Source organism: Oncorhynchus mykiss, chromosome 11 (genome assembly GCF_057628025.1).
Source record: "Oncorhynchus mykiss isolate SJ-2025 chromosome 11, ASM5762802v1, whole genome shotgun sequence".
NCBI lineage: Eukaryota > Metazoa > Chordata > Actinopteri > Salmoniformes > Salmonidae > Oncorhynchus > Oncorhynchus mykiss.
Genome location: NC_143032.1, coordinates 83,889,277 through 83,961,365, shown reverse-complemented (window position 1 = coordinate 83,961,365; position 72,089 = coordinate 83,889,277).

Genomic DNA, 72,089 nt, shown 5'->3' with positions numbered 1-72,089 from the left:
AAAGGAATATAGGTTAGAATGACAGGAGAATACTACGTGCTATAGTTTGGTGACACGCTAAAGGAATATAGGTTAGAATGACAGGAGAATACTACGTGCTATAGTTTGGTGACACGCTAAAGGAATATAGGTTAGAATGACAGGAGAATACTACGTGCTATAGTTTGGTGACACGCTAAAGGAATATAGGTTAGAATGACAGGAGAATACTACGTGCTATAGTTTGGTGACACGCTAAAGGAATATAGGTTAGAATGACAGGAGAATACTACGTGCTATAGTTTGGTGACACGCTAAAGGAATATAGGTTAGAATGAGAGGAGAATACTACGTGCTATAGTTTGGTGACACGCTAAAGGAATATAGGTTAGAATGACAGGAGAATACTACGTGCTATAGCTTGGTGACACGCTAAAGGAATATAGGTTAGAATGACAGGAGAATACTACGTGCTATAGTTTGGTGACACGCTAAAGGAATATAGGTTAGAATGACAGGAGAATACTACGTGCTATAGTTTGGTGACACGCTAAAGGAATATAGGTTAGAATGACAGGAGAATACTACGTGCTATAGCTTGGTGACACGCTAAAGGAATATAGGTTAGAATGACAGGAGAATACTACGTGCTATAGTTTGGTGACACGCTAAAGGAATATAGGTTAGAATGACAGGAGAATACTACGTGCTATAGTTTGGTGACACGCTAAAGGAATATAGGTTAGAATGAGAGGAGAATACTACGTGCTATAGTTTGGTGACACGCTAAAGGAATATAGGTTAGAATGACAGGAGAATACTACGTGCTATAGTTTGGTGACACGCTAAAGGAATATAGGTTAGAATGACAGGAGAATACTACGTGCTATAGTTTGGTGACACGCTAAAGGAATATAGGTTAGAATGACAGGAGAATACTACGTGCTATAGCTTGGTGACACGCTAAAGGAATATAGGTTAGAATGACAGGAGAATACTACGTGCTATAGTTTGGTGACACGCTAAAGGAATATAGGTTAGAATGACAGGAGAATACTACGTGCTATAGTTTGGTGACACGCTAAAGGAATATAGGTTAGAATGACAGGAGAATACTACGTGCTATAGCTTGGTGACACGCTAAAGGAATATAGGTTAGAATGACAGGAGAATACTACGTGCTATAGTTTGGTGACACGCTAAAGGAATATAGGTTAGAATGACAGGAGAATACTACGTGCTATAGTTTGGTGACACGCTAAAGGAATATAGGTTAGAATGACAGGAGAATACTTCGTGCTATAGTTTGGTGACACGCTAAAGGAATATAGGTTAGAATGACAGGAGAATACTACGTGCTATAGTTTGGTGACACGCTAAAGGAATATAGGTTAGAATGACAGGAGAATACTACGTGCTATAGTTTGGTGACACGCTAAAGGAATATAGGTTAGAATGACAGGAGAATACTACGTGCTATAGCTTGGTGACACGCTAAAGGAATATAGGTTAGAATGACAGGAGAATACTACGTGCTATAGTTTGGTGACACGCTAAAGGAAAATAGGAACCTGCATACCGATGTCCCTTTTAGTCGACCAGTTTGGTAACATGCAACATTATTTAAACTCTTATTCTTTACTAACTTATAGAGCCAGGACAATGAGGAATAAATCCAGTATTGAGCCAGGACAATGAGGAATAAAGCTGGTATAGAGCCAGGACAATGAGGAATAAAGCCTGTATAGAGCCAGGACAATGAGGAATAAAGCGTGTATAGAGCCAGGACAATGAGGAATAAAGCGTGTATAGAGCCAGGACAATGAGGAATAAAGCTGGTATAGAGCCAGGACATTGAGGAATAAAGCGTGTATAGAGCCAGGACAATGAGGAATAAAGCTGGTATACAACCAGGACAATGAGGAATAAAGCTGGTATACAACCAGGACAATGAGGAATAAATCTGGTATAGAGCCAGGACAATGAGGAATAAAGCTGGCATAGAGCCAGGACAATGAGGAATAAAGCTGGTATACAGCCCGGACAATGAGGAATAAATCTGGTATACAGCCAGGACAATGAGGAATAAAGCTGGTATACAGCCAGGACAATGAGGAATAAAGCGTGAATAGAGCCAGGACAATGAGGAATAAAGCTGTTATACAGCCAGGACAATGAGGAATAAAGCCGGTATAGAGCCAGGACAATGAGGAATAAATCTGGTATAGAGCCAGGACAATGAGGAATAAAGCTGGTATAGAGCCAGGACAATGAGGAATAAAGCTGTTATACAGCCAGGACAATGAGGAATAAAGCTGGTATAGAGCCAGGACAATGAGGAATAAAGCCGGTATATAGCCAGGAAAATGAGGAATAAAGCTGGTATACAGCCAGGACAATGAGGAATAAAGCCTGTATAGAGCCAGCACAATGAGGAATAAAGCATGTATACAGCCAGGACAATGAGGAATAAAGCTGTTATACAGCCAGGACAATGAGGAATAAAGCTGGTATAGAGCCAGGACAATGAGGAATAAAGCTGTTATAGAGCCAGGACAATGAGGAATAAAGCCGGTATAGAGCCAGGACAATGAGGAATAAAGCTGTTATACAGCCAGGACAATGAGGAATAAAGCTGGTATACAGCCAGGACGATGAGGAATAAAGCTGTTATACAGCCAGGACAATGAGGAATAAAGCTGGTATAGAGCCAGGACAATGAGGAATAAAGCTGTTATACTGCCAGGACAATGAGGAATAAAGCTGTTATACAGCCAGGACAATGAGGAATAAAGCTGGTATAGAGCCAGGACAATGAGGAATAAAGCTGGTATACAGCCAGGACAATGAGGAATAAAGCTGGTATAGAGCCAGGACAATGAGGAATAAAGCTGGTATACAGCCAGGACAATGAGGAATAAAGCTGGTATAGAGCCAGGACAATGAGGAATAAATCCGGTATACAGCCAGGATAATGAGGAATAAATCCGGTATACAGCCAGGACAATGAGGAATAAAGCTGGTATAGAGCCAGGACAATGAGGAATAAAGCTGGTATACAGCCAGGACAATGAGGAATAAATCCGGTATACAGCCAGGATAATGAGGAATAAATCCGGTATACAGCCAGGACAATGAGGAAGGCTCTTTAAAACCATTACCAGCACAGCAGGAGAGAACAAGAGGTAGCTGAGGTAGTTAAGAGCTTGTTACGGTATCTATTACTGCTCTAAATAAACCCCAGCAGACAGCAGGCAAAATATTCCAGATTAAGGATGTTTTCCAAATCACATCCTATTCCTTATATAATTATATATTGGCCCAGGTCAAAAGGGCACTATATAGGGACTGTGGTGTGATTTGGGAGTAAGCCTGAGATTGTCCTGAAAGTACTGAGACACTTTCCAAAAGGAAAAAGAAAAATATTTTTTTTCCACCATAATTTGCAAATAAATTCATAAAAAATCCTACAATGTGATTTTATGGATTTTTTTTTCTCATTTTGTCTGTCATAGTTGAAGTGTACCTATGATGAAAATTACAGGCCTCTCTCATCTTTTTAAGTGGGAGAACTTGCACAATTGGTGGCTGACTAAATACTTTTTTTGCAATGTGATATATGTGATATATATATATATATATATATAGGCCTAAACACAGAGACAATAAGAAGATATGGTGGCAGAATAAATTTAACCACACATTTGTTTCGTCACAAAACCGGTGGAATATATTGCATCATCATCAAATCACCTCTAGTCTAATACAGTGTCAACTAAAAAGCTAAACGTAAGCTAAATATGATGTGGCTCTCCATAGTTCTGATTTCTGTGTGTGCGTGCAAGTTGAAATAACATGCTGACCCTACAGCATGGTAGAGAAAATTCATATTTCCTACATTTTCAGACTGCTTAACATCTATTGATTTAGAACCACGGAGAGTTACCGCAAGTTGCCAGGACAGAGTGATAGACCGTTTCGTCAACATGAAAGAGAGGAGGACGGCATTGGCTTTTCTCTACAAGTAGGGTCAGCATGTTATTTCTACTTCCATCGCAAGCTTCCTCGACTGTCCCAGCAACGTTTCAACTTCAACATTTCAACATCATCAAATCACCTCTGTGCTTAGTCTAAAAGCTACCAAAAAACAATGTAATCCAAGCAACGTAAGCTAAATATGATGTGGCTGTCCATGGTTCTGATTTCTGTGTGTGGGTGCAAGTTGAAATAACATGCTGACCCTACTTGTAGAGAAACGTCAATGCCATCCTCCTTTCTTTCATGTTGACGAAACGGTCTATCACTCTGTCATACAGTACACCCTTTGCCTTTGAGTTGTTCTAGGCTACCTGGCTAAAATGCTTGCGCGCTAGCCTAAGTTCCATTTGTGGGCAAACGTTATCTAGTTAACATTAGCCTTCTACATCTAGCTACATAATGAACTTCCATCCTCTCAGGTTAGGGGCACAACAATGTCTGAAAGAATGGTTGGATTATAATCATTGGCCAGTACGAAGAATGAAGTAAAACCACACGTCCAAATCCCTGTCTCCATCCATGGCTAATTTAGGAGAGGACCGATTTTTAGCTAGCTAGCTACCGGACGACTACAACACAACCAAATGCAACAATTCAAGTTGTTTCTGACAATGGGGGAGGATTATATTGCAGTGTAACTCACCTGATTGACATGTGCTCCAAGCTGGCTTCCTGTGCCAGGACCATTCACAGTTGAGCTCACTCAGTTTAGCATAACACTGGCTATTATTATTATTTTTTTTTTTTTTATCAAGGGACCCCAGATGCTTGCTGGCTTCCATTGCATCCAATGCTACGGGCAGCAACCTGTATCTTTATTTAACTAGGCAGGTCAGAAAAGGACATTTATTTTTATTTTTTATGTTTAGATGAAAAACATACCCAAATGAAACAGCCTATTTCTCAGGCCCAGAAACTAGAATATGCAAATAATTGTCAGATTAGGATAGAAAACACTCTTACGTTTCCAAAACTCTCAAAATATTGTCTGTGAGTATAACAGAACTGATATTGAGGAAAATCCAACCCGGAAGTGCTGTTTTTCCTGAAAGCTCTCTGTTCCATTATCTGCCTTAGCTCCATTTAAAGGGATATCAACCAGATTAATTTTCCTATGGATTCCCCATGGTGTGAACAGTCTTTAGACTGAGCGAGAAAGATCACATGGCGTCATTGGACGGCTGGGTGCCAGCAGCGCATTGCATGAGCAACAGCTTGGAGAAGACATTTTCGCTCTCTCCTATTGAAGAAGCTACAGTCCGAATTAAATATTATCGATTAGAAATTGTAAAAACAACCTGAGGATTGATTATAAAACACGTTTGACATGTTTCTACGAACTTTACGGATACTATTTGGAATTTTTCTCCGCTCGGTTGTGATCGCTCGAGGTTGTGGATGTCTGAACAAAACGCGCCAACCAAATGGAGGTGTTTTGGATATAAAAAGTATCTTTATGGAACAAAAGGAACATTTATTGTGTAACTGGGAGTCTCGTGAGTGCAAACATCCGAAGACCATCAAAGGTAAGCGATTCATTTGATTGGTTTTCTGACTTTCGTGACCAATCTACTTGGCTGCTAGCTGTTTGTAATATTTTGTCTGCTGAGAGAGATGTCCTTACATAAACGCTTGGTATGCTTTCGCCGAAAAGCTTTTTTGAAATCTGACACACCAGGTGGATTAACAACAAGCTAACAGCTAAGCTGTGTTTTGCTATATTGCACTTGTGATTTCATGAAAATTAAATATTTTTAGTAATTTAATTTGAATTTGGCAAAAATGTTGACAAAAATTATCCCGGTAACAGGATGGGTGCATCAAGAAGTGTTAAGTATAGCTGGGTAGTGACAGTAGAGGTTGTCTGAAAGTGATGGTTCTTCTCAGCGGTCTAATCTGAAGTAAAGCTGGGTAGTGCCAGTAGAGGTTGTCTGAAAGTGATGGTTCTTCTCAGCGGTCTAATCTGAAGTATAGCTGGGTAGTGCCAGTAGAGGTTGTCTGAAAGTGATGGTTCTTCTCAGCGGTCTAATCTGGAGTATAGCTGGGTAGTGCCAGTAGAGGTCTGAAAGTGATGGTTCTTCTCAGCGGTCTAATCTGAAGTATAGCTGGGTAGTGAGAGTAGAGGTTGTCTGAAAGTGATGGTTCTTCTCAGCGGTCTAATCTGAAGTATAGCTGGGTAGTGCCAGTAGAGGTTGTCGGAAAGTGATGGTTCTTCTCAGCGGTCTAATCTGAAGTATAGCTGAGTAGTGCCAGTAGAGGTTGTATATGGTTCTTCTCAGCTGTCTAATCTGAAGTATAGCTGGGTAGTGCCAGCAGAGGTTGTCTGAAAGTGATGGTTCTTCTCAGCGGTCTAATCTGAAGTATAGCTGGGTAGTGCCAGCAGAGGTTGTCTGAAAGTGATGGTTCTTCTCAGCGGTCTAATCTGAAGTATAGCTGGGTTGTGCCAGTAGAGGTTGTATAAGGTTCTTCTCAGCGGTCTAATCTGAAGTATAGCTGGGTTGTGCCAGTAGAGGTTGTTTAAGGTTCTTCTCAGCGGTCTAATCTGAAGTATAGCTGGGTAGTGCCAGTAGAGGTTGTCTGAAACCGATGGTTCTTCTCAGCGGTCTAATCTGAAGTATAGCTGGGTAGTGCCAGTAGAGGTTGTATAAAAGTGAATGACAAGACTCCAAACTGGCCATTTCACTTCACAGCCATTATTAGATGGAGAATGTGTCCCAAATGGCACCCTATTCACTATGTAGTGCACTACTAGAGCCCTATGGTACTGGTCAGAAGTAGTGCACTACGTAGGGAATAGGGTGCCATTTGGGATGAAAACACAATCACAGCCCCCCCCCCCCCCCCCCCCCACCCCTTCCAACGCTGGGAAGGTTGAGCTGAACATACCGCATGTTCTGATAGTGCCCTCCTCTGTTGACTCCTTCAAAACGTCTAGTTCTGTAAGTGCCCATCTCTGCTGACTACTTCAAAATGTCTAGGCTTTTTAGCAATTAGCTTCAAATCAAAAGAATCGATGAAAAATAGGTATTTTCAGCCGGACGAGACACAGACCTGGACTTGAAATCGATAGATAGTTTTTCCAAAACGCCATTGAAAGCTATGGTCTTACACACACGGCAAAGACATGAAGAGAGGTGATTTCCATTCCGTACACCTCTTGGTCAGAATGACACAGCTATTAAGTCTAAAGAGTTAAAAAGGAAAGTTGCCTGCCCTTCCCAAAAATAATATATATTTTTTTTCTCTCTCTCTCTCTCTCTCTCTCTCTCTCTCGCTCTCTCTCCCTCTCCCTTTCTCCCTTTCTCCACTGTCTGAGTTGTCACGGTGAAGGGAAGGTTGGGATTGATTGTGCATTGAGGTGCATTGAAGTGACAGATGTTGAATACATCCTCTGGGTCTGCCTTGATGTCTGATGGCTGGGCCCTGGTCTTAACCTTGGATATATCTGATGGCTGGGCCCTGGTCTTAACCTTGGATATATCTGATGGCTGGGCCCTGGCCTTAACCTTGGATATATCTGATGGCTGGGCCCTGGTCTTAACCTTGGATATATCGGATGGCTGGGCCCTGGTCTTAACCTTGAATATGTCTGATGGCTGGGCCCTGGTCTTAACCTTGGATATATCGGATGGCTGGGCCCTGGTCTTAACCTTGAATATGTCTGATGGCTGGGCCCTTGTCTTAACCTTGGATATGTCTGATGTCTGGGCCCTGGTCTTAACCTTGAATATGTCTGATGGCTGGGCCCTGGTCTTAACCTTGGATGTATCTGATGGCTGGGCCCTGGTCTTAACCTTGGATATATCTGATGGCAGGGCCCTGGTCTTAACCTTGAATATGTCTGATGGCTGGGCCCTGGTCTTAACCTTGGATATGTCTGATGGCTGGGCCCTGGTCTTAACCTTGGATATATCGGATGGCTGGGCCCTGGTCTTAACCTTGAATATGTCTGATGGCTGGGCCCTGGTCTTAACCTTGGATATATCGGATGGCTGGGCCCTGGTCTTAACTTTGGATATGTCTGGGCCCTGGTCTTAACCTTGGATATATCGGATGGCTGGGCCCTGGTCTTAACCTTGGATGTATCTGATGGCTGGGCCCTGGTCTTAACCTTGGATATATCTGATGGCAGGGCCCTGGTCTTAACCTTGAATATGTCTGATGGCTGGGCCCTGGTCTTAACCTTGGATATGTCTGATGGCTGGGCCCTGGTCTTAACCTTGGATATATCGGATGGCTGGGCCCTGGTCTTAACCTTGAATATGTCTGATGGCTGGGCCCTGGTCTTAACCTTGGATATATATCGGATGGCTGGGCCCTGGTCTTAACTTTGGATATGTCTGGGCCCTGGTCTTAACCTTGGATATATCGGATGGCTGGGCCCTGGTCTTAACCTTGAATATGTCTGATGGCTGGGCCCTGGTCTTAACCTTGAATATGTCTGATGGCTGGGCCCTGGTCTTAACCTTGGATATGTCTGATGTCTGGGCCCTGGTCTTAACTTTGGATATGTCTGGGCCCTGGTCTTAACCTTGGATATGTCTGAGGGCTGGGCCCTGGTCTTAACTTTGGATATGTCTGGGCCCTGGTCTTAACCTTGGATATGTCTGATGTCTGGGCCCTGGTCTTAACCTTGAATATGTCTGATGGCTGGGCCCTGGTCTTAACCTTGGATATATCTGATGGCTGGGCCCTGGTCTTAACCTTGGATATATCGGATGGCTGGGCCCTGGTCTTAACCTTGAATATGTCTGATGTCTGGGCCCTGGTCTTAACCTTGGATATATCGGATGGCTGGGCCCTGGTCTTAACCTTGAATATGTCTGATGGCTGGGCCCTTGTCTTAACCTTGAATATGTCTGATGGCTGGGCCCTGGTCTTAACCTTGGATATGTCTGATGTCTGGGCCCTGGTCTTAACTTTGGATATGTCTGGGCCCTGGTCTTAACCTTGGATATGTCTGATGTCTGGGCCATGGTCTTTACCTTGGATATGTCTGACGGCTGCGCAGTGAGTGAGATGTTGTGGAAGCATGGAACTCAGTGAGATGATGTGGAGGCTTGGGACTCAGTGAGATGATGTGTAGGCTTGGGACTCAGTGAGATGATGTGGAGGCGTGGGTATCAGTGAGATGATGTGGATGCGTGGGACTCAGTAAGTGAGATAATGTGGAGGCGTGGGAATCAGTGAGATAATGTGGAGGACTGGGACTCAGTGAGATAATGTGGAGGACAGGGACTCAGTGAGATGATATAGAGTTTTGGGACTCAGTGAGACATTATATTGTCTTAGGACTCAGTGAGATCATATAGAGTCTTGGGACTCAGTGAGATAATGTGGACTATTGGCACTCAGTGAGATGATATAGAGTCTTGGGACTCAGTGAGATGATATAGAGTCTTGGGACTCAGTGAAATTATATAGAGTCTTGGGACTCAGTGAGATGATGTTCGAGTCTTGGGACTCTTATACTTTGGATGTTGATTTATGGTTGTTGACCAGGGGATGTTATGCTTTTCATGGTCACAGAGGCCCATGAGATTCCCTGTTGACAGTTCCCAAGACGATTGCTGGACAAATATATTGTGTGCGTTTAGAAACAGTAGGGTTCTGATTGGGTAGGGTATGTCTGGGTTCCCTCCACAATAGAGCTAAATCCATGGGTCAGACAGAAGTGATCTGGTAGGCAGATCTGGTAGACATTGTCCAGATACAGAATGATCATTTATTATATAGAGTGGTGACGTGTGTGCAAAACGGAGTGGATGTTTTTAGCGCTGTTTGATCGCTGTGTGACTGAACACTACTGACAGTCTGATGTTTAAAAAACAACCAACACTGGAAACTATTCTTTTTTTAAAATTGTATTTATTTAACACGGCAAGTCAGGGGCAAGTTCTTATTTTCAATGGCGGCCTATTTTCAGTGGGTTAACTGCCTGTTCAGGGGCAGAACGACAGATTTGTACCTTGTCAGCTCGGGGATTTGAACTTGCAACCTTCCGGTTACTAGTCCAACGCTCTAACCACTAGGCTACCCTGCCGCCCCAAATGTGTAGCATCAGCAAAATAGTCCACCACTACTACATTAACCTGGCATAGCACCTGCATTTTCCTGGAGCCCCAAGCATGGCTCAATAATCAATTTTCTTACAGTAGATTCTTATATTCAATTGTTCCTCTGGCTGAAATGTCACGGGTTTAGAATCAAGAATCCATTTTCTTTCATGTTTCTGTTAGCTGGTAGTCTTGTGATGTACATTGGTTTGGTCCTCAGATATGCCCAGGCCTATGAGCAGCTCACTGGCACTGTTAAAGGCTATTGACTTATGTACAAGAGAGCAGGGAGCCAAATTAGTGTTCTTGAAATGACCTGAGATGAACATTTTCCTTCGTCACCGCCCATGGAATATTCAAGTTAATTAATTTTCCAGGAAGACGTGGTAGCCAGCATCTATCCAGCATGTGTGTGTGTGTGTGTGTGTGTGTCTGTGTGTGTGTCTGTGTGTGTGTGTGTGTGTGTGTGTCTGTGTGAGTGTGTGTGTGTGTGTGTGTGTGTGTGTGTGTGTGTGTGTGTGTGTGTGTGTGTCTGTGTGTGTGTCTGTGTGTGTGTGTGTGTGTGTGTGTGTGTGTGTGTGTGTGTGTGTGTGTGTGTGTGTGTGTCCAACATGGAGAGGAGGAAGCAGCTTTCTAATTTCATCTCCTCCAGTTTCCTCTATCAAATCTGGTGGTAGAAAGAGAAGGGAGGAGAAGATAATAACCTGGTAGCTGACCTCTACTATCGGGAGAGGAGCTGACCTCTACTATCGGGAGAGGAGCTGACCTCTACTATCGGGTGAGGAGCTGACCTCTACTATCGGGAGAGGAGCTGACCTCTACTATCGGGTGAGGAGCTGACCTCTACTATCGGGAGAGGAGCTGACCTCTACTATCGGGAGAGGAGCTGACCTCTACTATCGGGAGAGGAGCTGACCTCTACTATCGGGAGAGGAGCTGACCTCTACTATCGGGTGAGGAGCTGACCTCTACTATCGGGAGAGGAGCTGACCTCTACTATCGGGAGAGGAGCTGACCTATACTATCGGGTGAGGAGCTGACCTCTACTATCGGGAGAGGAGCTGACCTCTACTATCGGGAGAGGAGCTGACCTCTACTATCGGGTGAGGAGCTGACCTCTACTATCGGGAGAGGAGCTGACCTCTACTATCGGGTGAGGAGCTGACCTCTACTATCGGGAGAGGAGCTGACCTCTACTATCGGGAGAGGAGCTGACCTCTACTATCGGGTGAGGAGCTGACCTCTACTATCGGGAGAGGAGCTGACCTCTACTATCGGGAGAGGAGCTGACCTCTACTATCGGGAGAGGAGCTGACCTCTACTATCGGGAGAGGAGCTGACCTCTACTATCGGGAGAGGAGCTGACCTCTACTATCGGGAGAGGAGCTGACCTCTACTATCGGGTGAGGAGCTGACCTCTACTATCGGGAGAGGAGCTGACCTCTACTATCGGGAGAGGAGCTGACCTCTACTATCGGGAGAGGAGCTGACCTCTACTATCGGGAGAGGAGCTGACCTCTACTATCGGGAGAGGAGCTGACCTCTACTATCGGGTGAGGAGCTGACCTCTACTATCGGGAGAGGAGCTGACCTCTACTATCGGGAGAGGAGCTGACCTCTACTATCGGGAGAGGAGCTGACCTCTACTATCGGGAGAGGAGCTGACCTCTATTATCAGGACAGGAGCTGACCTCTATTATCGGGAGAGGAGCTGACCTCTACTATCGGGAGAGGAGCTGACCTCTACTATCGGGAGAGGAGCTGACCTCTACTACCGGGAGAGGAGCTGACGGATGTCACTTAGGTCAGATCTGTCAAGCTTTTGTCGCAAATATACTGCCTATCTTTTCAAGGAAAATAGCAAGGAATCATGGCACCATGCATTAAGCATGTCTTTGTGGTGGGGGTTTATTTGCATGTCTTGGGGGTGGGGGTTTATTTGCATGTCTTGGGGGTGGTGGTTTATTTGCATGTCTTGGGGGTGGGGGTTTAATTGCATGTCTTGGGGGTGGGGGTTTATTTGCATGTCTTGGGGGTGGGGGTTTATTTGCATGTCTTGGTGGTGGGGGTTTATTTGCATGTCTTGGTGGTGGGGGTTTATTTGCATGTCTTGGTGGTGGGGGTTTATTTGCATGTCTTGGTGGTGGGGGTTTATTTGCATGTCTTGGTGGTGGGGGTTTATTTGCATGTCTTGGTGGTGGGGGTTTATTTGCATGTCTTGGGGGTAGGGGTTTATTTGCATGTCTTAGGGGTGGGGGTTTATTTGCATGTCTTGGGGGTGGGGGTTTATTTGCATGTCTTGGGGGTGGGGGTTTATTTGCATGTCTTGGTGGTGGGGGTTTATTTGCATGTCTTGGTGGTGGGGGTTTATTTGCATGTCTTGGTGGTGGGGGTTTATTTGCATGTCTTGGGGGTGGGGGTTTATTTGCATGTCTTGGGGGTGGGGGTTTATTTGCATGTCTTGGGGGTAGGGGTTTATTTGCATGTCTTAGGGGTGGGGGTTTATTTGCATGTCTTGGGGGTGTATGGTTTACTTGCATGTCTTAGGGGTGGGGGTTTATTTGCATGTCTTGGTGGTGGGGGTTTATTTGCATGTCTTGGTGGTGGAGGTTTATTTGCATGTCTTGGTGGTGGGGGTTTATTTGCATGTCTTGGTGGTGGGGGTTTATTTGCATGTCTTGGGGGTGGGGGTTTATTTGCATGTCTTGGTGGTGGGGGTTTATTTGCATGTCTTGGTGGTGGGGGTTTATTTGCATGTCTTGGGGGTGGTGGTTTATTTGCATGTCTTGGTGGTGGGGGTTTATTTGCATGTCTTGGTGGTGGGGGTTTATTTGCATGTCTTGGTGGTGGGGGTTTATTTGCATGTCTTGGGGGTAGGGGTTTATTTGCATGTCTTGGGGGTGGGGGTTTATTTGCATGTCTTGGGGGTAGGGGTTTATTTGCATGTCTTGGGGGTGGGGGTTTATTTGCATGTCTTGGGGGTAGGGGTTTATTTGCATGTCTTAGGGGTGGTGGTTTATTTGCATGTCTTGGGGGTAGGGGTTTATTTGCATGTCTTGGGGGTGGGGGTTTATTTGCATGTCTTGGGGGTAGGGGTTTATTTGCATGTCTTAGGGGTGGTGGTTTATTTGCATGTCTTGGGGGTAGGGGTTTATTTGCATGTCTTGGGGGTGGGGGTTTATTTGCATGTCTTGGTGGTGGGGGTTTATTTGCATGTCTTGGGGGTGGTGGTTTATTTGCATGTCTTGGGGGTAGGGGTTTATTTGCATGTCTTGGTGGTGGGGGTTTATTTGCATGTCTTGGGGGTGGGGGTTTATTTGCATGTCTTAGGGGTGGTGGTTTATTTGCATGTCTTGGGGGTGGGGGTTTATTTGCATGTCTTGGTGGTGGGGGTTTATTTGCATGTCTTGGGGGTGGGGGTTTATTTGCATGTCTTGGTGGTGGGGGTTTATTTGCATGTCTTGGGGGTGGGGGTTTATTTGCATGTCTTGGTGGTGGGGGTTTATTTGCATGTCTTGGTGGTGGGGGTTTATTTGCATGTCTTGGTGGTTTGGGTTTATTTGCATGTCTTGGTGGTGGGGGTTTATTTGCATGTCTTGGGGGTGGGGGTTTATTTGCATGTCTTAGGGGTGGGGGTTTATTTGCATGTCTTGGGGGTGGTGGTTTATTTGCATGTCTTGGTGGTGGGAGGATATTGCTCAGTATTTGTACACAGCAGCTTCCCCTTCGTCAGTGTAATCAGTGTTTGTGTCACTCTTCCTGTAAGTTGCTGCCTGAGTTGATCACTGACCCCTTGTGTCTCTGTGGAATTAAACGGAGACGTGTTTTGCATGTGACATTGAGGGTTTAGTGTTTCACACTGGAGATCCTGGGAATTAACATGCAGACTGAGAAAAGAGAAGGGGAAGTGTGTGTGTGTGTATACCGCTGTGCCCACTCTGGTCTTGGTCCATGTGCTCTAAATCAAATCAAAATAAAATGTATTTATATAGCCTTTCGTACATCAGCTGATATCTCAAAGTGCTGTACAGAAACCCAGCCTAAAACCCCAAACAGCAAGCAATGCAGGTGTAGAAGCACGGTGGCTAGGAAAAACTCCCTAGCTAAAACCTAGGAAGAAACGTAGAGAGGAACCAGGCTACGTGGGGTGGCCAGTCCTCTTCTGGCTGTGCCGGGTGGAGATTATAACAGAACATGGCCAAGATGTTCAAATGTTCATAAATGACCAGCATGGTCCAATAACAATAAGGCAGAACAGTTGAAACTGGAGCAGCAGCACGGCCAGGTGGACTGGGGACAGCAATGAGTCATCATGTCAGGTAGTCCTGAGGCATGGTCCTAGGGCTCAGGTCCTCCGAGAGAGAGAAAGACAGAGAGAAAGAGAGAATTAGAGAGAGCACACTTAAATTCACACAGGACACTGAATAGGACAGGAGAAGTACTCCAGATATAACAAACTGACCCTAGCCCCCCGACACATAAACTACTGCAGCATAAATACTGGAGGCTGAGACAGGAGGGGTCAGGAGACACTGTGGTCCCATCCGAGGACACCCCCGGACAGAGCCAAACAGGAAGGATATAACCCCACCCACTTTGCCAAAGCACATCCCCCACACCACTAGAGGGATATCTTCAACCACCAACTTACCATCCTGAGACAAGGCCGGGTATAGCCCACAAAGATCTCCACCACGGCACAACCCAAAGGGGGGCGCCAACCCAGACAGGAAGATCACATCAGTGACTCAACCCACTCAAGTGACGCACCCCTCCTAGGGACGGTATGAAAGAGCCCCAGTAAACCAGTGGCTCAGCCCCTGTAATAGGGTTAGAGGCAGAGATCCCATTGGAAAGAGGGCCATTTCCTGAGTCGTAGTGGGAAGACCACACAACAGATCTGTAGCCTAATAAACTGTATGGTTTCCTGAGTCGTAGTGGGAGGACCACTCAACAGATCTGTAGCCTAATAAACTGTATGGTTTCCTGAGTCGTAGTGGGAGGACCACACCACAGATCTGTAGCCTAATAAACTGTATGGTTTCCTGAGTCGTAGTGGGAGGACCACACAACAGATCTGTAGCCTAATAAACTGTATGGTTTCCTGAGTTGTAGTGGGAGGACCACACAACAGATCTGTAGCCTAATAAACTGTATGGTTTCCTGAGTCGTAGTGGGAGGACCACACAACAGATCTGTAGCCTAATAAACTGTATGGTTTCCTGAGTCGTAGTGGGAGGACCACACAACAGATCTGTAGCCTAATAAACTGTATGGTTTCCTGAGTCGTAGTGGGAGGAACACAACAACAGATCTGTAGTCTAATAAACTGTATGGTTTCCTGAGTCGTAGTGGGAGGACCACACAACAGATCTGTAGCCTAATAAACTGTATGGTTTCCTAAGTCGTAGTGGGAGGACCACACCACAGATCTGTAGCCTAATAAACTGTCTGGTTTCCTGAGTCGTAGTGGGAGGGCCACACCACAGATCTGTAGCCTAATAAACTGTATGGTTTCCTGAGTCGTAGTGCGAGGACCACACAACAGATCTGTAGCCTTATAAACTGTATGGTTTCCTGAGTCGTAGTGGGAGGACCACACAACAGAGTGTCCTGCTCCTAAATGTCCTGCTTCCATCAGGCCTATCGTGTAGCGTTTTATCCAACATGTACTTTATCTGGTTACTGTAAGGGAATTTAGTATTTTTGGGGGGGATTTCACATTGAATTCACATCAGTTGACATCTCAACCAAATTTAAATCACAAATAGATGCTGAACTGACGTCTGTGCCCAGTGGGACAGTTATAAATCATTTGTACAAAAAAAAAATTTGACATCAACAGATCTCAAACATAGTATTTGGCAAAAACATAATTATTTCAAATGTTGATTAAACTAAGATACACACGTGACTCTTTATTTTTGCATGGGAACACTTGGGAACATACGTCCTAAATTTAAATCCCTTGGAGCTATATATCCTGGTGATTTTATGGTCGTTTATGTCCATCCACAAATATGTTGTGCCAGATAAAATCACCCGATGGCCGAATTTGGCTCGCAGGCCACCTATTGGGGAACCGTGTCTTATACCGTTGTTTATGTGAGTTTGAAGGAGGCATAGAAGATAGCCGCCTACATTCTTCCTGTTGGCCACCAGGAAGACCAGAGGAAGACCAGAGGAAGATCAGAGGAAGATCACAGGAAGACCACAGGAAGATCACCAGGAAGACCACAAGGAAGAAGAGAGGAAGACCACCAGGAAGACCACCAGGACGACCACAGGAAGACCAGAGGAAGACCACCAGGAAGACCACCAGGAAGACCACAGGAAGACCACAGGAAGACCACCAGGAAGACCAGAGGAAGACCACAGGAAGACCACCAGGAAGACCAGAGGAAGACCACCAGGAAGACCAGAGGAAGACCAGAGGAAGACCACCAGGAAGACCACAGGAAGACCACAGGAAGACCACCAGGAAGACCACCAGGAAGACCACCAGGAAGACCACCAGGAAGACCACAGGAAGACCACCAGGAAGACCAGAGGAAGACCAGAGGAAGACCACCAGGAAGACCAGAGGAAGACCACCAGGAAGACCACCAGGAAGACCACCAGGAAGACCAGAGGAAGACCACCAGGAAGACCAGAGGAAGACCACCAGGGAGACCACCAGGAAGATCACCAGGAAGACCAGAGGAAGACCACCAGGAAGACCACCAGGAAGACCACCAGGAAGACCACAGGAAGACCAGAGGAAGACCACAGGAAGACCACCAGGAAGACCAGAGGAAGACCAGAGGAAGACCACAGGAAGACCACCAGGAAGACCAGAGGAAGACCAGAGGAAGACCACCAGGAAGACCACAGGAAGACCAGAGGAAGACCACCAGGAAGACCAGAGGAAGACCACCAGAGGAAGACCAGAGGAAAACCAGAGAAACTCCAACCAGAAACGCCTGTGTTTGGGTGGAGCAGTGAGAAGCCCAACAGCCTTTTTCTCACATATCTACCCCTACCAGAACACACACTTTAGAGCAGATATCCACCCAAACCAGGGACACATCCATACCAACCAGGGACACATCCATACCAACCAGGGACACATCCATACCAACCAGGGACACATCCATACCAACCAGGGACACATCCACCAACCAAAAACACATCCACCAAACCAGGGACACATCCACCCCACCAGGGACACATCCACCAACCAAAAACACATCCACCCCACCAGGGACACATCCACCAACCAGGGACACATCCACCAACCAGAGACACATCAAACCAAACAGGGACACACCCACCAACCAAAAACACATCCACCCCACCAGGGACACATCCACCAACCAGGGACACATCCACCAACCAGGGACACATCCATACCAACCAGGGACACATCCACCAACCAGGGACACCACCAGGGACACATCCACCAACCAAAAACATCCACCAACCAGGGACACATCCACCAACCAGGGACACATCAACCCAACCAGGGACACATCCACCAACCAGGGACACATCCAACAAACCAGGGATACATCAAACCAACCAGGGACACATCCACCAACCAGGGACACATCCACCAACCAGGGACACATCCACCCCACCAGGGACACATCCAACAAACCAGGGACACATCCAACAAACCAGGGACACATCCAACAAACCAGAGACACATCCACCAACCAGGGACACATCCAACAAACCAGAGATACATCCAACAAACCAGGGACACATCCAACAAACCAGAGACACATCCACCAACCAGGGACACATCCAACAAACCAAAAACACATCCATACCAACCAGGGACACATCATCCCCACCAGGGACACATCCATACACACCAGGAACACATCAACCCAACCAGGGACACATCGTCCCCACCAGGGACACATCCATACACACCAGGAACACATCAACCCAACCAGCGACACATCCCCCAAACCAGGGACACATCCACCAAACCAGGGACACATCATCCCCACCAGGGACACATCCACCCAAACCAGGGACACATCAACCAACCAGGGACACATCATCCCCACCAGGGACACATCAACCCAACCAGGGACACATTCACCAACCAGAGACACATCATACCCACCAGGGACACATCAACCCAACCAGGGACACATCAACCCAACCAGGGACACATCAACCCAACCAGGGACACATCAACCCAACCAGGGACACATCAACCAACCAGGGACACATCAACCAACCAGGGACACATCAACCAACCAGGGACACATCAACCAACCAGGGACACATCAACCCAACCAGGGACACATCAACCCAACCAGGGACACATCAACCCAACCAGGGACACATCAAACCAACCAGGGACACATCAAACCAACCAGGGACACATCAACCCAGCCAGGGACACATCAACCCAACCAGGGACACATCAACCCAACCAGGGACACATCAACCCAACCAGGGACACATCAACCCAACCAGGGACACATCAACCCAACCAGGGACACATCCCCCAAACCAGGGGCACATCAACCCAACCATGGACACATCAACCCAGCCAGGGACACATCCATACCAACCAGGGACACATCAACCAACCAGAGACACATCATCCCCACCAGGGACACATCCATACCAACCAGGCTCTAACCCTACTCACTAGACAACAGCTCCACATTGACCCAGGCTCAGACTGTGATGTGGATTGGCAGATTGATTGGAAGACATCTGTGCCCTGTCACCTCGGACCACAGTGGAGACAAGGCACTGTTCAAGGGGATAGCAGCACATATTCACATATATGGACGTAGGATTTCTGATAACATTTCCAAAACTCCCAGGTTTTTCCAGACATCCCCCAACCATGAGTTGCTTAATATGATGTATTTAATCAAATCTTACATGAAGGAAAGTGAAGGTACACACAGTACAGGACAGAGACTCCCAGAAGTTTTCAGCTCTCTCTGAAGTTCTACACAGGCCATGGAGACCACAGCATGTCACAACAATTAGATCAACATTAGCCAGTGTCTCTCACGCCAAGATGGCTGCCTATAGGAGAGAGATAAGGTACGCTCACGTGACTGGCTACAAGGAAGTCATGAGATAAGTCACGGATAACAACATGTACTGTTACCATATATAGGTTCAGTATCTCCCCAGGATGCCACCCACCACCTCAGGGACATCTGTAACGCAGCAGTATTCTGATAGATTACACAAGTCAAATACTGTTTGAGTAGTCGAGCCACGGCTCTGAGTAAAATAATTTAAACTAGGGAATAAGACATTTATAAAGGGCTTATAAGCCGTTATTACCAAGTCAGGTGTGATAAAAAAAAAAAATTTAAAATGTGTTACTCACTAACATTTGGCATAGTTTATTAACATTTGGCATAGTTTATTAACATTTGGCATAGTTTATTAACATTTGGCATAGTTTATTAACATTTGGCATAGTTTATTAACATTTGGCATAGTTTATTAACATTTGGCATAGTTTATTAACATTTGGCATAGTTTATTAACATTTGGCATAGTTTATTAACATTTGGCATAGTTTATTAACATTTGGCATAGTTTATTAACATTTGGCATAGTTTATTAACATTTGGCATAGTTTATTAACATTTGGCATAGTTTATTAACATTTGGCATAGTTTATTAACATTTGGCATAGTTTATTAACATTTGGCATAGTTTATTAACATTTGCTAAAAACAAAGTATACCTTTGTATTGATAGGCTATATCCTAATATTGCTTGTGTTGTTAACGTCGAATGAGTCAACATTGCTGCCTTATTATGGTATTATTCTTTTTTAAAAGTCTCTCTCCCCATAGTTAATGTTTAGAAGTGTATAATTAACACGGTATTATTTCTCCGTCGATGAAGAATACATCCAGGAGATAAGTTGTGTTTGTAACCTGTAACTTGCAATTTGTGTTTGCTCTAGGGAGTGTTTTTTGTTTGTTTGTTTGTTTGTTGTTTTTCAGACTCACAAAGGCAAATATGTGTCTAACATATCTTGTTTACCACGGCGTTAACTGCAACATGTATTGTCTTGGAGCCGCCGTTCACCAAAAAAAAACAAAAAAACCACTAATTGCTCGTTGCCGTCCTCTCCTGTCAGTGGTCTTTTCTTCTCGGAGACGCTGTGGTAGTATCAGCCCCGCCCCCCCCCCCAAAAAACCTTCCTAAAAACACCAACATCATCCAAAGAGGCAATATTTACTGCTAATAAATTAGTGTTTGCACTGCAGTTATCACTGGAAGAAGGAAGAAAAACATCTGCGTAGTTGAAATTGCTAATAATGAGTGGGTTTCCAGACTAAATGTGATGCTTTTATGTAAATGCGTGGACCTGGAAGTTTGACCTGGAACCAAAAAAGCATCTAGTATCTGCTAAAGGCATGTACATTAGTGTGCGTCAATTAAACACAGCCAGCGAACGAATGAACAAACGCACCCCTGCTTAATAAACGTACGGGGGGGGGGGGGGGGGGGGGGGGGGGTTCCACAATCAAACCGGGGTTGCCACGGCAACTGACCAGCAAACGAAAGGAACGGCAATCAGGGTATTAAAAAATATAAAAAATAAAAATAAGGCATGGAGGGCGGCCGACACTGAAAAGAACTGCACAGTGAAATGTTTCGGGTCAATATGAAGAAGTAATATGTACTAGACTATCCCATTTTAGTTGTGAATGTAATATCAAGTTGGATCTGCTCAATCTGCTCAAGATTTCTTGAACATAAATTCGTAGAGATTGAAGAGTTTCTAATCCTAATTATAGAACACATTGATCAGGTGATGGTCCAGTCTCTGTTGTTCAAAAACAAAATAAACAGGCTAGTCCCACTGCTGTCTATGTCCAAACAGGTGTGTGTGTGCGTGTGTGTGTGTGTGTGTGCGTGTGTGTGTGTGTGTGCGTGTGTGTGCGTGTGTGTGTGTGAGTGTGTGTACGTGTGTGTGTGCTTGTGTGTGTGCGTGTGTGTGTGTGTGTGCGTGTGTGCGTGTGTGTATGTGTGTGTGTGCGTGTGCGCGCGTGTGCGCGCGTGTGTGCGTGTGTGTGCGTTTCTATACAAACAGACACATCTGAAGGGCATCAGGTTAGATGAAGAACTCTATGGCAGCGTTTAGACATGTGACTTAGACATGTGACTTAGACATGTGATTTAGATATTTGACTAAGAAATGTGATTTAGACATCTGATTGGACAAAAGACCACTTATTTATTTCATAAGATCAGAATGTGTCTGCCTGTCTAAACACAGCCTGTGTTGATCCAATGGGAAATACAATACGACCACAAACACACGCACACATGCACACACACACACACACACACACACACACACACACACCCCTCTGGGGGTCAGTATGACATCAGACACACCCATCAGGAGGTCAGTATGACATCAGACACCCCCCTCAGGGGGTCAGCACCCCCTCAGGGGTTCAGTATGACATCAGACACCCCCCCTCAGGGGGTCAGCACCACCCTCAGGGGGTCAGTATGACATCAGACACCCCGCTCAGGGGGTCAGTATGACATCAGACACCCCCCCTCAGGGGATCAGTATGACATCAGCCACCCCCTCAGGGGGTCAGTATTCCATCAGACAACCCCTCAGGGGGTCAGCACCCCCCTCGGGGTCAGTATGACATCAGACACCCCCCTCAGGGGGTCAGTACGACATCAGACACCCCCCTCAGGGGGTCAGTACGACATCAGACACCCCCCTCAGGGGGTCAGTACGACATCAGACACCCCCCTCAGGGGGTCAGTATGACATCAGACACCCCCCTCAGGGGGTCAGTACGACATCAGACACCCCCCTCGGGGGGTCAGTATGACATCAGACACCCCCCTCGGGGGGTCAGTATGACATCAGACACCCCCCTCAGGGGGGTCAGTATGACATCAGACACCCCCCTCGGGGGGTCAGTATGACATCAGACACCCCCCTCAGGGGGTCAGTACGACATCAGACACCCCCCTCGGGGGGTCAGTATGACATCAGACACCCCCCTCGGGGGGTCAGTACGACATCAGACACCCCCCTCGGGGGGTCAGTATGACATCAGACCCTCCCCCCAGGGGGTCAGTATGACATCAGACACCCCCCTCAGGGGGTCAGTACGACATCAGACACCCCCCTCGGGGGGTCAGTATGACATCAGACACCCCCCTCGGGGGGTCAGTATGCTATCAGACACCCCCCTCGGGGGGTCAGTATGACATCAGACACCCCCCTCGGGGGGTCAGTATGACATCAGACACCCCCCTCAGGGGGTCAGTATGCCATCAGACAACCCCTCAGGGGGTCAGCACCCCCCTCGGGGTCAGTATGACATCAGACACCCCCCTCGGGGGGTCAGTACGACATCAGACACCCCCCTCAGGGGGTCAGTATGACATCAGACACCCCCATCGGGGGGTCAGTATGACATCAGACACCCCCCTCGGGGGGTCAGTATGACATCAGACCCTCCCCCCAGGGGGTCAGTATGACATCAGACACCCCCCTCGGGGGGTCAGTATGACATCAGACCCTCCCCCCAGGGGGTCAGTATGACATCAGACACCCCCCTCGGGGGGTCAGTATGACATCAGACCCTCCCCCCAGGGGGTCAGTACAACATCAGACACCCCCCTCAGGGGGTCAGTATGACATCAGACCCTCCCCTCAGGGGGTCAGTACGACATCAGACACCCCCCTCAGGGGGTCAGTATGACATCAGACCCTCCCCCCAGGGGGTCAGTATGACATCAGACACCCCCCTCAGGGGGTCAGTATGACATCAGACACCCCCCTCAGGGGGTCAGTATGACATCAGACACCCCCCTCAGGGGGTCAGTATGACATCAGACACCCCCCTCGGGGGGTCAGTATGACATCAGACACCCCCCTCGGGGGGTCAGTATGACATCAGACACCCCCCTCGGGGGGTCAGTATGACATCAGACACCCCCCTCGGGGGGTCAGTATGACATCAGACACCCCCCTCGGGGGGTCAGTATGACATCAGACACCCCCCTCGGGGGGTCAGTATGACATCAGACACCCCCCTCGGGGGGTCAGTATGACATCAGACACCCCCCTCGGGGGGTCAGTATGACATCAGACACCCCCCTCGGGGGGTCAGTATGACATCAGACACCCCCCTCGGGGGGTCAGTATGACATCAGACACCCCCCTCGGGGGGGTCAGTATGACATCAGACACCCCCCTCGGGGGGTCAGTATGACATCAGACACAGGTTTTCCTGGTCAAGCAACAGACTGTATCAAACATAAATGTCTGGTAGAGCCGCTTGGAATTCTTATAAATATTATTTACTTGATCTCAAATAACTACTAGAAAATATCCTGTATCCTCACGTTGACGTAGTCAGCTTTCAATCCCTCATCCTCCACCGATATCTGCCCCGGCTGCTTGGCTACCCCATTCCCCACGTCCCACTTCCCTTCTTAGTCAGTAGACATCGCCGCTAGAACTGAACACCGAGTAGAATCTCAAACAGATCCCCTAACATCTGTGTGGAAAGAGATGGCGTGATGGCAAGACAATGGACGTCATCTGGCAGAGAAAAGGCATTTTGTATTGAATTGTGATGCGCTGAAGGCAATTAGGTTGGTGGACATGCGACTGCCGGTCGCGGCTTGCCCCGGCGAAGCACGTGACTTCGCCACATTTGTAATTCATTAGAGGGAGAATAATTCCTGTCAAGGTTGAACGCTGAAGGATTAATCACTGTACATTTGAGGAGCGGGCTAATGGAGGAGCAGTAACACAAAGACAATGAGTCCCAAATGGGAACCTATTCCCTATGTAGTAAACTACTTTTGACCAGAGTCCTATGGGCCCTGGTCAAAAGTAGTGCACTACATAAGGAATTGGTTGCCATTTGGGATGAGAGAGAGAGAGAGAGAGAGAGAGAGAGAGAGAGAGAGAGAGAGAGAGAGAGAGAGGTAGAGAGTCTCTATATTACCTGAGTCTGTATATTACCTGAGTCTGTATATTACCTGAGTCTCTATATTACATGAGTCTCTATATTACATGAGTCTGTATAGTACCTGAGTCTCTATATTACATGAGTCTGTATATTACCTTAGTCTGTAGAGTATCTGAGGCCCTTTTCTTTTTCCTAAAAAGAAGGAGGATGACTTTGGATGTGAAATGCCCCATAGATGTACTGTATGGTGATATTGGCAACTGAAATAGTATTTTTTTTAAATCATCAACTACAGGGTTTTAACACTGAGCATCACCGCAAGTAGCTTCATGCTTCTTCAGGACACAGTACATCTCTCTAGGGGAGGCTGGTCCTTCTCTCTCATCTCTCTAGGGGAGGCTGGTCCTTCTCTCTCATCTCTCTAGGGGAGGCTGGTCCTTCTCTCTCATCTCTCTAGGGGAGGCTGGTCCTTCTCTCTCATCTCTTTATTAGAAGCTGGTCCTTCTCTCTCATCTCTCTAGGGGAGGCTGGTCCTTCTCTCCCATCTCTCTAGGGGAGGCTGGTCCTACTCTCTCATCTCTCTATTAGAAGCTGGTCCTTCTCTCTCATCTCTCTAGGGGAGGCTGGTCCTTCTCTCTCATCTCTCTATTAGAAGCTGGTCCTTCTCTCTCATCTCTCTAGGGGAGGCTGGTCCTTCTCTCTCATCTCTCTAGGGGAGGCTGGTCCTTCTCTCTCATCTCTCTATTAGAAGCTGGTCCTTCACTCTCTCATCTCTCTAGGGGAGGCTGGTCCTTCTCTCTCATCTCTCTAGGGGAGGCTGGTCCTTCTCTCTCATCTCTCTAGGGGAGGCTGGTCCTTCTCTCTCATCTCTCTAGGGGAGGCTGGTCCTTCTCTCTCATCTCTCTAGGGGAGGCTGGTCCTTCTCTCTCATCTCTCTAGGGGAGGCTGGTCCTTCTCTCTCATCTCTCTAGGGGAGGCTGGTCCTTCTCTCTCATCTCTCTAGGGGAGACTGGTCCTTCTCTCTCATCTCTCTATTAGAAGCTGGTCCTTCTCTCTCATCTCTCTAGGGGAGGCTGGTCCTTCTCTCTCATCTCTCTAGGGGAGGCTGGTCCTTCTCTCTCATCTCTCTAGGAGAGGCTGGTCCTTCTCTCTCATCCCTCTAGGAGAGGCTGGTCCTTCTCTCTCATCTCTCTATTAGAAGCTGGTCCTTCTCTCTCATCTCTCTAGGAGTTGCTGGTCCTTCTCTCGCATCTCTCTATTAGAAGCTGGTCCTTCTCTCTCATCTCTCTATTAGAAGCTGGTCCGTCTCTCTCATCTATCTAGGAGAAGCTGGTCCTTCTATCTCAACCCTCTAGGAGAAGCTGGTCCTTCTATCTCAACTCTCTAGGAGAGGCTGGTCCTTCTCTCTCATCTCTCTGGGAGAGGCTGGTCCTTCTCTGTTATTGATCTGTGCATTAAACCATCATTACAGCCTCCAGACTTGAACTGTTAAGTGATTAGTCCAGTGATTAGTCTAACAGTAAGTGGCTCATTTTTTCTCTCGGGTGCCAAAAGGCAAATCAGAAAAAGTCCTTTCAAAAATTCCCCTGTGGTTTTGATAATAACTCACTTCATGCAAATAGGTAGGGTAGACTACAAGGTCTGTAAAAGGACAACCAAGCAGATATTGGAAAGGGCTATGGTGTGAAAGTCAGTCTGATAGCAGATCGTGGCAAATCACTTTCAATTATTAATGACGTTCAATATAACTCAAATTGAGTGATTACTAGCTATGTTGTAATCTACATTTTTTTTTTTTTTTTTGCCATGGGGGAAAAATGTGTCATAGCTAATCCATTCCAATGTACATCTGTGCTATTCTGTGTTGTAGTGTCATACTCAATCGGTTGTTTTATTCACAGAGGCTTGACCACAGGTTACTTCACATGTACATAACCATAGTATAGAACTATATGCAAATGCTAATAATGAATTGTAATTTGTGCAAATTGTGTCCGTTTGCGTCTGGATGAGATCATTTACTTCAACGCGACGGCGCCCTTCAGATAATTCTGTGACTGGAATGGCTCATCTCAGCTGAAGTAGCGTAGGTCGTTATAGGGGACTGTAGTGGGGAGCTAACTATGGGGACAGAGTGTGTTGGCGTGTGTGTATGTGTGTGTGTGTGTGTGTGTGCGCGTGTGTGCGTGTGTGTGCGTGTGTGCGTGTGTGCGTTTGTGTGTGTGTGCGTGTGTGTGTTTGTGTGTGTGCGTTTGTGTGTGAAGCTAACCATAGGGCTGGAGCCTCTTCTAAAGCCTAAACACCCCTCTTCTCTTCCGTCACTCCCCCTCTTCGGCTCGCCCTCTACCCCTATCCCCCTCTAGCCCTCTAGCCCCCCTCACTAAGCATGTTCCATTAGCACAATGTATCCGTCAGTAATACTAGTCAAAGTCACAGTGACACTATTTACAATTACATGAATCAATCATTGCTATGCAATATAATATATGACCAACAGAATAATCAGTTGCGGAATGTAGGTTTGTCAACATGTTTTACTTACAGTGGGAATATGTACAGTTGAAGTCGGAAGCTTACATTCACTCAGGTTGGAGTCATTAAAACTTGTTTTTTAACCACTCCGCAAATGTCTTGTTAACAAACTGTAGTTTTGGCAAGTCGGTTAGGACATCTACTTTGTGCATGACACAAGTCATTTTTCCAACAATTGTTTACAGACAGATTATTTCACTTATAATTCACTGTATCACAATTCCAGTGGGTCAGAAGTTTACATACACTAAGTTGACTGTGCCTTTCAACAGCTTGGAAAATTCCAGAAAATTATGTCATGGCTTTTAGAAGCTTCTGATAGGCTAATTGACGTCATTTGAGTAAATTGGAGGTGTACCTGTGGATGTATTTCAAGGCCTACCTTCAAACTCAGTGCCTCTTTGCTTGACATCATGGGAAAATAAAAATAAATCAGCCAAAACCACAGAAAACAAATTGTAGACCTCCACAAGTCTGGTTCATCCTTGGGAGCAATTTCCAAAAGTCTAAAGGTACCACGTTCATCTGTACAAATAATATTATGCAAGTATAAACACCATGTGACCATGCAGACGTCATACCGCTCAGGAAGGAGATGCGTTCTGTCTCTCAGAGATGGATGTACTTTGGTGCGAAAAGTGCAAATCAATCCCAGAACAACAGCAAAGGACCTTGTGAAGATGCTGGAGGAAACAGGTGCAAAGGTATCTTTATCCACAGTAAAATGAGTCCTATATCGACATAACCTGAAAGGCCGCTCAGCAAGGAAGAAGCCACTGCTCCAAAACCGCCATAAAAAAAGCCAGACTACAGTTTGCAACTACACATGGGGACAAAGATCGTACTTTTTGGAGAAACGTCCACTGGTCTGATGAATGAAAAATAGAACTGTTTGGCCATAATGACCATCATTATGTTTTGAGGAAAAAGGGGGCCGCTTGCAAGCCGAAGAACACCATCCCAACCGTGAAGCACGGGGGTGGCAGCATCATGTTGTGGGGGTGCTTTGCTGCAGGAGGGACTGGTGCACTTCGCAAAATAGATGGCATCATGAGGTATTATGATGGCATCATGAGGCATTATGTGGATGTATTGAAGCAACATCTCAAGCAACATCTCAAGACATCAGTCAGGAAGTTAAAGCTTGGTCGCAAATGGGTCTTCCAAATGGACAACGACCCCAAGCATACTTCCAAAGTTGTGGCAAAATGGCATAAGGGCAACAAAGTCAAGGTATTGGAGTGCCCATCAAAAGCCCTGACCTCAATCCTATAGAAAATCTGTGGGCAGAACTGAAAAAGCGTGTGCGAGCAAGGAGGCCTACAAAACTGACTCAGTTACTCCAGCTCTGTCAGGAGGAATGGGCCAAAATTCACCCTACTTATTGTGGAATTCTCTGGAAGGCTACCCGAAACGTTTGACCCAAGTTAAAAAAAAATGTAAAGGCAACGCTACCAAAAACTAATTGAGTGTATGTAAACTTCTGACCCACTGAGAATGTGATGAAAGAAATAAAAGCTGAAATAAATCATTCACTCTACTATTATTCTGACATTTCACATTCTTAAAATAAAGTGGTGATCCTAACTGTCTTAAGGCAGTGAATTGTTACTAGGATGAAATGTCAGGAATTGTGAAAAACTGAGTTTAAAATGATTTAGTTAAGGTGTATGTGAACTTCCTTTTTGCTTGGCAGTTGTGCCTGGCACTGACGTGTTCGTGAGAGTCTCACCTTTCACATGACGGTGACTTATTTATTTTGTAGCTCAAACCTTTCGGGTTTTTACAGACGATTTGGTGACAATTGTCTTGTCTGGATCCTCTCGTGCGTAGAAAAAGACTGCTTTCCCAAAACTACATGTTACATCGACAGAAAGAGGGGATTGAGCCGCAGCCGCTACAAGCATCGGTAAGTCTCTAGTACAAACACACACAGAGAGCTTTTCAATATTAAAAATGATGACACCTTGTGACACACAGGTGTGTCAATCGAATCTAGGGGGGATTTATTTAAGATTATAAAATTGGTATAACATTTACCAGGCATAGCAGTAAAACTGCCAGGACGCCATCATCACGTCCTAACCATCGCTAACAATTCTTCGACAAAGAAAAACAAACCGTCAAACTACCATTGATTTATTCACACAAAAAAAAAACATCTCTCTTCTTGCATAAGGCATAAAGATTTACAGCACCTTCAGCTGGAGGATGGGGGAGACAACGACTACAGTCACTCAGGTATAGCGGCCCAAATGGATTTTCAACTAGGCCCTAAAGCTTTTAGCTAGCACCAGCGGTGAATAGCAGTTAGGGGTTACCATGCCAACCCTATCCAGAGGGATGTTCACTTGCACATCAGAGTTGCGTCAGGGGAGGAGAAAGCGTCGGCAGATGTCTTCAACAATTTTCTCTGAAAAGATTTCACGTCTGCCATGCTTATTTGGGAGATACCAATCAGAGAGGATAAATGTGGCTTCCACCTCTCTCTCTCTCTCTCTCTTCATCACTATATCTCTCTCTCTCTCTCTCTCTCTCTCTTCATTTCTCTCGCTCTCTCTTTTCATCTCTATCTATGTCTCGCTCTCTCTTTTCATCTCTCTCTCTCTATATCTCTCCAACTCTCTCTCTCTCTCTTCATCACTATATCTCTATCTCTCTCTCTCTCTTCATTTCTCTCGCTCTCTCTTTTCATCTCTATCTCTGTCTCGCTCTCTCTTTTCATCTCTCTCTCTCTATATCTCTCCAACTCTCTCTCTCTCTCTCTCTCTCCAACTCTCTCTCTCGCTCTCTCATTCTCTCTCTCCATCCCTCTCCATCATGATGGCCAATAATGAAAGCACCCAGACTCGTGCAGTAGAGTGCTGGCCAATTTGATGATCTACGCCTGCCATTGGCCGTTGGTTGGTTGTAATTTTTAAACACTGATGTTGTATTTCTGCATGTGACACACATGGATGGTGTACTGTCTACTCTGCAGAATATATGCGTGAGTGTCAAATCAAATCAAATTGTATTAGTCACATGTGCCGAATACAACAGGTAGTACCTGTTTCACCTTACAGTGAAATCATTACTCACAAGCCCTTAACCAACACTGCAGTTTAAAGAAAAATACCAACAACAAAAAAATAAAAAATAAACAAAAATAACAACTAATAAATATTTAAAGTAGCAAATAATTACTTTGGTATGTTTGGACCATGACTCTTTGTTGATGATATGGACACCAAGGAACTTTAAGTTCTCGACCTGCCTGGCTCTCCTTTTCCTGGAGTCCACGATCAGCTCCTTTGTCTTAATTTCTTGTATTTTATATTTATTAATGATCCCCATTAGCTCTTACACGACACATTTAGTATGTTCCACTTTTACATATTTACATTTACCTCGTCCATGTAAACGCGTGTAATTTATAAAATAATAAAAAAGCTTTTTTATTATCATTCTTTGTCATTTTATCTGTTTCATAGTGTAGTTTTTCTTCTTTTTTATTCAGTTTCAGTGAATTCTCAATTTGCTGTACGTTTGCCAATCGGTTTGTGCAGCCAGACTTATTTGCCATTCCTATTGCTTCATCCCTCTCAACCATACCTGTCACGGTCTTCCTCCTCTTCATCTGAAGAGGAGAGGCGAGAAGTATCAGAGGACCAAAACGCGGCGTGGTATGTGTTTATAGTGAATATTTAATAAAGAAAGTACTGAACACTGCATACAAAAACAATAAACAAATGACGACCGTGAAACTACAAATTAGACCTGTGCTGACACACAAGCCACTAACATAGCAAATCACCCACAAACAAACAGTGCAACCCAGGCTACCTAAGTATGATTCTCAATCAGAGGCAACTAAAGACACCTGCCTCTGATTGAGAACCATACTAAGCCGAAACATAGAAATCCCAAATCATAGAAAATCAAACATAGACTGCCCACCCAACTCACGCCCTGACCATACTAAATAAATACAAAACAAAGGAAATAAAGGTCAGAACGTGACAATACCATCCCTGTCAATTGACAGAGATGTAATAGTTTTTTATTTTACAGTCATTTTCTTAATGGGTGCATTGTTTATTAGTAACTGGAATAAGCAGTTGTATAAATGTGTCAAGAGCAGCGTCTGTTTGCTCCTCATTACACACCACGGACCAACAAATATTCTTCACATCAACAACATATGAATCACTACAAAATGTATTGTATGACCTCTTACACACTATATTAGGCCCAGCCTTTTGAATTTTGGTTTCCTAGATATGGGCTATTATATTGTGATCACTAGATCCGATGGATCTGGATTCTGCTTTAAAGCACATTTCTGCAACGTTGGTAAAGATGTGATCAATACATGTTGCTGATTTTTATTCCTGTGCTGTTTGTAACTACCCTGGTAGGTTGACTGATAACATGAATCAGGTTGAAGGCACTGGTTACAGTTTGAAGCTTTCTCTTGGGTGGGCAGTCTGATGAAAGCCAGTCAATATTGAAATCACCTAGAAAATATATCCCTCTGTTGATATCTCATACATTATCAAGCATGTTATCTGGATACTGACTGTTAGCACTTGGTGGTCTATAGCAGCTTCCCACCAGACTGGTCTTTAGGTGAGGCAGATGAACCTGTAGCCATATTACTTCAACAGTATTTAAAATGAGATCCTCTCTAATCTTTACAGGAATGTGGTTCTGAATATAAACAGCAACACCTCCACCTTTGGCATTTCTGTATTTTCTGTGGATGTTATAACCTTGTATCGCTACCACTGTATCATCAAAGGTATTATCTAAGTGAGTTTCAGAGATTGTCAGAATATGAATGTCATCTGTTACTAGTACAATTATTGACTTCATGAACCTTGTTTCTTAAGTCTCCTTATGTTAACGTGGGCTGTTTTGAGCACTTTTCTGGGATGCTTGATTCTTTTCATTGCTTTACTGGGAAGTTGAGCAGAAGTAGACATGCTCATGTTATTTATGTTAGTGCAGGGTGAGCTGCACACAGTGGTCATCCTACTAAGGCACACCGCCTCAGTGCTAACAGTATAACTCTGATTCATAGGCACATAATTACTGCATACAATAGCTGTAGAATCAGAAAAAGTATTCAGGGCAGTAAGAGGGACATACATCAGGTTACTTACATTGTGTCTTCCAGCACCCCTGGGACAATGTACATTTGATGAAGCATTATGACATCTCAGGGAATCAATGGTAGGGATGAAATGAGCTGGGCTTGGGTCATTGATAAGTCGTTGTCTCAATGCATCCTTATAATGCTGTTATGGTGCGTGAATGAGGACCCAAAAGCGAATTAACAAACAGAGTACTTTAATGACGAACATACGTGGGCTCAGATGGACAGGTAGATTCCGACAGGACAGGACAAGGTTGCAGCACACACGATGATAGTCTGGTTCAGGCATGAGACACATAAACAAACAAACAAGAATCCGACAAGGACAGGAGCAGAAACAGAGACAGATATAGGGACCTAATCAGAGGGAAAAAGGGAACAGGTGGGGAACGGGGTGAATGGGTAATTAGGAGGAGACAAGGCACAGCTGGGGAAAAGAGGGGGAGAAAAGGTAACATAACAACGACCAGCAGAGGGAGACAGGGTGAAGGGAAAGGACAGAGACAAGACAACATGACAGTACCCCCCCACTCACCGAGCGCCTCCTGGCGCACTCGAGGAGGAAGCCTGGCGGCAACGGAGGAAATCATCGATCAGCGCACGGTCCAGCACGTCCCGAGAGGGAACCCAACTCCTCTCCTCAGGACCGTACCCCTCCCAATCTACTAGGTACTGATGACCACGGCCCCGAGGACGCATGTCCAAAATCCTACGGACCCTGTAGATGGGTGCGCCCTCGACAAGGATGGGGGGGGGGGGGGGAAGACGAGCGGGGGCGCGAAGAACGGGCTTGACACAGGAGACATGGAAGACCGGGTGGACGCGACGAAGATATCGCGGCAGAAGAAGTCGCACTGCGACAGGGTTAATGATTTGAGAGATACGGAATGGACCAATGAACCGCGGGGTCAACTTGCGAGAAGCCGTCTTAAGGGGAAGGTTCTGAGTGGAGAGCCAAACTCTCTGACCGCGACAATATCTAGGGCTCTTCGTTCTACGCTTATTAGCAGCTCTCACAGTCTGCGCCCTATAACGGCAAAGTGCAGACCTGACCCTCTTCCAGGTGCGCTCGCAACGTTGGACAAAAGCCTGAGCGGAGGGGACGCTGGACTCGGCGAACTGAGATGAGAACAACGGAGGCTGGTACCCGAGGCTACTCTGAAAAGGAGATAGCCCGGTCGCAGACGAAGGAAGCGAGTTGTGGGCGTATTCTGCCCAGGGGAGCTGTTCTGACCAAGACGCAGGGTTGCGAAAAGAAAGACTGCGTAAGATGCGACCAATAGTCTGATTGGCCCGTTCTGCTTGACCGTTAGACTGGGGGTGAAAGCCGGAAGAGAGACTGACGGAAGCCCCAATCAAACGGCAAAACTCCCTCCAAAATTGAGACGTGAATTGCGGACCTCTGTCCGAAACGACGTCTGACGGAAGGCCATGAATTCTGAAAACATTCTCGATGATGATTTGTGCCGTCTCTTTAGCAGAAGGAAGCTTAGCAAGGGGAATGAAATGAGCCGCCTTAGAGAACCTATCGACAACCGTAAGAATAACAGTCTTCCCCGCTGACGAAGGCAGTCCGGTGACAAAATCTAAGGCGATGTGAGACCACGGTCGAGAGGGAATAGGAAGCGGCCTGAGACGGCCGGCAGGAGGAGAGTTACCGGACTTAGTCTGCGCGCAGACCGAACAAGCAGCCACGAAACGACGCGTGTCATGCTCCCGGGTGGGCCACCAGAAACGCTGGCGAATGGAAGCAAGCGTACCCCGAACGCCAGGGTGACCGGCTAACTTGGCAGAGTGAGCCCACTGAAGAACGGCCAGACGAGTAGGAACGGGAACGAAAAGAAGGTTCCTAGGACAAGCGCGCGGCGACGGAGTTTGAGTGAGTGCTTGCTTTACCTGCCTCTCAATTCCCCAGACAGTCAACCCGACAACACGCCCCTCAGGGAGAATCCCCTCGGGGTCAGTGGAGGCTACTGAAGAACTGAAGAGACGAGACAAAGCATCAGGCTTGGTGTTCTTAGAGCCCGGACGATAAGAAATCACGAACTCGAAACGAGCGAAAAACAGCGCCCAACGCGCCTGACGCGCATTAAGTCGTTTGGCCGAACGGATGTACTCAAGGTTCCTATGGTCAGTCCAAACGACAAAAGGAACGGTCGCCCCCTCCAACCACTGTCGCCATTCGCCTAGGGCTAACCGGATGGCGAGCAGTTCGCGGTTACCCACATCATAGTTACGTTCCGACGGCGACAGGCGATGAGAAAAATACGCGCATGGGTGGACCTTGTCGTCAGAGAGGGAGCGCTGAGAAAGGATGGCTCCCACTCCCACCTCTGACGCGTCAACCTCGACAACGAACTGTCTAGAGACGTCAGGTGTAACAAGGATAGGAGCGGATGTAAAACGATTCTTGAGGAGATCAAAAGCTCCCTGGGCGGAAACGGACCACTTAAAGCACGTCTTGACAGAAGTAAGGGCTGTGAGAGGAGCTGCCACCTGACCGAAATTACGGATGAAACGACGATAGAAGTTCGCGAAGCCGAGAAAGCGCTGCAGCTCGACGCGTGACTTAGGGACGGGCCAATCAATGACAGCTTGGACCTTAGCGGGATCCATCTTAATGCCTTCAGCGGAAATAACAGAACCGAGAAATGTGACGGAGGAGGCATGAAAAGTGCACTTCTCAGCCTTCACGAAAAGACAATTCTCTAAAAGGCGCTGCAGGACACGTCGAACGTGCTGAACATGAATCTGGAGTGACGGTGAAAAAATCAGGATATCGTCAAGGTAAACGAAAACAAAGATGTTCAGCATGTCTCTCAGGACATCATTGACTAATGCCTGAAAGACAGCTGGAGCGTTAGCGAGGCCGAAAGGAAGAACCCGGTATTCAAAGTGCCCTAACGGAGTGTTAAACGCCGTCTTCCACTCGTCCCCCTCCCTGATGCGCACGAGATGGTAAGCGTTACGAAGGTCCAACTTAGTGAAAAACCTGGCTCCCTGCAGGATCTCGAAGGCTGAAGACATAAGAGGAAGCGGATAACGATTCTTCACTGTTATGTCATTCAGCCCTCGATAATCTATGCAGGGGCGCAGAGACCCGTCCTTCTTCTTGACAAAAAAAAACCCCGCTCCGGCGGGAGAGGAGGAGGGGACTATGGTACCGGCGTCAAGAGCTACAGACAAATAATCTTCGAGAGCCTTACGTTCGGGAGCCGACAGAGAGTATAGTCTACCCCGGGGGGGGGTGGTTCCCGGAAGGAGATCAATACTACAATCATACGACCGGTGTGGAGGAAGAGAGGTGGCCCTGGACCGACTGAACACCGTGCGCAGATCGTGATATTCCTCCGGCACCCCTGTCAAATCACCAGGCTCCTCCTGTGAAGAAGAGACAGAGGAAACAGGAGGGATAGCAGACATTAAACATTTCACATGACAAGAGACGTTCCAGGAGAGGATAGAATTACTAGACCAATTAATGGAAGGATTATGACAAACTAGCCAGGGATGGCCCAAAACAACAGGTGTAAAAGGTGAACGAAAAATTAAAAAAGAAATGGTTTCACTATGATTACCAGAAACAGTGAGGGTTAAAGGTAGCGTCTCACGCTGAATCCTGGGGAGAGGACTACCATCCAGGGCGAACAAGGCCGTGGGCTCCTTTAACTGTCTGAGAGGAATGTCATGTTCCCGAGCCCAGGTCTCGTCCATAAAACAGCCCTCCGCCCCAGAGTCTATTAAGGCACTGCAGGAAGCAGACGAACCGGTCCAGCGTAGATGGACCGACAAGGTAGTGCAGGATCTTGAAGGAGAGACAGGAGTAGTAGCGCTCACCAGTAGCCCTCCGCTTACTGACGAGCTCTGGCCTTTTACTGGACATGAAGTGACAAAATGACCAGCGGAACCGCAATAGAGACAGAGGCGGTTGGTGATTCTCCGTTCCCTCTCCTTAGTCGAGATGCGGATACCTCCCAGCTGCATGGGCTCAGCACCCGAGCCGGCAGAGGAAGATGGTAGTGATGCGGAGAGGGGGGCGACGGAGAGCGCGAGCTCCTTTCCACGAGCTCGGTGACGAAGATCAACCCGTCGCTCAATGCGAATAGCGAGTTCAATCAAGGAATCCACGCTGGAAGGAACCTCCCGGGAGAGAATCTCATCCTTTACCTCTGCGCGGAGACCCTCCAGAAGACGAGCGAGCAAGGCCGGCTCGTTCCAGCCACTGGAGACAGCAAGAGTGCGAAACTCAATAGAGTAGTCTGTTATGGATCGATTGCCTTGACATAGGGAAGACAGGGCCCTGGAAGCCTCCTCCCCAAAAACAGATCGATCAAAAACCCGTATCATCTCCTCCTTAAAGTCCTGATACTGGTTAGTACACTCAGCCCTTGCCTCCCAGATTGCCGTGCCCCATTCACGAGCCCGTCCAATAAGGAGAGATATGACGTAGGCGACACGAGCAGTGCTCCTGGAGTAAGTGTTGGGCTGGAGAGAAAACACAATATCACACTGGGTGAGGAACGAGCGGCATTCAGTGGGCTCCCCAGAGTAACACGGCGGGTTATTGATTCTGGGCTCCGGAGATTCGAAAGCCCTGGAAGTGGCCGGTGGATCGAGGCGGAGATGGTGAACCTGTTCTGTGAGGTTGGAGACTTGGGTGGCCAGGGTCTCAACGGCATGTCGAGCAGCAGACACTTCCTGCTCGTGTCTGCCTAGCATCGCTCCCTGGATCCCGACGGCTGAGTGGAGAGGATCCGAAGTCGCTGGGTCCATTCTTGGTCGGATTCTTCTGTTATGGTGCGTGAATGAGGACCCAAAAGCGAATTAACAAACAGAGTACTTTAATGACGAACATACGTGGGCTCAGATGGACAGGTAGATTCCGACAGGACAGGACAAGGTTGCAGCACACACGATGATAGTCTGGTTCAGGCATGAGACACATAAACAAACAAACAAGAATCCGACAAGGACAGGAGCAGAAACAGAGACAGATATAGGGACCTAATCAGAGGGAAAAAGGGAACAGGTGGGGAACGGGGTGAATGGGTAATTAGGAGGAGACAAGGCACAGCTGGGGAAAAGAGGGGGAGAAAAGGTAACATAACAACGACCAGCAGAGGGAGACAGGGTGAAGGGAAAGGACAGAGACAAGACAACATGACAAATGCTTTGAAAAGATCCAAGCTTTGTTTCCAGAAGGTATCAACATTGTCAATAAATGTTACACACAGAGCTACAGTAGCCAGTTATGGAGGGCGAAAAGTCTGCTGAACCGTTCAATGCCACGATTTAGGGAGGGCAGAGGTTACAAGTGTTATGGGGCGTTTGTTGGTGTCAAGCAGAGACCCAATCAGTTCTTTAAAATCCACCTTCAGCTGTTCTGAGCTGCCCTTCATAATGTCATTGAATCCCTACATGAACTATGATAGATTAAATTTCCTGATGTTTGGGAGCAGGTTATTGATGTCCTGATGCATGTTTATAATGTTAGGGAGCAGCTTATTGATGTCCTGATGCAGGTTTATAATGTTTGGGAGCAGATTATTGATGTCCTGATGCAGGTTTATAATGTTAGGGAGCAGATTATTGATGCCCTGATGCAGGTTTATAATGTTAGGGAGCAGATTATTGATGTCCTGATGCAGGTTTATAATGTTTGGGAGCAGCTTATTGATGTCCTGATGCTGGTTTATAATGTTAGGGAGCAGCTTATTGATGTCCTGATGCTGGTTTATAATGTTTGGGAGCAGGTTATTGATGTCCTGATGCAGGTTTATAATGTTAGGGAGCAGTTTATTGATGTCTTGATGCTGGTTTATAATGTTAGGGAGCAGCTTATTGATGCTCTGTACTCGTGCTCCTGGAGAGTACAACGTTTGTGTTCCAGGGACTGAGACATTTCTCACCGTTGAACTGCCCAATACAACGGCCGGAGAAGGGGATGGAGAAATCCACCCATTCCTTCCACTCACACAATTCATTGAACCTTTCACTGGCCCATGAGAAGCAAGATAGAGTACGCCCCCGTTGCTCCCGGCAATAGGTCCAGACCTCCCACGGCAGTGCCCTGTCAGATCCAGAGAGAGGAAAAGCAGCCAAACTCATTGACGATGCTGCTGCAGGAGTCAGCGTAGTTGGAGTCAGCACAGCCGTCGCAGACACAGCGAAGAAGGTGCAGGTTTATCAGGCACCAGTGCAGCAAAGCTATCCTTTACGTAAATCTGCTCCGAACCTCTCGCAGTCACTCCCGTCCTCTTAGCAGCATGCCGCTGCCTTAAGGTTCCCATGACTTGTGACATGGGACCAGCGCTGATTGGAACCATCTTCTTGTTGTTCTCCGTCTAATTCATTACAGGATGGAGGAGGAGAAGCAAATGGAGAGGACTTCCTTGGCAGGTAAGTTCCAGGTAAGACAGGCCATTCGGATAGGGGAAACAGAGGACAAGGCGGGGAAACATCCATCAGGCTAGAGTGACTGAAGCAACAGGTCGAGGCGCAAGAATTTGAATTCTGAATTCATGATTGTAAATGACAGGAAACGACACGTATCTGAAATCAATGAAAGGTTGTTGTCCTGGCAGCACACTGACAGGTCTTTGAACTACTCCTTGTAGGCTGTCTCATCGTTATCGGTGATCAGGCCAACCACTGTCGTGTCGTCTGCAATCTTAATAATGGTGTTTGAGTCCCAGGGTCCTTAGCTTAGTGATGAGCTATGAAGGCGCCATGGAGTTGAACGCTGAGCTGTAGTCAATGAACAGCCTTCTCATATAGGTGTACCTTTTGTCCAGGTGGGAAAGAGCAGTGTGGAGTGGAATAGAGATTGCGTCGTCTGTGAATTTATTGGGGCGCTATGCAAATTGGAGTGGGTAGGTTTTCTGGAATGATGGTGTGGATGTGAGCCATGACCAGCCTTTCAAAGCACTTCATGACGCTACAGATGTGAGTGCTATGGGTCGGTAGTCATTTAGGCAGGTTACCTTGACGTTATTGGGTACAGGGACAATGGTGGTCTGCTTGAAACATGTAGGTATTGTGGACTCGGTCAGGAACAGGTTGAAAATGTTAGTGAAGACACTTGTATTCTCTGAGTACACGTCCTGGTAATCCGTCTGGTCCTGCAGCCTTGTTAACCTGTTTAACGTCTTCAGGCTAGGGGGCAGTATTCGGAAGTTTGGATGAATGAGGTTCCCAAAGTAAACTGCCTGTTACTCAGGCCCAGAAGCTAGGATTTGCATATAATTGTAGTACTGGATAGAAAACACTCTAAAGTTTCCAAAACTGTTAAAATAATGTATGTAAGTATAACAGAACTGATATGGCAGGCAAAACACAGAGGACAATCCATCCAGAAAAAATAAATTCAGCTCACCCTTGATTACTATGACAATGGGAAGATAAAAGGAATACCTCCCAGATTGCAGTTCATAGGGCTTCCACTAGATGTCAACAGTCTTTAGAAAGAGTTTCAGGCTTGTTTTTTGAAAAATGAGCTAGAATTTGTAGTTTTAGTAAGTGGCTCCCATTTTCGCTGTAGTGTTTGTTTGCGCATTCTGGTGAGTGCGCGTACTTCGTTATTTATCTCCGGCATTCTCCGTCTTAAATTGTATCGTTTTTACATATTAGCGTATCTGAGGATTGATTAGGAACGTTGTTTGATATGTTTGGAATAAGTTTATTGGTAACTTACGGGATTCATTTGTATGCATTTTGAACGGAAACCAGTGGATTACTGAGTCTAGGCAGCCAAACTGACTTTTTTGGGATATAAAGAAGGACTATATTGAACAAAAGGATAATTTGTTATGTAGCTGGGACGCTTGTGATTGCAACCAGATGAAGATCTTAAAAGGTAAGTTATTTATTTTATCGCTATTTCTGACTTTCGTCACGAAAGCCTCTGCTTGGTTGTAAAATCTATGTAATGCTTTTGTGCGCGGGCGCTGTCCTCAGTCATGGTGTGCTTTCGCCGTAAAGTATTTTTGAAATCTGACAACGAGGCTGGATTAACAAGAAGTTAGAAGCTAAAGGTCTTACTCACATCAGCTATGGAGAGCATGATCACACAGTCGTCCGGAACAGCTGGTGCTCTCATGCATGATTCAGTGTAGCTTGCCTCAAAGCACGCATAGAAGTAATTTAGCTCGTCTGGTAGGCTTGTGTCACTGGGCAGCCCGCAGCTGGCTTCCCTTTGTAGTCGGTATTAGTTTGCTAGCCTTGCCACATCCAATGAGCGTCAGAGTCATTGTAGTAGGATTCAATCTTAGTCTTGTATTGATGATTTTCCTGTTTGATGGTTTATCGGAGGGCGTTTCGGGATATCTTATAAGGGTCCGGTTTAGAGTCCCACTTCTTGAAAGCTGCACCTCTAGCCTTTAGCTCAGTGCGGATGTTGTCTGTAATCCATGGCTTCTGGTTGGGGTATGTACGTATGGTCACTGTGGGGACGACGTCATCGATGCACTTATCGATGAAGCTGGTGACTGATGTGGTAAACACTTCAATGTTTTCCTCATTGAATCCAAAATGTTTTTATATATATTCTTAATGACAACATTCACTACAATCAGCACACACAGCAGTAAGTACAGATAGATGGATAGAACACATGTTAATTGTAGAAAAGTAGAAAGAGACTGAGGAGAAATAAGATAACATTTTTCTGCAAGCTGCTACTTCTGCTTATAGGGTAAATGCTTCTTTCATGAGGTGATCATGGCAAAGGTCCTTTAAAAGAAGTTGTAATCTACACGTACCTTAATAAGGCACATTTAAATTAAAGTAGTCAGTCGAACATCATATAATCATGTAGTGTAGTGGAGGAAATGTAGTCAGTCGAACATCATATATAATCATGTAATTTAGTGGAAGAAATGTCGTCAGTCGAACATCATATATAATCATGTAATTTAGTGGAAGAAATGTCGTCAGTCGAACATCATATATAATCATGTAGTTTAGTGGAAGAAATGTAGTCAGTCGAACATCATATATAATCATGTAGTTTAGTGGAAGATATCCAGATTTATTCATCAGGATGAAAATGTTATTATTTCATCAGACATTCTTTGACATATAGCCTGGGTTACTTTCTAAATGTAAATCCATTACAGTTACTAGTCAAAAGTTGTAAATCAGTAACGTAACTTTTGGATTACCCCAAACTCAGCAACGTAATCTCCTTAATAAGAGACATTACAAGACAACAAAAATGTATGTTACCAATTGAACGACATCTATTGCAGGATAAATCCATGTTAAAGTTGATGTTACATGTTACTTCATGGGTGGGTTATTTAGGCTTCTTCTAACCCATCGCTTTCTGCTACATTATAATAATATGATTAAATGATATCTTTACATTAAAAACCAGTCTATCAGAATTCTAGTCATTCCAATCAATGTTATACCCCTTGACCTTCAAGAATCGGACTTGGAAATATGGAAGTACTTAATAATTAGCCAAATTGTTTCACCTGAGCATGACACCAGGACTTATTAGCCAGCCCTACTCTGTTGTTTATGATTTTGCTGTCATGGAGGACTGATTGGGCCCAGCGTCGTCCGGGTCAAGGGAGGGTTTGGCCCGGCTATGCCCTCATTGTAAATAAAAATCTGACTTGCCTTGTTAAATAAAGGTTAAATAAACAAATTAAAATAAAATTGATTTGAAAAATCAATGCTTCGCTCATGGAATGGCTTTGAGCACCACTGAAAAGTGTTATTTACATGTGAAAAATGAATGCCATGTGTTGCATTTGCTGAAGGCCTACTGTTTACCTTTTTGTTGGTGACACTTTGGTATCTTGATAATATGCAGCTGTTTAAAGGGCAAATCCAACGATGAAACAATAATGAAACCGTCACCCCGCCTCTGTTTTGGTAAAAAGCTGAGGGATGGGCCTGGAGGAATGTAACCAACTCTCAGATTAACAGACAGAGCTATGGATGTAAGGACTGACGATTCATGATATCAACATTATTGTTTTTTAACCATGTTATGAGGATATACAGTGTGTGGTTACATTTACAGTGTTTGGAAACATTGGAGAAAAACAAGCTTATATTTTGGGTTCTGATGGAGTGTGATAGTTGATCTAAACTCCTGAGGCATTTAGAAGTTAAATTCTTCAAGAATCAATGGACTTTGGTTTCTAATGTAAAGATATAATTTAATCATATTATTTATATTATTTAATACATTATTACATGAAAGCTTAGTTCATGCGGCATTTATACAGTACCAGTTGAAAGATTGGACACACCTACTCATTCTGGGATTTTTTCTTTATTTTTACTATTTTCTACATTGTAGAATAATAGTGAAGACATCATCACTCTGAAATAACACACGTGGAATCATGCAGTAACCAAGAAAGTGTTAAACAAATCTAAATATATTTTATATTTGAGATTCTTCAAATAGCCACCCTTTTGCCAAGATGACAGATTTCCACACTCTCACTAAGGACAAACTTAAACTTAAGCTCTTTTTTAAAATGTAATTGAAACAGAGAATTATCAACTTTTTTTTTTCTCGCAAACATCCTTTCTGAATTTAAAGTAATCCATCAAAGTAATCATCTAGTTTTTAAAAAGTATCTGTAATCTGATAACAATATTTTTGCTGGTAAAGTAATGGATTACCGTTACCGTTAGGGACAAGCCAACCCTGGGTAATTCCTGACAATACTCACCAACCCTGGGTAATTCCTGACAATACTCACCAACCCTGGGTAATTCCTGACAATACTCACCAACCCTGGGTAATTCCTGACAATACTCACCAACCCTGGGTAATTCCTGACAATACTCACCAACCCTGGGTAATTCCTGACAATACTCACCAACCCTGGGTAATTCCTGACAATACTCACCAACCCTGGGTAATTCCTGACAATACTCACCAACCCTGGGTAATTCCTGACAATACTCACCAACCCTGGGTAATTCCTGACAATACTCACCAACCCTGGGTAATTCCTGACAATACTCCCCAACCCTGGGTAATTCCTGACAATACTCCCCAACCCTGGGTAATTCCTGACAATACTCTCCAACCCTGGGTAATTCCTGACAATACTCACCAACCCTGGGTAATTCCTGACAATACTCACCAACCCTGGGTAATTCCTGACAATACTCACCAACCCTGGGTACCCCAACCCTGGACAAGCCAACCCTGGGTAATTCCTGACAATACTCACCAACCCTGGGTACCCCAACCCTGGACAAGCCAACCCTGGGTAATTCCTGACAATACTCACCAACCCTGGGTACCCCAACCCTGGACAAGCCAACCCTGGGTAATTCCTGACAATACTCACCAACCCTGGGTAATTCCTGACAATACTCACCAACCCTGGGTACCCCAACCCTGGACAAGCCAACCCTGGGTAATTCCTGACAATACTCACCAACCCTGGGTAATTCCTGACAATACTCACCAACCCTGGGTACCCCAACCCTGGACAAGCCAACCCTGGGTAATTCCTGACAATACTCACCAACCCTGGGTACCCCAACCCTGGACAAGCCAACCCTGGGTAATTCCTGACAATACTCACCAACCCTGGGTACCCCAACCCTGGACAAGCCAACCCTGGGTAATTCCTGACAATACTCACCAACCCTGGGTAATTCCTGACAATACTCACCAACCCTGGGTACCCCAACCCTGGACAAGCCAACCTTGGGTAATTCCTGACAATACTCACCAACCCTGGGTAATTCCTGACAATACTCACCAACCCTGGGTACCCCAACCCTGGACAAGCCAACCCTGGGTAATTCCTGACAATACTCACCAACCCTGGGTACCCCAACCCTGGACAAGCCAACCCTGGGTAATTCCTGACAATACTCACCAACCCTGGGTAATTCCTGACAATACTCACCAACCCTGGGTACCCCAACCCTGGACAAGCCAACCCTGGGTAATTCCTGACAATACTCACCAACCCTGGGTAATTCCTGACAATACTCACCAACCCTGGGTACCCCAACCCTGGACAAGCCAACCCTGGGTAATTCCTGACAATACTCACCAACCCTGGGTACCCCAACCCTGGACAAGCCAACCCTGGGTAATTCCTGACAATACTCACCAACCCTGGGTACCCCAACCCTGGACAAGCCAACCCTGGGTAATTCCTGACAATACTCCTCAACCCTGGGTAATTCCTGACAATACTCCCCAACCCTGGGTAATTCCTGACAATACTCACCAACCCTGGGTACCCCAACCCTGGAATGGCCAACCCTGGGTAATTCCTGACAATACTCACCAACCCTGGGTAATTCCTGACAATACTCACCAACCCTGGGTACCCCAACCCTGGACAAGCCAACCCTGGGTAATTCCTGACAATACTCACCAACCCTGGGTACCCCAACCCTGGACAAGCCAACCATGGGTAATTCCTGACAATACTCACCAACCCTGGGTACCCCAACCCTGGACAAGCCAACCCTGGGTAATTCCTGACAATACTCACCAACCCTGGGTACCCCAATCCTGGACAAGCCAACCCTGGGTAATTCCTGACAATACTCACCAACCCTGGGTAATTCCTGACAATACTCACCAACCCTGGGTACCCCAACCCTGGACAAGCCAACCCTGGGTAATTCCTGACAATACTCACCAACCCTGGGTACCCCAACCCTGGACAAGCCAACCCTGGGTAATTCCTGACAATGCTCCTCAACCCTGGGTAATTCCTGACAATACTCACAAACCCTGGGTAATTCCTGACTATACTCTCCAACCCTGGGTAATTCCTGACAATACTCACCAACCCTGGGTAATTCCTGACAATACTCACCAACCCTGGGTAATTCCTGACAATACTCACCAACCCTGGGTAATTCCTGACAATACTCTCCAACCCTGGGTAATTCCTGACAATACTCACCAACCCTGGGTACCCCAACCCTGGACAAGCCAACCCTGGGTAATTCCTGACAATACTCACCAACCCTGGGTACCCCAACCCTGGACAAGCCAACCCTGGGTAATTCCTGACAATACTCACCAACCCTGGGTACCCCAACCCTGGACAAGCCAACCCTGGGTAATTCCTGACAATACTCACCAACCCTGGGTACCCCAACCCTGGACAAGCCAACCCTGGGTAATTCCTGACAATACTCACCAACCCTGGGTACCCCAACCCTGGACAAGCCAACCCTGGGTAATTCCTGACAATACTCACCAACCCTGGGTACCCCAACCCTGGACAAGCCAACCCTGGGTAATTCCTGACAATACTCCTCAACCCTGGGTAATTCCTGACAATACTCCTCAACCCTGGGTAATTCCTGACAATACTCACCAACCCTGGGTACCCCAACAATGGACAAGCCAACCCTGGGTAATTCCTGACAATACTCACCAACCCTGGGTACCCCAACCCTGGACAAGCCAACCCTGGGTAATTCCTGACAATGCTCCTCAACCCTGGGTAATTCCTGACAATACTCCTCAACCCTGGGTAATTCCTGACAATACTCTCCAACCCTGGGTAATTCCTGACAATACTCCCCAACCCTGGGTAATTCCTGACAATACTCCTCAACCCTGGGTAATTTCTGACAATACTCCTTAACCCTGGGTAATTCCTGACAATACTCCCCAACCCTGGGTAATTCCTCAATGACAATTGGTTGAATTCCGGAACATATTCCAGTCTGTGCTAGCAAAACAGTGCTTTAGCTTACTTAGCATCTGCGTCATCTGACCAATTCCATATTGAGCGAGTCACTGGTACTTCCTGCTTTAGTTTTTGCCTGTAAGCAGGAATCAGGAGGATAGAATTATGATCAGATTTGTCAAATGAAGGGCGAGGGAGAGCGTTTTATGCATCTCTGTGTGTGCAATTAAAGTGTATGTATGTGTGTCTGCTCTGCAGCTGACAGGCTCTACAGGGCCAGCATAGGAGAAAGAGAAGCAACTTTGTAAACAATGTATCATTTAAATCAACACCTGCTAGGTGGGGGAACACTGGGTGGGGGAACACTGGGTGGGGGAACACGTGGTGGTGGAACACTTTACTTATAGGCGGCAGATATAATATTTTATAACTTGTTATAAGCATGCAGGAGGCTTTGTAATGCCTTATAAGAAGGCTTGTAATATGTTAGGGTACTTAGTATACATACAGAGGAATAGCTAATCTCAATGCACTGCCATAATGCACTGCTATAATGCACTGCTATAGTACACTGCTATAATGCACTGCTAAAGTACACTGCTATAATGTACTGCTAAAGTACACTGCCATAATGCACTGCTAAAGTACACTGCCATAATGCACTGCTATAATGCACTGCTATAGTACACTGCTATAATGCACTGCTATAGTACACTGCTATAATGCACTGCTAAAGTACACTGCTATAATGTACTGCTAAAGTACACTGCCATAATGCACTGCTATAATGCACTGCTAAAGTACACTGCTATAATGCACTGCTATAATGCACTGCTATAATGCACTGCTATAGTACACTGCTATAATGTACTGCTAAAGTACACTGCTATAATGCACTGCTATAATGCACTGCTATAGTACACTGCTATAATGCACTGCTAAAGTACACTGCTATAATGTACTGCTAAAGTACACTGCTATAATGCACTGCTATAATGCACTGCTAAAGTACACTGCTATAATGCACTGCTATAATGCACTGCTATAATGCACTGCTATAGTACACTGCTATAATGTACTGCTAAAGTACACTGCTATAATGCACTGCTATAATGCACTGCTATAATGCACTGCTATAGTACACTGCTATAATGCACTGCTAAAGTACACTGCTATAATGCACTGCTAAAGTACACTGCCATAATGCACTGCTATAATGCACTGCAATAGTACACTGCTATAATGCACTGCTACAGTACACTGCTATAATGCACTGCTACAGTACACTGCTATACTGCACTGCTACAGTGCACTGGTACAAGTTGACTTGACAGTTGTTGGTGTTTTACCAAACCACATTTTTTTTCATTCGAGAGAAATAGTGGGTAGCAGGTGAAAAACAATACAATAACATAAATTAATCTACATTGATATACGTCCTGCGTAAACTGACTCTACTGTTAATTTGACCTCTGGTTTTGATGGCTTGAGAGATAACTGAGATAACTGAGATAACTCCACCGAACTGAGATAACTGAGTTAACTGAGATAACTGAGATAACTGAGATAACTCCACCGATTCTGGAGTTAACTGAGATAACTGAGAACTCCACCGAACTGAGTTAACTGAGATACCTCAGTTAACCTGTTAGATCTCTAGGGGCGCTATTTCATTTTTGGATAAAAAACGTTCCCGTTATAAGCGCGATATTTTGTCACGAAAAGATGCTCGACTATGCATATAGTTTTGGAAAGAAAACACTCTGAAGTTTCAGAATCTGCAAAGATTTTGTCTGTAAGTGCCCCAGAACTCATTCTACAGGCGAAACCAAGATGATGCATCAACCAGGAATTAGCAGAATTTCTGAAGCTCTGTTTTCCATTGTCTCCTTATATGGCTGTGATTGCGCAAGGAATGAGCCTACACTTTCTGTCGTTAGCCCAAGGTTTTAGCAGCATTGTGACGTATTTGTAGGCATATCATTGGAAGATTGACCATAAGAGACTACATTTTCCAAGTGTCCGCCTGGTGTCCTGCGTGGAATTCGGTGCGCAAATGCCAGCTGCTCCTACTTTTCCATTTGATATAGGGGAGAAACCATGTGTCCAAGAACGATGTATCAATGAAGAGATATGTGAAAAACATCTTGATGATTGATTCTAAACAACGTTTGCCATGTTTTCAGTCGATATTATGGAGTTAATTTGGAAAAAAGTTCGCGTTTTGAGGACTGAATTTTCGGATTTTTTTTGGTAGCCAAATGTGATGTATAAAACGGAGCTATTTCTAATACACAAAGAATCTTTTTGGAAAAACTGAGCATCTGCTATCTAACTGAGAGTATCCTCATTGAAAACATCAGAAGTTCTTCAAAGGTAAATTATTTTATTTGAAGGCTTTTATGTTTTTGTTGAAATGTTGCGTGCTGGATGCTAACGCTAATGCTAACGCTAAATGCTAACGCTAAATGCTAACGCTAGCTAGCTACTTTTACACAAATTATTGTTTTCCTATGGTTGAGAAGCATATTTTGAAAATCTGAGATGACAGTGTTGTTTACAAAAGGCTAAGCTTGAGAGATGGCATATTTATTTCATTTCATTTGCGATTTTCATGAATAGTTAACGTTGTGTTATGCTAATGAGCTTGCTGATAGATTTACACAATCCTGGATACAGGGTTTTTTTCATAGCTAAACGTGACGCAGAAAACGGAGCGATTTGTCCTAAACAAATAATCTTTCAGGAAAAACTGAACATTTGCTATCTGAGAGTCTCCTCATTGAAAACATCTGAAGTTCTTCAAAGGTAAATGATTTTATTTGAATGCTTTTCTGTTTTTTTGTGTAAATGTTGCCAGCTGAATGCTAATGCTAAATGCTACGTTAGCCATCAATACTGTTACACAAATGCTTGTTTTGCAATGGTTGAGAAGCATATTTTGAAAATCTGAGATGACAGTGTTGTTAACAAAAGGCTAAGCTTGAGAGCTAGCATATTTATTTCATTTCATTTGCGATTTTCATGAATAGTTAACGTTGCGTTATGGTAATGAGCTTGAGTCTGTATTCACGATCCCGGATCCGGGATGGGGAGATAACTGAGATAACCCCACCGATTCTTCCCAACACAGTGTTTGCATCCGAAGTGACAGCCTATTGCATTCATAATGCACTACGTTTGACCGGGGCAGTGCACTGTAAAGGGAATTGAGTGCCATTTGGACTTATCAGCCCTATCAGCGCTAATAAAACTGGCCCAGTGGAACGGCCAAACTAATACAACTGGCCCAGTGGAACGGCCAAACTAATACAACTGGCCCAGTGGAACGGACAAACTGATACAACTGGCCCAGTGGAACGGCCAAACTAATACAACTGGCCCAGTGGAACGGCCAAACTAATACAACTGGCCCAGTGGAACGGACAAACTGATAAAACTGGCCCAGTGGAACGGCCAAACTGAAAAAACTGGCCCAGTGGAACGGCCAAACTAATACAACTGGCCCAGTGGAACAGCCAAACTGATACAACTGGCCCAGTGGAACGGCCAAACTAATACAACTGGCCCAGTGGAACTGACAAACTGATAAAACTGGCCCAGTGGAACGGACAAACTGATAAAACTGTCCCAGTGGAACGGCCAAACTGATAAAACTGGCCCAGTGGAACGGCCAAACTAATAAAACTGGCCCAGTGGAACAGCCAAACTAATACAACTGGCCCCAGTGGAACGGCCAAACTAATACAACTGGCCCAGTGGAAGGCCAAACTAATACAACTGGCCCCAGTGGAACGGCCAAACTGATAAAGCTGGCCCAGTGGAAGGCCAAACTAATAAAACTGGCCCAGTGGAAGGCCAAACTAATAAAAACGTGAGGGCTGAGGACCACTTCACATGTAATCCTTTGTCTTAGGAGGATGTAGCACTTCCTGCTTGGATGTAGATTTTTAGTTGTAGTACAGACAGAAGGAAGACCAACTCTAACCTGAGGCTGTGTCTGTCTCCTCGTTTAGGAGGGAACTAGAGAGCAAGACAGACAGACAGACCTAAAACTGACATGCAGATATTGTACACAGCTGACTAACTTGAAATGTGTCAGACATGCACAGCTCCAATATGATGTGCTAGCTAGCTAGCTATGAATCATAACAGTTGGTAACATTCCCACACAGACTGACACTAATGTTTTACTGAGCGAGTGATAATCGGTATCGTCCTTCAGTTCAGCTTGCTTGGGAAGCTGTTTGGGAAAGCTGCACAGCCCCAGCTGCTGTCAATTACCACTTGATATTCTCCTCCTCATCTTGCTGCCTGCTACATCTGCCTGCTGGGGGCACAGAGGTTTACTGGCTAATGTCTCACCTAGCAGTACTTCAGGGGGCTTTTATCAAAAGCAGGGTTTGATACACCTCAGTTGTGAACCGACACACTAATCCTTTGTGAGTGTTTACACTTTTATGTCTCTAGTATTTCTGAATAGTTTGTTGTGATTTGGATTTTTTTTTTTTTTTGTTGAAACCTTGAATTAGCAATGTATTATCAATCAATCAAATGTATTTATAAAACCCTTCTTACATCAGCTGATATCTCAAAGTGCTGTACAGAAACCCAGTCTAAAACCCCAAACAGCAAGCAATGCAGGTGTAGAAGCACGGTGGCTAGGAAAAACTCCCTAAAAAAAGGAAGGAACCTAGGAAGAAACCTAGAGAGGAACCAGGCTCTGAGGGGTAGCCAGTCCTCTTCTGGCTGTACCAGGGTGGAGATTATAACAGAACATGGCCAAGATGTTCAAATGTTCATAAATGACCAGCAGGGTCAAATAAAAGTAATAATCACAGTGGTTGTAGAGGGCGCAACAGGTCAGCACCTCAGGAGTAAATGTCAGTTGGCTTTTCATAGCCAAGCATTCCTAGTTAGAGACAGTAGGTGCGGTAGATCCAATAGCATTGGGCATAGTTAGTTCTTTCCCTCCAATAGCGGACTGTATGACTACACTGGTTGGTGTGAGCAAGGCATCAAGCCATGCTGTTTCCTCTTTACCAAACCTTGTTTACATTTCTCTAACACAACAGGTTATAATCACCCCTTTGTCCTAGCCGGGCCAGATAACAAGGCAGGAAACATGGCAAATCCCGCTGCTTATTTGCTTGAAGGCCTTATCGTCTGTGTTTGTCAACACATCATTAGAGAGCGGCAGGGGCTAATTAGTTGTTTTTACAGCGAGCTGATTAGACGTGAATTCTCATTGGGTATCTCCACGTGATCACGGGGAAGACATTCAGGGCCAGCCAGTCAACCAGCCAGTCAACCAGCCAGTCAACCAGCCAGTCAACCAGCCAGTCAACCAGCCAGTCAGCCAGCCAGTCAACCAGCCAGTCAGCCAGTCAGTCAACCAGCCAGTCAGCCAGTCAGTCAACCAGCCAGTCAACCAGCCAGTCAGCCAGCCAGTCAACCAGCCAGTCAGGCCGGGACCATACCAGTATTGCCATACTCCTTAGTATCTGGGCAAAGGAAACAAAACACAGAGCGGATTTAACAGCCTTCATGTTGGAAACTAACATCATGTTACCATCCAGAGTCATGTATTTATTATCCAGGCTATAGCACACAATCACTTACATGCAACAGGTTTTTAAAGGACTAAAAATCTACTTTGTGTTTTTGGTCTCGCCATGGGAAAGATAATGCGATACTGGTATCGATAGTTACAGCTCTAATTCAGGCCTCGGTCAGGACTTTGAAACTCATTCTGCTGGAGAAAAATCCCAACAGACCCACATGGAAAAATACTACATATTTCTATAGACTACTACACAACTTACTATAGAATTCTGTAGTAAACTGTATTATACCGTAGAATACAATACTACACTTTGTGGTATCCGTCGATCATGTGTAGTACTTACTATATAATGTTGTAGTATACTGTAGAATACTATAAAAAAACACTACAATATTATCTGCACAAACACTGTAGTAAAACAGCACAGTATTTAATTTGTGTATACCCTGCCCATTCCCCTTCCCATATCCCAATCTGCGCCCACCCATAAGTGAGAAACCTACATGCCAAGTATAGATCACATGATGTTCCCTACAGGTTATAGAGAAGAGCAGAACTTCTGAACTCTCCATCAGACCCCAGTCCTAACTCCCTACAGGTAATGGAACCACTGAACTCTCCATCAGACCCCAGTCCTAACTACCTACAGGTAATGGAACCTCTGAACTCTCCATCAGGCCCCAGTCCTAACTACCTACAGGTAATGGAACCTCTGAACTCTCCATCAGACCCCAGTCCTAACTACCTACAGGTGATGGAACCTCTGAACTCTACATCAGACCCCAGTCCTAACTACCTACAGGTAATGGAACCACTGAACTCTCCATCAGACCCCAGTCCTAACTACCTACAGGTAATGGAACCTCTGAACTCTCCATCAGACCCCAGTCCTAACTACCTACAGGTAATGGAACCTCTGAACTCTCCATCAGACCCCAGTCCTAACTACCTACAGGTAATGGAACCTCTGAACTCTCCATCAGACCCCAGTCCTACCTACCTACAGGTGATGGAACCTCTGCTCTTTTAGTACACTACAGTCTGCAAAAACCCTACAGTAAATACTACAGTACACTACAGTACACTACAGTAAACACTATAGTCCACAAAAACACTACAGTAAATACTACAGTACACCACAGTACACTACAGTAAACACTATAGTCCACAAAAACACTACAGTAAATACTACAGTCCACAAAAACACTACAGTAAACACTACAGTAAATACTACAGTACACTACAGTACACTACAGTAAACACTATAGTCCACAAAAACCCTACAGTAAATACTACAGTACACTACAATGAACACTATAGTCCACAAAAACACTACAGTAAATACTACAGTCCACAAAAACACTACAGTAAATACTACAGTCTACTACAGTCTGTAAAAACACTACAGTAAATACTACAGTAAATACTACAGTAAAAACTACAGTAAACACTACAGTAAATACTACAGTATACTACAGTCTGTAAAAACACTACAGTAAATACTACAGTACACTCCAGTCTACAAAAACACTACAGTAAATACTACAGTAAATACTACAGTACACTACAGTATACTACAGTCTGTAAAAACACTACAGTAAACACTACAGTAAATACTACAGTACACTACAGTATACTACAGTCTGTAAAAACACTATAGTGAATACTACAGTCCACAAAAACACTACAGTAAATACTACAGTAAATACTACAGTCTACTACAGTCCGCCAAAACACTACAGTATACTACAGTACACTACAGTACACTACAGTCTACTACAGTCTGCCAAAACACTACAGTATACTACAGTACACTACAGTACACTACAGTCTACTACAGTCTGCCAAAACACTACAGGGAATACAACAGTATACTACAGTATGTAAAACACTACAGTGAATACTACAGTACACTACAGTACACTACAGTCTACTACAGTCTGCCAAAACACTACAGGGAATACTACAGTATACTACAGTCTGTAAAACACTACAGTGAATACTGCAGTACACTACAGTACACTACAGTACACTACAGTATACTACAGTCTGTAAAAACACTACAGTGAATACTACAGTATGCTACAGTCTGCCAAAACACTACAGGGAATACTACAGTATACTACAGTCTGTAAAAACACTACAGTGAATAATACAGTATGCTACAGTCTGCCAAAACACGACAGGGAATACTTTTTAATGTGGGGAGGAAAGTTGTCACCCAGTGAAAGATTGGTGACGGCAACACTATCAGGGATTTCAAACTTCAATGGCAGGTTGAGGATTTCAACAACAATATTGCATATTGCATACCCTATCTTTTGACCATAATGTAGAAATCAGTAATGTGAATTTTTCACTTGTATTTTAATACATAATATGCACATTTTTCATTTATTATATATTATCTTAGTGTACAGTTTATCTTAGTTTCTCCTATTTAAAAAAGGGGGCCTTAACTGTCTTTCTCTGTAACATAACCCTGTGACCCCTGACATAACCCTGTGACCCCTGACATAACCCTGTGACCTCTGATCTAACCCTGTGACCTCTGATCTTAACCCTGTGACCTCTGATCTTAACCATGTGACCTCTGATCTAACCCTGTGACCTCTGATCTTAGCCCTGTGACCTCTGATCTAACCCTGTGACCTCTGATCTAACCCTGTGACCTCTGATCTAACCCTGTGACCTCTGATCTTAACCCTGTAACTTCTGTACTAACCCTGTAACCTCTGACAGGGTTATCCCCGCGACCTCTGACATAACCCTGTGACCTTTGATCTAACCCGATGACCTCTGATCTAACCCTGTGACCTCTGATCTGATCCTGTGAACTATGATCTAACCCTGTTACCTCTGATCTAAACTTCCACAGCACCGTCTCCCATTTCCCAGTCCATCATTTCTAGGATCCTTTAAGGCATCCACCACAACATCCAGTATATTTGATCTCAGGTAGAAAGGTTGTCCTCCTCACCCTTCTCGTATCCTGCCAGCCATACTGTATAGCCTAGCCCAGGGATGGGTAACAGGGTGGCCCTTTCATAGAGCCGCCGGTCAATTTCCCCATAATAGTGAAGACATCAAAACTATGAAATAACACATATGGAATCACGTAGTAACCAAAAAAGTGTTAAACAAATCAAAATATATTTTATTTTTTTATATTCTTCCAAGTAGCCACCCTTTGCCTTGATGACAGCTTTGCACACTCATGACATTCTACAATGTAGAAACGCCAAGAGAAAATAGTCAGTCAATTAGACCGATTAGACCATGTTAGTATTTTTTTAAACATTTTTGGTAAATTAGTCTAGCCAGCAATCTAGACAGCAGTCTAAACTTGTAGTAATCATGTTCGAATTACCAACAAGAGGGGCCCCTATTGATTTTGTTAGTCAGTCCCACTCGCATATCATATTAAAAAAATGGCTAACATTTCTCACCACACTATGGCAAAATGTGTACAGTAGAATTGCAGAGAAAAAAAATGTGGCCCATAACAAAATGAATAGATTTCTAAAATGTACATTTTTTGATGGGGGGGGGGCAACAAAATGTCACGTAGGGCCCCCAAAAAAGGCTAGGCTCTGACTGCATGTGTAGGTATGGGATGTAGGTATGCAGACACTGCGGCCCCTCATGATTTGTTATTTATTTTGTGGTCCCCACCCCCATCAACGTTGTCCATCCCTGCCTGTCCAGGGCTGTTTTGTTGATTTGATTTGCTCAAAATCAGGATGTCTGTTTATGGTCTGACTAGGCAAACAAACACTTAGAGTGGCCCAGAGAGACAGCAGTGTAGAGACTAGTTGTCCACAGTGAAAGCAAGAGATAAGCTTTTAGTACCCCCCCCCCCCCCCCCTCCAAACGTTAAATAAAGCCAGAGGATCGTAAACGCAAGAATGTCTCCCTTTCCTGCACCGTTAGTTTATTCCTCCCTGTGTCAGTCAGGCGTTGTGTTAATCTGCCTCTAAATATGACGGAGGGCCGCTCTGACTGCTGAGTTTTATAGAGAAATAGCTCAAGGAGCCAATGTCACCACAGGCCTTCAGATGAACACTTAAAGTTTAAGGTTATCGATTTTTTGTTTTTGTTTTAGTGAAATTATAATTATTTGATTTAAATGTAATACAAGTGATCTATCAAGTTCAAAGAAATTAGACAATGTCAAACCACAACTATGGATCATGATAAATATACACGTACGTGTTATTCAATAATTTCATCCAAACTGCTTGAAAATAACCAGGCTCTTGAAAATAACCAGGCTCTTGAAAATAACCAGGCTCTTGAAAATAACCAGGCTCTTGAAAATAACCAGGCTCTTGAAAATAACCAGGCTCTTGAAAATAACCAGGCTCTTGAAAATAACCAGGCTCTTGAAAATAACCAGGCTCTTGAAAATAACCAGGGGCTTGAAAATAACCAGGCTCTTGAAAATAACCAGGCTCTTGAAAATAACCAGGGGCTTGAAAATAACCAGGCTCTTGAAAATAACCAGGCTCTTGAAAATAACCAAGGGCTTGAAAATAACCAGGCTCTTGAAAATAACCAGGCTCTTGAAAATAACCAGGCTCTTGAAAATAACCAGGGGCTTGAAAATAACCAGGCTCTTGAAAATAACCAGGCTCTTGAAAATAACCAGGGGCTTGAAAATAACCAGGCTCTTGAAAATAACCAGGCTCTTGAAAATAACCAGGTTCTTGAAAATAACCAGGGGCTTGAAAATAACCAGGCTCTTGAAAATAACCAGGCTCTTGAAAATAACCAGGCTCTTGAAAATAACCAGGCTCTTGAAAATAACCAGGCCCTTGAAAATAACCAGGCTCTTGAAAATAACCAGGCTCTTGAAAATAACCAGGCTCTTGAAAATAACCAGGGGCTTGAAAATAACCAGGCTCTTGAAAATAACCAGGCTCTTGAAAATAACCAGGCGCTTGAAAATAACCAGAGGCTTGAAAATAACCAGGCTCTTGAAAATAACCAGGTGCTTGAAAATAGCCAGGCGCTTGAAAATAACCAGGCGCTTGAAAATAACCAGGCGCTTGAAAATAACCAGGCTCTTGAAAGTAACTAGGCGCTTGAAAATAACCAGACGCTTGAAAATAAACAGACGCTTGAAAATAACCAGGCGCTTGAAAATAACCAGGCACCTGAAAATAACCAGGCTCTTGAAAGTAACCAGGCGCTTGAAAATAACCAGGCTCTTGAAAATAACCTGGCGCTTGAAAATGCCTTCTATTTTAGAAGATCCGCCTCTCCCATCTCCTCACTGATTTTCATGAGCATATACTCACATGGGTGATTGAAAGATGTAAGGTCCACAGCACAGTCTAGTTGGTGGCGGAAATGCATCTTAAAGTTGGTTGCCAACTGCCATATAAAATCCACAGAAGAAGAAGAAAGATGAAGATTTAATTAATTAACAAAGAAACTAACTTAAAACTACGTTTCCCCTTTCTATCGGAGAAGAGAACCCGTGATTTTGAATGACTCTAAAGCCCCCTGGATTCAGCCTTCCTGTCTCTGACCTTGTGCATTTCAAGTAAATAAAAACAACCCAAATATTTATCTCCCAGGACAATTTAACTTAGCAACAGCATGCTAGCTAAATGTCCAAGGAACGTGTCGTGTGTTTCGACCTGTCTTCAAATGAACATAGTTGCTTCACAGTTTTTATTTTTTACCTGCGTGTCAGGGGGGGGGGGATAGACCAAATCAACATGCGCTCGATGGAGAACGCAGACTCACTCACGGAGATAGTTTGGTCAGCACGTGAAAAACACACAGACCTGTCTGGAACAATAATGTACCAGCAGTATACCACCCTGTACCAGCAGCATAGCACCCTGTACCAGCAGCATACCACCCTGTACCAGCAGCATACCACCCTGCACCAGCAGTATACCACCCTGTACCAGCAGCATACCACCCTGCATACCACCCTGCACCAGCAGCATACCACCCTGTACCAGCAGCATACCAACCTGTACCAGCAGCATACCACCCTGTACCAGAAGCATACCACCCTGTACCAGCAGCATACCACCCTGTACCAGCAGCATACCACCCTGCATACCACCCTGTACCAGCAGCATACCACCCTATACCAGCAGCATACCACCCTGTACCAGCAGCATACCACCCTGTACTAGCAGTATACCACCCTGCATACCACCCTGTATCAGCAGCATACCACCCTGTACCAGCAGCATACGACCCTGTACTAGCAGCATACCACCCTGTACTAGCAGCATACCACCCTGCATACCACCCTGTATCAGCAGCATACCACCCTGTACCAGCAGCATACCACCCTGCATACCACCCTGTACCAGCAGCATACCACCCTGCATATCACGCTGTACCAGCAGTATACCACCCTGTACCAGCAGCATACCACCCTGTACCAGCAGCATACTACCCTGTACCAGCAGCATACCACCCTGCACCAGCAGCATACCACCCTGTACCAGCAGCATACCACCCTGTACCAGCAGCATACCACCCTGCATACCACCCTGTACCAGCAGCATACCACCCTGTACTAGCAGCATACCACCCTGTACCAGCAGCATACCACCCTGTACTAGCAGCATACCACCCTGTACCAGCAGCATACCACCCTGAACCAGCAGCATACCACCCTGTACCAGCAGCATACCACCCTGTACTAGCAGCATACCACCCTGTACTAGCAGCATACCACCCTGTATACCACTGCAGGCTTGCTTCTGAAGCTAAGCAGGGTTGGTCCTGGTTGGTCCCTGGATGGGAGACCAGATGCTGCTAGAAGTGGTGATGGAGGGCCAGTAAGAGGCACTTTTTCCTCTGCTCTAAAAAAATATCCCAACTCCCCAGGACACTGCCCAGTCTTTTGGATGGGACGTTAAATGGGTGTCTTGACTCTCTGAGGTCATTAAAGATCCCATGGCACTTATTGTAAAAGTAGAGGTGTTAACCTGGGGTGTCCTGGCTAAATTCACAATCTGGCCCTCAAACCATCACGGTCACCTAATAATCCCCAGCTCATTCCCCCCACCCCCCTCTCCTTTCCCCTGTAACTATTCCTCAGGTCGTTGCTGAAAATGAGAACGTTTTTCTCAGTCAACTGACCTGGTAAAATAACGGAAAAATTAAGATAAAAAAAAAGACCAAAAACTACACAGTGCTTCTAAACATTCTCATTGGAGCATTACAGGAATATAACCGAGTAGTTGAAAATATTACAGCAAACAGACAACGTTCCAACAATGTTTTTTGTAATGTAACGATGGACGTTCTCCATAACGTTCTGGGAATGCAGGTGGTAACAACACATTGTTTGCTGGGTTGTCAAATCTGTCTTCTGAAAGAAAGAAAAAAATCAGTGTCCAGTTTAAAAACGTGGCTCCAAGCAGCTACACACGGCGATACACCTGGTCGACACATAGGACACCCAGATAACCTGCCGTTTTCCTGGGAACCATTTTAGGACTGATAATGTCTGTTCTGTTGTATCAGCTGACCACCATAAAGAGACGTTGGTGGTGTTGGGCCAAACCTTAGCTCAGATAGCTCCGCTGACCAGAAGGGGACACACTGTAGGGTACGTCCAAAATGGAACCCTATTCCTTATTTAGTGCACTACCTTTTGACCACTGCTCATTGGGACTTTGGTCAGAAGTAGTGGACAACTTGATTGATGCCTTTGTTTTGCTGGTCGCTGCCTCTCAGACAGTCAATTGTTGCTCGGCAACTAAGCAAACAGAGACCTGAGACTTTACTGGTCCAATACCATTAAGGTTGGAGATTGGCTAAGTTCGCCCAAGTGGATCGGCGTGTGTTTATCCCCAGTCACATCCTTGGTTAAATATTAGCTCGATGAGTTACTGTGTTCACTGAGTTGACCTGTTCGGGAGATGAGACGTACCAGGAAGCTGATAGTGGAGAACAGCTGAGTTGACCTGTTGGGGAGATGAGACGTACCAGGAAGCTGATAATGGAGAACAGCTGAGTTGACCTGTTGAGGAGATGAGACGTACCAGGAAGCTGATAGTGGAGAACAGCTGACTTGACCTGCTGAGGAGATGAGACATACCAGGAAGCTGATAGTGGAGAACAGCTGAGTTGACCTGTTGGGGAGATGAGACGTACCAGGAAGCTGATAGTGGAGAACAGCTGAGTTGACCTGTTGGGGAGATGAGACGTACCAGGAAGCTGATAGTGGAGAACAGCTGAGTTGACCTGTTGGGGACATGAGACGTACCAGGAAGCTGATAGTGGAGAACAGCTGAGTTGACCTGTTGGGGAGATGAGACGTACCAGGAGGCTGATAGTGGAGAACAGCTGAGTTGACCTGTTGGGGAGATGAGACGTACCAGGAAGCTGATAGTGGAGAACTGCTGAGTTGACCTGTTGGGGAGATGAGACGTACCAGGAAGCTGATAGTGGAGAACAGCTGAGTTGACCTGTTGGGGAGATGAGACGTACCAGGAAGCTGAGAGTGGAGAACAGTGGCAGACACATTGCTCATTCGATTGCTGAAATTTTAAATTTTTTAATTAAGATTTTTTGTAAAACAAAACAAGAAAAGCACTTCACATTTCAGCCAAGACTATTCAGAGAACAGCCCCTTTTGCTCCAATAGGTTCTAAACAGAAAATGACCTGTGGTATTCTACTGTGGTCTCATAGCAACTGACCACAATGCTTGTGGGGTTTCAACATAAAGTCATTTCCTTGGGTTTTCCTCCAGTTTCTTGACTTAGGCCTGGCTCCAGATCAGGACTTCCCTGTTCCTTGTCTTTAACGACCAAGATGACGGACACTTCCAGGTAATTACCTTTATCCTTAAATCAGGTGTTGTTTTTGACCGTGACATTGTGACACATATTTGGCCCCCTCAGACTCATCAATATGCTGTCTATCTATCAGTTTACTATTTAGATCAATGGGATTGAAATATAGACAGTCCGCTGGAGATATAGAAATACATTCTACCAATGTTGTGGCTTGAAACACAAGAGAGACACAAACACAGCTGGTAGAATAACACACACAGTAGCAGGTCTGTCGGGATTCTCTGTCTGTCTGGCTGGTTGTCTGTCAACCCCTGACTCTTTGTTCCTTCCTGACATTGTAATCAAGAGTTCAATTCTCATCCTTTGTTCTTTTTGCTCTCTTTCTTTTCCCTGCCGCAACAGCTGACCAGAGAGAGAGAGAGAGAGAGAGAGAGAGAGAGATAGAGAGAGAGAGAGAGACAGAGAGAGACAGAGAGAGAGAGAGACAGAGAGAGAGAGACAGAGACAGAGAGAGAGACAGAGACAGAGAGAGAGACAGAGACAGAGAGAGAGACAGAGAGAGAGACAGAGACAGAGAGAGAGACAGAGAGACGAGGAGGGGGGGAATGTTCACAACATTGGAATGGCGGGAGGAGGGGGGGGAATGTTAACAACATTGGAATGGCGGGAGAGGGGGGGGGATGTTCACAACATTGGAATGGCGGGAGAGGGGGGTGAATGGTCACAACATTGGAATGGTGGGAGAGGGGGGGGGATGTTCACAACATTGGAATGGCGGGAGGAGGAGGGGGGGAATGTTCACAACATTGGAATGGCGGGAGGAGGAGGGGGGGAATGTTCACAACATTGGAATGGCGGGAGAGGGGGGGGGAATGTTCACAACATTGGAATGGTGGGAGAGGGGGGGGAATGTTCACAACATTGGAATGCCGGGAGGAGGAGGGGGGGAATGTTCACAACATTGGAATGGCGGGAGGAGGAGGGGGGGAATGTTCACAACATTGGAATGGCGGGAGGAGGAGGGGGGGAATGTTCACAACATTGGAATGGCGGGAGAGGGGGGGGAATGTTCACAACATTGGAATGGCGAGAGAGGGGGGGGGGATGTTCACAACATTGGAATGGCGGGAGGAGGAGGGGGGGAATGTTCACAACATTGGAATGGCGGGAGGAGGAGGGGGGGAATGTTCACAACATTGGAATGGCGGGAGAGGGGGGGGGGAATGTTCACAACATTGGAATGGCGGGAGGAGGAGGGGTTATACAGACCTTTCATGTTTGATTTCCTTTCACATCTTGATCAATCTATCCCGAATATGATTTATTTATCTTAGCCCTAGATGTCTAGTTTCTTTATTCAGGGTGAGGACTGGGTTCACTGAGAGATAGCTGGGTTCACTGACCTTAGCGGAGTTCCGAGCAGCTTTAGGTCAAAGGTTACACCAGACGCCTTTCTGAAGGAAGCCATTCACATGGCCGTCTGAGCTCTCCATTCAACACCCTGATACAGCCTTCCTGTCCCTGAAGACATTTCTCTCCTAGCTCCCTTTTGTTACACACAGAGGCGACACAGAGGCGACACAGAGCCGACACAGAGGCGACACAGAGGGGACACAGAGCCGACACAGAGCCGACACAGAGCCGACACAGAGGCGACACAGAGCCGACACAGAGCCGACACAGAGCCGACACAGAGGCGACACAGAGGCGACACAGAGGCGACACAGAGCCGACAAAGAGCCGACACAGAGCCGACACAGAGCCGACACAGAGCCGACACAGAGCCGACACAGAGCCGACAAAGAGCCGACACAGAGGCGACACAGAGCCGACACAGAGCCGACACAGAGGCGACACAGAGCCGACACAGAGCCGACACAGAGCCGACACAGAGCCGACACAGAGGCGACACAGAGCCGACACAGAGCCGACACAGAGCCGACACAGAGGCACTTCTCAAGACTTGGGTTTGCCCCCAAAACTTGTGTAAACATTGTAACATTGTAGCGCCCCTCACTGCCTGCATCTAGTACTACCAAAGACCTCCCTACAGATCCTGTATCTCTGGAACTTCCTCAGAGAAAATGAGTTTATGTTCGGTCGGCAAGAAAACAACACTGCCCTTGATGATCGCAGGCAGAAACACAATGGCTATGAAAAACTGTAGAAGGAAGACACCTAGAGAGTAACCCGGCTTGAAGGGGAGTAGTGGAGTGCCCTTTGATCCGGTAGACTGAAGGCGTAGGGAGACTGCTGCTCGAAAGGTTTTCCTTACAGTGACTGATGGGAAAAGTATGTCGTCATGGATTTAAAAAAAAAAAAAAATACCACCGGGGATGTTTTTAATGATGTTTCTTTCCTGCGACTTTTAGGGTGTATTTAACATAAACTTGAGTAGGCTCGTCACTAGTATCCTCTACATATTATGTTGACTTCACATGCATATAACGGAGAGGGACAGATTTTTATTTAGACTATTATCGTCTGCATACGGTATAGCTAACGTAACATGCTTATAACGGAGAGGGACATATGTTTAAAATACTCAAAATGGGAGAAATATATTCCTTTTATGACAAAAAATAAGATTGAAACCGTTTTTCCATGTTGTTTATGATTCATCCGATGATATAAAACATGTCACGTGATCTGATATCGGTGTTGTTGTTGTATTTGCTTTAATTAAAAAGATGTTTAACAAAACACAATGCGTGTCATTATAACAGTAATACGGTAAGTGTTCTTTAAACAGCGGTTTGTAAATCATAGATGCTGACAGGAAATGCATCTCCTCCCAGACAATAGATAGAGAAGCTCCCAGTCCTGCCCCTTTACAAATCTGTGTTCTTATAGAGTTTGTTTTAGTTTTTTTTTTTAAACTAAGCAGATAGATACCTTGTGTTTCTCAGAGCTCAGGAAATTTGTGTCAAGCACGCACACAGCCAGACACAAGCCAGACACAAACACACACACACACACACACACACACACACACACACACACACACACACACACACACACACACACACACACACACACACACACACACACACACACACACACACACACACACACACACACACACACAGCAGCTAATAGTCCTGTGGCCTCCATCAGCATGACAACTACACACAGCATGAGATCACCATGACAACTACACACAGCATGAAATCACCATGACAACTACACACAGCATGAAATCACCATGACAACTACACACAGCATGAGATTACCATGACAACTACACCCAGCATGAGCTCACCATGACAACTACACACAGCATGAGATCACCATGACAACTACACAAAGCATCAGATCACCATGACAACTACACAAAGCATCAGATCACGTATGACAATTACACACAGCATGAGATCACCATGACAACTACACACAGCATGAAATCACCATGAGAACTACACACATCATGAGATTACCATGACAACTACACCCAGCATGAGCTCACCATGACAACTACACACAGCATGAGATCACCATGACAACTACACACTGCATGAGATCACCATGACAACTACACACAGCATGAGATCACCATGACAACTACACACAGCATGAGATAACCATGGCAACTACACACCGCATGAGATAACCATGACAACTACACACCGCATGAGATTACCATGACAACTACACACAGCATGAGATTACCATGACAACTACACACAGCATCACATCACCATGACAACTACACACAGCATGAGATTACCATGACAACTACACACAGCATGAGATCACAGTGACAACTACACACAGCATGAGATTACCATGACAACTACACACAGCATTAGATCACTATGACAACTACACACAGCATGAGATCACCATGACAACAACACAGAGCATGAGATTACCATGACAACTACACACAGCATGAGATCAGCATGACAACAACACACATCATGAGATTACCATGACAACTACACACATCATGAGATCACCATGACAACAACACACATCATGAGATTACCATGACAACTACACACAGCATTAGATCACTATGACAACTACACACAGCATGAGATCACCATGACAACAACACACAGCATGAGATTACCATGACAACTACACACAGCATGAGCTCACCATGACAACAACACACATCATGAGATTACCATGACAACTACACACAGCATGAGATCACCATGACAATTACACACAGCATGAGATTACCATGACAACTACACACAGCATGAGATTACCTTGACAACTACACACAGCAAACAGCTAAGTTCATTACCCCAAAACTTGGCACCGCATCTTCTCTTTCTCCTCCCCGCCAAGATGCCCTTTTGGGTGAATTCAGTAACAAATGGCCCTTTTGGGTGAATTCAGTAACAAATGGCAGAGGGTTATTTAGAGGCTGATACCTGACCATTAAAGAAGACAGAAACTCAAGCTGCAGGGTATGTGGAACTATTGTCAGAGAAGAACAATGGGACAGAGTCAACATTGGCTGGGAGGGGAAACTCCAATCTTCAATCTGTTAGTCTTTATGCTGTGATGAGAGAGGAGGGATTGTTGCTTACCGAGGCAGAATACAGTCAACAGTGGATACAGCGTAGCCAGTCGGCGCAGGTCACTGAGTGTCGTCCACTGCCTTGAGTTTAACATGCTACTGAAAAGAAAAGGCGGGTGAAACTAAGCTACCTCGCGTTACAAATGTCTCTCTCGGCTAGCTCCGGGGGGCTGAAATGTCACAGCTCTTTCTTTCACGGTTTAGAGAAGGAAAAAAAAAAACGGCCTTAAAAGACAGGGTCACTATGGTGATTTGTCACATTTTCATTCCAACTACTTTGTGATTGTACGGGGGGGGGGGGGGGGGGGGGGGGGGGTAATCTGGGATCTAAATAGGGGCTGAAAGTGACTGTTTGGAAGGGAGTGTAAACCAAAACGTCTTCCTCTACCATCTGACAATGAAAGCAGTGTTTTTTTTTACAATGTAATCCTTCCACTCTCTCAGCGACGAATCAAATCACCTTTCTCTAAACATGCACTTCCTGCCTATATTACCTCAACTAACCAGTGCCCCCCTGTATAAAGCCCACACACATTGACTCTGTACCGGTACCCACACCGGGGGTACCGGTACAGAGTCAATGTGTGGGGGTACCGGTACAGAGTCAATGTGTGGGGGTACCGGTACAGAGTCAATCTGTGGGGGTACCGGTACAGAGTCAATGTGTGGGGGTACCGGTACAGAGTCAATCTGTGGGGGTACCGGTACAGAGTCAATGTGTGGGGGTACCGATACAGAGTCATTTGATTTGACTTACATAATTGTATGTGTCCATACAGCTAGTGGATGAAGTACATTAAACTACACTGAAACCAAGAATTCTCCATCATGTTCCTGCTGAGAACAGGAAGAAACAGAGTCCATGTTCCTGCTGAGAACAGGAAGAAACAGAGTCCATGTTCCTGCTGAGAACAGGAAGAAACAGAGTCCATGTTCCTGCTGAGAACAGGAAGAAACAGAGTCCATGTTCCTGCTGAGAACAGGAAGAAACAGAGTCCATGTTCCTGCTGAGAACAGGAAGAAACAGAGTCCATGTTCCTGCTGAGAACAGGAAGAAACAGAGTCCATGTTCCTGCTGAGAACAGGAAGAAACAGAGTCCATGTTCCTGCTGAGAACAGGAAGAAACAGAGTCCATGTTCCTGCTGAGAACAGGAAGAAACAGAGTCCACGTTCCTGCTGAGAACAGGAAGAAACAGAGTCCATGTACCTGCTGAGAACAGGAAGAAACAGAGTCCATGTTCCTGCTGAGAACAGGAAGAAACAGAGTCCATGTTCCTGCTGAGAACAGGAAGAAACAGAGTCCATGTTCCTGCTGAGAACAGGAAGAAACAGAGTCCATGTTCCTGCTGAGAACAGGAAGAAACAGAGTCCATGTTCCTGCTGAGAACAGGAAGAAACAGAGTCCATGTTCCTGCTGAGAACAGGAAGAAACAGAGTCCACGTAGCTGTACCTTTTAGAAACTGGTTCATCAGATGAATAAAACCTGCTAATAAATGAACCAATATTTTCTACGACCGGCCTTCGTTATTCACCAAACGTCAAACATCCTAATAGCACACATTACATGTATGCTGTGTACATGAACAAATATAAACACATCAAGTCAAAACCATACAAACTAATTACAAAAAGGGAAGTGTGACCCATGAGTCACATACAAACACATAATTTTAGAAAACACATCCTGTTGGACTCAATCCATTTCTGTCAGCTAACTAGCTGCCAGGCAGGGAAACAGGGCCAGACATGGAAACGGGGCCAGAAAGGGAAACAGGGCCAGACAAGGGGCCAGGACAGTTTGTGTGGCACAGTGTGTGTCTGCCTCAGCCACTGACTGCACTTAGGCTTAGGAGACAAAGAGGTGAAACAAATCCTGTAGGATACAGAGCCAGCTGAAATCCCTCTAACCCAGACAGGAGCCTGCCAGCCAGATAGCCAGAAAAGAAGCCAACAAGCCAGCTAGCCAGTAGTCAGTCAGTCATCCAGCCCAGCCAGCCCATCTGACAGCCAGCCAAACAACCAACAAACCGGCCTGCCAGCCAACAAGCTAGCCAGCCAATCAGGCAGCAAGTCACACAGCCAGCCACCCAGCCAGCTACCCAAGCACCCAGCCAGTCAGTCATTCTTACAGCCAACCAGTCATCCAGAGAGAATAACCAGTCTTCCAGCCAGCCAGAGAGCAGAACCAGTCACACAACAGACTTTCAGCACGCTCATTGGATGGGCATGCAACATGCACGGCAGCCAGCCAGCCAGAAAGCAGAACCAGCCAGCCAGAGAGCAGAACCAGCCAGCCAGCCAGCCATGGAGCAGAACCAGCCAGCCAGAGAGTAGAACCAGCCAGCCAGAGAGCAGGACCAGTCAGCCAGACAGAGAGCAGAACCAGCCAGCCAGAGAGCAGAACCAGCCAGCCAACCAGAGTGCAGAACCAGCCAGCCAGAGAGCAGAACCAGCCAGCCAGAGAGCAGAACCAGCCAGAGAGCAGAACCAGCCAGCCAGAGAACCAACCAGCCAGCTAGCCAGAGAGCAGAACCAACCAGCCAGCCAGAGAGCAGAACCAGCCAGTCAGCCAGAGAGCAGAACCAGCCAGCCAGAGAGCAGAACCAGCCAGCCAGCCAGATACAGAACTTGCCAGTCAGCCAGCCAGAGAGTAGAACCAGGCAACTATCCTGAGAGCATAACCAACCAACCAGCCAGAGAGCAGAACCAGCCAGCCAGAGAGCAGAACCAGCCAGCCAGCCAGAGAGCAGAACCAGCCAGCCAGAGAGCAGAAACAGCCAGTCAGCCAGAGAACAGAACCAGCCAGGTAGCCAGAGGGCAGAACCATCCAAGTAGCCAGAGAGCAGAACCAGCCAGCCAGAGAGCAGAACCAGCCAGTCAGCCAGAGAACAGAACCAGCCAGCTAGCCAGACAGCAGAACCAGCGAGCCAGAGAGCAGAACCAGCCAGCCAGCCAGAGAGGAGAACCAGCCAGCCAGCCAGAGAGCAGAACCAGCCAGGTAGCCAGAGAGCAGAACCAGCCAGCCAGCCAGAGAGCAGAACCAGCCAGGAAGCCAGAGAGCAGAACCAGCCAGGTAGCCAGAGAGCAGAACCAGCCAGGTAGCCAGAGAGCAGAACCAGCCAGCCAGCCAGAGAGCAGAACCAGCCAGGAAGCCAGAGAGCAGAACCAGCCAGGAAGCCAGAGAGCAGAACCAGCCAGGTAGCCAGAGAGCAGAACCAGCCAGCCAGCCAGAGAGCAGAACCAGCCAGCCAGCCAGAGAGCACAACCAGCCAGGTAGCCAGAGAGCACAACCAGCCAGGTAGCCAGAGAGCAGAACCAGCCAGGTAGCTAACCAGGGCTCTGATCTTACCGCCTCCCATAACCTCCAGCTGTCCTGGCAGAAGCCACTCTGTTAAATAGGTGTTATTAATTATTCTGGGATTGAAGCTCCACAAGCCTGCCTCAGTTGGAGCCAGATCCCCCACACCTATTTTTTGTACCACTACATCCCTGGCTACACACACACACACACACGCACGCACACACGCACACATGGCTGAGCTATTGTACTAGGACTGTTGCTAGCTCGGCGACTGCATGCAGCTGAACACAGAAAAGAGGTTGAACCATGAAAGTGCTTCGGTACCTCACAATTTCTCTCTCTCTCTCTCTCTCTCTCTCTCTCTCTCTCTCTCTCTCTCTCTCTCTCTCTCTCTCTCTCTCTCTCTCTCTCTCTCGAGCACCTCGTGCTCTTTAGTGTTAATAGCATTCAGGCAGGTTTAAACAGGAGAACTTGTGCTCTTTAGTGTTCACAGCATTCATTCTGGTTTAAACAGGAGAACTTGTGATCGTTAGTGTGGCATACTGGTGAAGGTAGCATAGTCTGATTCATTTCAAAAACTGCGCTCCTGTCCTTTCAGTGGGTTTATTCTCTTAGTGTTGGTTCTTCAGCAGCGAGGCCAGTTAAGCCTAAACCTCATTGGAGTAATGTGTCATTTGAAAGCCCCCGCCCAGCCATCTGCTCAGCCCTCTGCCCAGCCACCCCATCCTGCTGCTCAGCCCTCTGCCCAGCCCCCCCCCACCCCCCAGCCCTCTGCTCAGCCCTCTGCTAAGCCCACCCCCCACCCCCTCAGCCCTCTGCTCAGCCCTCTGCCCAGCCCCCCCCCACCCCCCAGCCCTCTGCTCAGCCCTCTGCCCAGCCCCCCCCACCCCCCCATCCTGCTGCTCAGCCCTCTGCCCAGCCCCCCCCCACCCCCCCAGCCCTCTGTCCAGCCCTCTGCTCAGCCCTCTGCTCAGCCCTCTGCTCAGCCCTCTGCCCAGCCCTCTGCCCAGCCCTCTGCCCAGCCCTCTGCTCAGCCCTCTGCCCAGCCCTCTGCTCAGCCCTCTGCCCAGCCCCCCCCACCACCCCCCCAGCCCTCTGCCCAGCCCTCTGCCCAGCCCTCTGCTCAGCCCTCTGCCCAGCCCTCTGCCCAGCCCTCTGCCCAGCCCTCTGCCCAGCCCTCTGCTCAGCCCTCTGCTCAGCCCTCTGCCCAGCCACCCCATCCTGCTGCTCAGCCCTCTGCCCAGCCCCCCCCCCCACCCCCCAGCCCTCTGCTCAGCCCTCTGCTAAGCCCACCCCCCACCCCCCCAGCCCTCTGCTCAGCCCTCTGCCCAGCCCCCCCACCCCCCAGCCCTCTGCTCAGCCCTCTGCCCAGCCCCCCCCACCCCCCCATCCTGCTGCTCAGCCCTCTGCCCAGCCCCCCCCACCCCCCCAGCCCTCTGTCCAGCCCTCTGCTCAGCCCTCTGCTCAGCCCTCTGCTCAGCCCTCTGTCCAGCCCTCTGCTCAGCCCTCTGCTCAGCCCTCTGCTCAGCCCTCTGCCCAGCCCTCTGCCCAGCCCTCTGCTCAGCCCTCTGCCCAGCCCTCTGCTCAGCCCTCTGCCCAGCCCTCTGCTCAGCCCTCTGCCCAGCCCTCTGCCCAGCCCTCTGCTCAGCCCTCTGCCCAGCCCCCCCCCACCACCCCCCCAGCCCTCTGCCCAGCCCTCTGCCCAGCCCTCTGCCCAGCCCTCTGCCCAGCCCTCTGCCCAGCCCTCTGCTCAGCCCTCTGCCCAGCCCTCTGCCCAGCCCTCTGCTCAGCCGTCTGCTCAGCCCTCTGCTCAGCCTGGTCTGGTAACCAGGGATCAGTTGTCTCTATATATGTTACTAATGGCACCCTATTCTCATGTTTGACCTGGTAAAAAGTAGTGCACTAAATAGGGAATAGGGTGTAATTTGGTACACAAGCTTCATCTTCTACCCCTCCCTCCCTCAGCCCCCCTCCCTCCCTCCCCTCCTCCCTCCCTCCCTCCCTCAGTCCGCCCTCCGCCCTCCGCCCTCCACCCTCCTCCCTCAGCCCCCCTCCCTCCCTCCCTCAGCCCGCCCTCCACCCTCCTCCCTCAGCCCCCCTCCCCTCCTCCCTCCCTCCCTCCCTCCCTCCCTCAGCCTGCCCTCCACCCTCCTCCCTCCCTCCCTCCCTCCCTCCCCTCCCTCCCTCCCTCCCTCCCTCCCTCCCTCAGCCCGCCCTCCGCCCTCCACCCTCCACCCTCCACCCTCCTCCCTCAGCCCCCCTCCCCCCTGCCCTCCTCCCTCCCTCCCTCCCTCAGCCCGCCCTCCACCCTCCTCCCTCCCTCCCACCCATCATCCTGATCTTATCACTTACACGTCCACCTCTCTATCCTCCTGTCTGATTTGGCTGTGGTAAGCTGACACCCAGTCATGGCCTACATCCCAAATGGCACCCTTGTCCCTAAGTGGTACACTACTGCCCTACGGACTCTGGTCAAAAGTAGTGCACTTAATACGGAATAGGGTGCCATTTAACACTCAGCTATGGAGAATGTACCTAGATGTCTTGTGTGTGATTAATATGGAAACACGAGGAGGTAGGAAGATACCTGTCCTACCTCCTCTCCCCTTAGCTAACTATAACATGTCCTCTCTGGCTGTCGACTATAGATTAGGAGAACATGGAAGAAGCTCAGATACGCTGCTAGATGACATGCTATGTAAAACATTGTTTAAAAGGTTCAATGGTTCCACACTGGGCAAAGACGGCAGTTCAACGTTTAATTTACATTTGTTGGAGTGGTCAACTAATGTGAATTCAGTGTGAAATTAACAACCAAGGACGAGTACTCTGGAATACTCTAAACAGAAAAGCTACCAAGGGAAATAGTGAACCCCAACCTAGCATTTAAAACAAATATACTACATTTGAACTTGTAGCATTAATCACAGACACTAACCAGGTTTCCGTACAACCTTTTTATTAAGCAAATAAAGTACATGTTGGATAAAACACGACAGGCCCGATGGAAACAACAAGTTAACTTTCTAAATGTCTATGAAGAAAAAAATACTCTAGAAAAGGTTATGATCTTTAGTCTGACTGACTGGCTGGTTCTGCTCTCTGGCTGGTTCTGCTCTCTGGCTGGTTCTGCTCTCTGGCTGGCTGGTTCTGCTCTCTGGCTGGTTCTGCTCTCTGGCTGGTTCTGCTCACTGGCTGGCTGGTTCTGCTCTCTGGCTTGCTGGCTGGTTCTGCTCTCTGGCTGTCTGGTTCTGCTCTCTGGCTTGCTGGCTGGTTCTGCTCTCTGACTGGCTGGTTCTGCTCTCTGGCTGGTTCTGCTCTCTGGCTGGTTCTGCTCTCTGGCTGGCTGGTTCTGCTCTCTGGCTTGCTGGCTGGTTCTGCTCTCTGGCTTGCTGGTTCTGCTCTTTGGCTGGCTAGGTCTGCTCTCTGGCTTGCTGGCTGGTTCTGCTTTCTGATTGGCTGGTTCTGCTCTCTGGCTTGCTGGCTGGTTCTGCTCTCTGACTGGATGGTTCTGCTCTCTGGCTTGCTGGCTGGTTCTGCTCTCTGGCTTGCTTGTTCTGCTCTTTGGCTGGCTAGTTCTGCTCTCTGGCTTGCTGGCTGGTTCTGCTCTCTGATTGGCTGGTTCTGCTCTCTGGCTTGCTGGCTGGTTCTGCTCTCTGACTGGCTGGTTCTGCTCTCTGGCTTGCTGGCTGGTTCTGCTCTCTGACTGTCTGGTTCTGCTCTCTGGCTTGCTGGTTGGTTCTGCTCTCTGGCTTGCTGGCTGGTTCTGCTCTCTGACTGGCTGGTTCTGCTCTCTGGCTTGCTGGTTGGTTCTGCTCTGTGACTGGCTGGTTCTGCTCTCTGACTGGCTGGTTCTGCTCTCTGGCCTGCTGGCTGGTTCTGCTCTCTGACTGTCTGGTTCTGCTCTCTGGCTTGCTGGTTGGTTCTGCTCTCTGGCTTGCTGGCTGGTTCTGCTCTCTGACTGGCTGGTTCTGCTCTCTGGCTTGCTGGTTGGTTCTGCTCTCTGACTGGCTGGTTCTGCTCTCTGACTGGCTGGTTCTGCTCTCTGGCTTGCTGGCTGGTTCTGCTCTCTGACTGGCTGGTTCTGCTCTCTGACTGGCTGGTTCTGCTCTCTGGCTTGCTGGCTGGTTCTGCTCTCTGACAGGCTGGTTCTGCTCTCTGGCTTGCTGGCTGGTTCTGCTTTCTGATTGGCTGGTTCTGCTCTCTGACTGGCTGGTTCTGCTCTCTGACTGGCTGGTTCTGCTCTCTGACTGGCTGGTTCTGCTCTCTGTCGATAAAATGAATGACGGGAGAAATGGTGGTGGAGACAATCTTCATGGGCAGATATTTATGTATTAAGTCAATCCTTTGGTTGAAATCACGTTGGAAACAACATTGAATACAACCAGTTTTTACCCAGTGAGTTGCGATGAACTTCACAGGGCGGTGAAAGTGCATGTGATTAGCTTGATGCTTATTTCCAATACGTATTATTCTCGATGCTCGGGTTGTCTGTTTGACAAATAAAAATGAATCTCGCTCTTTTGTCCAT